Source organism: Lithobates pipiens, unplaced genomic scaffold (genome assembly GCF_037356315.1).
Source record: "Lithobates pipiens isolate NorthernLeopardFrog02 unplaced genomic scaffold, aLitPip1_a1.2 Scaffold_8, whole genome shotgun sequence".
Taxonomy (NCBI): Eukaryota; Metazoa; Chordata; class Amphibia; order Anura; family Ranidae; genus Lithobates; species Lithobates pipiens.
The window spans coordinates 486,354,637-486,426,725 of record NW_027507903.1 but is presented as its reverse complement, the minus strand read 5'-3'; the positions used below and the strand labels follow the sequence as shown (position 1 = coordinate 486,426,725).

Genomic DNA, 72,089 nt, shown 5'->3' with positions numbered 1-72,089 from the left:
GGGTTGACGTGCACCACTGCTGACCGCTCACCTATACTGCAGCAGTCCTTCAGCGGTATAGGGACTAAGAGTTTTGTCACAGGGTCATTTAAAAAATGACATGCAGAGGAAGAGGCAGGCCCTTCCGCAGGGGTGGTAGGGGTAGGGCAGGAGCAACAGGCTTGAGCCAAAGTGGGAAGTTGCAGAAGGTGCGTTCAATTACTTTAAAGGATGCACCAGACTTGGTTGAGTGGCTCGCTCAGCCTTACTCTTCTGCACCCTCCTCATCCTCTCGATCTGCACCCTCTTCTTCACTCTCTGCTATGTGCACCCCCAAAGACACTACCACCAACAACACGACCACCACCACCACCACCACATACCTTCCGCTTGAGTCACTGGAATTATTTTCCGATCCATATCAAGAGGACATTTCTGATGCGCAGCCACTCTTGGTATTGGATCAGGAAGAGGAGGTAGCAACAAGCGCTACTCAGCAGTCTGACGCCAGTACCCAGATCAGCCCAAGGAGGAGGTTGGTCCCCGGTGTTGCTGCCTACTCTACTTATAGCGGTGGGGAAGGTGACGTTGATGATGACGTGTCTAGTGATGTCACGTGGGTGCCCACAAGAGAGGAAGAGGAGGGGAGTTCAGAGGGAGATATGGACCAGCAGATAGGGAGGAGAAGCAGCAATGACTTACATTGCACAGCAGGGACAAAGCAGACTGCAAATGTATCAGGAGCGAGTCATCGACCATGTACGGTCACATCTGGCGCTCCCAGGACACCGGCACATGGCTCCGCAGTGTGGGCTTTTTTTAACGTGTCCGCTGCTGACAATAGCGTTGCCATCTGCAATCTTTGCAGTCAACGCGTTAGTCGCGGTAAGCCCAATACTCACCTAGGGACGACCGCCTTAAGAAGGCACATGAGCAGCCATCACCGAGCCCAGTGGGAGCAACGGAACACACAAAGCCACACTGCAGGCTCTCACCGTCCAGCCTCGTCTTCTACTTCTCCTTCTCCTCTCTCCTCACAATTGTCCTCCACTCCACCTTCCATCACGCCAAGCTCACATTTTTCTGCAAAAAGGCAGGCTTCCGTGGGCCTAATGTTTGAGCGTAAAAAAATGATGACGCCGGATAACCCTCTTGCCCAACGGTTGGCGGCTGGCTTGTCAGAACTCATAGCCCGCCAACTACTGCCATATAAACTGGTGGACTCGGAGGCCTTTCGCAAATTTGTGGCCATTGGAACACCACAATGGAAGGTCCCAGGAAGGAAGTATTTCTCAGAGAAGGGCATCCCAGAGCTATATGGCCATGTTCAGCGGCAAGTGAATGTATCTCTGGCACACAGTGTCGGTGCCAAGATACATCTGACCACAGACACGTGGTCTAGCAAACACGGGCAGGGAAGGTATATCAGTTTTACTGCCCACTGGGTGAACCTTCTGACGGCCGTCAAGCATGTAACCCGTGGCACCCGTGTAGATTTGGTTTTACCGCCACGGATTGCATGCAGGCCTGACTCTTCTTCTCCTCCTCCTACTCCATCCTCCTCCCTCTCCTCCTCAGCTGCCTCCTCCTTTTCCGCTGCTAGCGTCTCTTCCACTGCACCGCCCAAGCTCCCCAGAACCTATTCCACATGCCAGGTGAGACGTTGCCATGCCGTGCTGCGTCTGTTGTGCCTGGAAGCAAAGAGCCACACTGGCCCGGCACTCCTTTCAGCTTTGCGTTCACAGGCAGATGAGTGGCTAACACCGCTCAATTTGACAGTTGGTAAAGTGGTGTGTGACAACGGTGCCAATCTGCTTAGCGCATTGAAACAGGGCAAAATCACGCACGTGCCGTGCATGGCACACGTCTTAAACTTGGTCGTGCAGCGATTCCTTGTCAAATACCCTGGGGTCCAGGACATCTTGCGGCAGGCAAGGAAAATCTCGGCCCATTTCAGAAGATCTTACACGGCCATGGCTCGCCTTGCTGACATTCAGCGGCGACACCATCTGCCGGTCAGACGTCTTATTTGCGATTGCCCGACGCGATGGAACTCAACCTTCTATATGCTTGATAGGCTGCTCCAGCAGAAACGTGCAGTTAACGTCTACCTGTATGAACTCTGCGAAAGAAACGGTTCTGGGGAGCTGGGTTTTTTTTCACCGCGCCAGTGGCTGCTCATGCGCGACACATGCAGACTTCTGCGGCCATTTGAGGAGATCACCAAACTGGTCAGTCGCAGCCATGGCGCCATCAGTGACATGGTACCTTATGCCTTCTTTCTGGAGCGTGCATTGCGTCGTGTCATTGATCAGGCTGTGGAGGAGCAGGAGCGGGAAGATGAGGAAGTCGCAATGCTGGATGAATTCCCAGGGGGGGCTACTCTATCTGAGACAAGTCAACAACAGGAGTCTGATGAGGAGTCAGAGGAGGATGGTGCCGGGGCGGATGAGCAGGAGCAAGAAGAGCATGCTTTAAACCTTTCTGGGATCCCTGTTGTGCGAGGATGGGGAGAGGAGAATGAAGAGGACGACATTATCCTGGATGATGAGCAGGAGCCAGGCCACCACACCGCTTCCACTTTAGTGCAAATGGGGGCCTTCATGCTCCAGTGTTTTAATAGGGACCCCCGTATAAAAAGCATGAGGGTCAAGGACCAGTACTGGGTGGCAACGTACTTAGACCCCCGGTACAAACACAAAATGGCGGAAATGTTACCGCCGTCGCAGAGGGCTGTCAGAATGCAGCACTTCCAGGCCTTGCTTCGAGAAATGCTGCATTCTGCTTTTGCGTGCGCTGGCAGAGGAGCAATTCCCACTCCCAGAGAAGGATTTGCGGGTACCAATCCAACAGCGCCTGCAAGAAGAGGCCGGTTTGAAGATGTGTTGGTGACTTCGGATATGAGGTCATTCTTTCAGCCGACCCATCGACAGGTGTCATCCGGATCCAGCATCAGGGAACGCCTAGACCGTCAGGTGTCCGACTACATTGGGTTAACGGCCGATGTGGACGCTCTGAGGAGTGATGAACCCCTAGACTACTGGGTGGGCAGGCTTGACCTCTGGCCAGAGCTTGCCCAATTTGCAATCGAACTGTTGGCTTGCCCCTCATCCAGTGTCCTGTCCGAAAGGACGTTCAGCGCAGCAGGGGGGATTGTGACCGATAAGCGTACTCGCCTAGCTCACCACAGTGTTAACTACCTCACATTTCTAAAAATGAATGAGGCATGGATCTCGGAGGAATTCAACACATGTGATCAGTAGACCATGTATATGTCTATAAACAATTTTTGGAATCAAGCACACAGACCTTCTTAATTCATTTGGCTCACTTCCCTGACCCAAAAAAGCACACCGTACTATATGCCCCTACCCTCCTCTTTGAAGAGGTTGAGCGGTGTCATATTTCTACTGGGGCTGCTTATTATGAGGGGTTCCCACCATCCCTGTGCTGTGCTGACTTCCTCCTGGGTGTTCTTATTATGAGGGGCTCCCACCATCCCTGTGCTGTGCTGACTTCCTCCTGGGGGTTCTTATTATGAGGGGATCACACCATCCCTGTGCTGTGCTGACTTCCTCCTGGGGCTGCTTACGGTGCTGCTGTCAGCGCTGTATGTCACGGAGCTGCTGTCAGCGCTGTATGTCACGGAGCTGCTGTCAGCGCTGTATGTCACGGAGCTGCTGTCAGCGCTGTATGTCACGGAGCTGCTGTCAGCGCTGTATGTCACGGAGCTGCTGTCAGCGCTGTATGTCACGGAGCTGCTGTCAGCGCTGTATGTCACGGAGCTGCTGTCAGCGCTGTATGTCACGGAGCTGCTGTCAGCGCTGTATGTCACGGAGCTGCTGTCAGCGCTGTATGTCACGGAGCTGCTGTCAGCGCTGTATGTCACGGAGCTGCTGTCAGCGCTGTATGTCACGGAGCTGCTGTCAGCGCTGTATGTCACGGAGCTGCTGTCAGCGCTGTATGTCACGGAGCTGCTGTCAGCGCTGTATGTCACGGTGCTGCTGTCAGCGCTGTATGTCACGGAGCTGCTGTCAGCGCTGTATGTCACGGAGCTGCTGTCAGCGCTGTATGTCACGGAGCTGCTGTCAGCGCTGTATGTCACGGAGCTGCTGTCAGCGCTGTATGTCACGGAGCTGCTGTCAGCGCTGTATGTCACGGAGCTGCTGTCAGCGCTGTATGTCACGGTGCTGCTGTCAGCGCTGTATGTCACGGAGCTGCTGTCAGCGCTGTATGTCACGGAGCTGCTGTCAGTGCTGTATGTCACGGAGCTGCTGTCAGCGCTGTATGTCACGGAGCTGCTGTCAGCGCTGTATGTCACGGAGCTGCTGTCAGCGCTGTATGTCACGGTGCTGCTGTCAGCGCTGTATGTCACGGAGCTGCTGTCAGCGCTGTATGTCACGGAGCTGCTGTCAGCGCTGTATGTCACGGAGCTGCTGTCAGCGCTGTATGTCACGGAGCTGCTGTCAGCGCTGTATGTCACGGAGCTGCTGTCAGCGCTGTATGTCACGGTGCTGCTGTCAGCGCTGTATGTCACGGAGCTGCTGTCAGCGCTGTATGTCACGGAGCTGCTGTCAGTGCTGTATGTCACGGAGCTGCTGTCAGCGCTGTATGTCACGGAGCTGCTGTCAGCGCTGTATGTCACGGAGCTGCTGTCAGCGCTGTATGTCACGGTGCTGCTGTCAGCGCTGTATGTCACGGAGCTGCTGTCAGCGCTGTATGTCACGGAGCTGCTGTCAGCGCTGTATGTCACGGAGCTGCTGTCAGCGCTGTATGTCACGGAGCTGCTGTCAGCGCTGTATGTCACGGAGCTGCTGTCAGCGCTGTATGTCACGGTGCTGATGTCAGTGCTCTGTATTACGGTGCTGCTGTCAGTGCTCTGTATCTCCTGCACCCTCTTGTTTGCCTACCCTGGTCCCTGACCTTCCCTCTCCTCCATTGCCTTCATTAGCTCCATAGTCCTGAATTGTCAGAACAATTTCCCAAATAAAAAAAAAATGCTTGTAGTTATCGATCCCAAATTCACCTCATACATGTATTATGCTATTGTCCAGGTGGTGGGACTACGTGCTACCCCCTAATAATTACCCCGTGGCCGCAAATTCGACCTAAAGGTTTGCGAAATTCGCCTCCCATTGAAGTCAATGGAGCCCGCGGCGAACGGTCGTTTTCGCGAACGTTTGTGTCCGTTCGCGTTTCGCGTTCGCGAAACGTCCCGTCGGAAGTTCGTCCATCACTAATTATCAGTATTTGACAATGCTGGTGCAGAATCATATGTTGCTCTTACAAGAGCTTGATCAATGTTCTCCTGATTGTGTATTTTTGAGAGGCCGTGGTTTTTAAAACTTCCTTACTTGAAGATGCTGCTTGTGAAGAAACACTTTGTGGTGATCCAGAAGCAGCAGAAAGAGTGTTTCTGCAATGAGAACTCTGGAGGGAAAAGCTACCATATTTATTGGTGTATAACACGCACAGTTGTATAACTGCACATTCATTTTAAGAGTGAAGTTTCAGGAAAAAAATTAAAATTTAAATAAGGAACTTTGAAGCAAAATAAGGGTCAGTGCCCATCTGCACCCTCACCATTGCCATCAATGCAGCCTGATCAATGCCCATCTGCAGCCTCACAAGTGCCATCAATCAAGATGAGACATACCACCCACTGTGTTGTTTTTTAGTTACTGGGCATGGAGAAGGGAGGGACTTGGCTGTCATTCAGGATCTGTATACATGCCCACATGTGTCAATATCATGTGACCTGGCTAGCTCTGAACAAGGAAATGTTCTCTCCAGCAATAGAAGCCAAACTGAGCATGTGCAGCAGTACTACCCTCACTGTGTCTTATCTGGACCAAGAGAGACCCTGCAGGAGGTGGAGGATTTGTCCATACAGGATCAAATAGCCTTTTTACACAATGCAGAAGATTAACTCCTTAAGTTCCACTGTGAGTATAATAAGCATGCTCTACTGCATATACAGACAGATTTTACTGTTGTGGGTTTAGTAACACTTTAAATGCATACTGCATGGTATAGAATGTACGCCTCTTTAATTGCACCAAAATTGTTAAAAGTTTTCTCTGACAGTAAAAAACAGATGGTATTTCCCCCTTCCATGTATCAGGCACACATAATTCTTATCCCTAAGCCTGGCAAGGATGTCTCCCTCTGCACTTCTTACAGACTGATCTCTCTACTAAATTACGACCTCAAGATCTTGACAAAAATTCTAGCCATCAGACTGCGAACGGTTCTAACATCCTTGATTAATATAGACCAGACGGGCTTCATGACAGGGAAATCCACAGATATAAACTTACGTAGAGTGTTTACCCATCTTCAATTACCTCCCACTGAGTCCTCCAAGAGGGTAATGGTTACACTAGACATTGAAAAGGCGTTCGATTCGGTAGCATGGCCGTTTATGTCCTCAGTCCTGGAGGTTATGAGTTTTGGAGAAGAATTTCGCAAATGGATCACTATTTTATATAAGGAACCAATGGCGCAGATTAAGATTGGTGGTGCTCTGTCAGCTCCCTTTGCCGTTAGAAGAGGAACGAGGCAAGGTTGTCCACTGTCACCGACTCTTTTTGCCTTGGTGATGGAGCCACTTGCCTCGGCCCTCAGACAGGCGGACGAGGTTAGAGGGATACAGGTGGGATCTATACAAGAGAAAGTAGCTTTGTATGCAGATGATCTTATCCTCTTCTTGAGTGATCCTGCCCAGTCTCTTAGAGAGACGCTAACCATACTTTCTAAATTTACTAGCTGTTCGGGACTTAAGGTAAACTGGAATAAATCTCAAATTATGCCGATAGATAGAGAGGCAAAAGATGTAGCAGATCCCAACCTGCCATTACTGTGGACAGACAAAATCAAATATCTGGGTATCCACATTTCCACTTCTACCTCTGACTATCATGCCCTCAACTTGGAGCCGCTGGTGCATGGGATGCGGGCCAGACTGAAGGCATGGGCATATCTCCCTCTCTCCTTAACTGGGCGGATCAATTTATTTAAGATGAAGCTTCTGCCTACCTTCCTCTATGTTCTCAGACATGCACCAGTCTGGATCTCAAAAAGAGTATTCCGCACGATAAATTCCATCTTGGTGTCCTTTCTCTGGGGCACCGGTCAGCCGAGATTTAAGCTGACGGTGCTGTGGAGACCTTGGGGAGAGGGTGGCTTGGCTTGCCTGGACCTCCACTCCTATTTCTTGGTGGCTCTCTTGTCCCACGCCCACAACTGGCTGGTCTCGGATGAGTCCAATGCGGCAGTGGTCCTGGAAGCAGCGTGTTTGGGATTGTATGAGGCGCTACGAAACATACTTTACCGAGGCCCTATAGCTCCTTTCCCTCTCACCTCTGCAATGAGAGCGGTCATAAGGGCATGGTCAGTGGCTAATTCAATGCGCCGTACCCTCGGGACACATTTCCCCGCATAATCCTCTTTGGTTTAACCCAAACTTACCAGAATTCGGTTCCATTCCTGACCCTAGCGTGTGGGCAAGTAGGGGAATCAAATACATTAATCAGATCTGTTTTGAGGGCAAAATACAGACTTTTGATAGGCTGAAACAACAATACACTTTACCTAACTCACACCTATTCATATTCTTGCAACTTAGCCACTCTTTTAAGACGCAGTTTAAAAATGCCCCCGTAGCTTTTTATACCTTGAGGTTGGAGACTCTGCTCAGAGATGACACTCTATCTAAGCCCCTATTCAACATATATAAAGCATTACTCCCTAACATTCATACGGGTCTAGAACCTAAACTCCCCTATCGTTTTCAGCCAAGGAAGCTGCCATCTTTGCCTCTGTTTAATCTTCAACTGCTATGGTGCTGCACATGTGATTCGTTATGACACCAGCCATTGGATGGTTTGATAGTTTGGCTGAGAGCACAGCCAATGTGCAGTTAGCATTCCCGGCATGCCTTTTTTTTTAACTGTTTAAATCCATGGGTTTGCTTCCACTTTAAGGCAAAGTGGGAGGTAGATTTCCCTACGCTAGACACAGAGGACTGGGAAGACATATGAGAGTATCCATTTTCACAGCTAGTGTCAGATAGAGATAAATTAGTGCAAGTTAAAATAGTACACAAGGTGTACTACACACCTGCACGTCTCCACAGAATTTATCCATCTGTCTCCGCTTATTGCTGGAGATGCAACTCACACTCGGCGGATTTCACTCACATGTTCTGGAGCTGCCCTCAGATCGAAATTTTTTGGGTGGAAGTGACCAAATTTATTCTGACAGTAACCACTGTTCCTGTACCACTGTCTGTAGAGATATGTCTGCTGGGATTAGTCAGGCCTCTGGCTCCACGCCGGGCGATCAGAATACTGCTAGGATTGTTATTATACTATGCCCATAAATCTATAGTACTCAAATGGAAGGCCTCGGCCACTCCTTCGATTAATTTCTGAAAGAGCTTAGTGAATATGGCTCTACCACTGTATAAGGCTACGTACCTGTCACATGGCTGTGGCACCAAATTTCACAAGATATGGGATATTTGGACGGATTCGCAGAACACCAATGCAGATTAGAACGATGATTAGCACCATTCCATTGAGCATTGGGAAAGAAGTGGGGGCATCCCTGAAGTATTAACATCCCTGGGCTCTCAGGTTAATACTCTGTGGGGAGGAGAGGGAGGAACAATCAAAGGAAGTTGTAGGGTATGGGGCGAATATGGAGGTTACTTTGCATGATCTGCTTAGGTGGTAGAGCGTACAGTGGTTTTGTTAGGCATACATGTTAGGATGTATGTGTGTTGGGGTTTGTTTGTTTTTTTTGATTTTTTAGTTTTTTTATTGTTTTGTTTTGTATCAGTGGTTAGATAGTAGTGACCAGCCTGGGTATGCCCAATAGGCTGTAAGTTGTTCTGTGTTTACCTTGCAATTCAATAAAAAATAACTTAAAAAATGCATACTGCATAGCTCTTCTTGTTATTTTTACAGCCATAAAGAATAACACAATGAATTGACTAAGTGAGAATTTTACAACTCCTTCAGCTATTTCATATTTTGTGTACTGAATGGATGGCAAATTGTACACAACCCATCAGACTGGGGATGGTAAATATCACAAAACCGACCAGATTGCTCTCTTCTGTGCTTCACAGGGGCTGCTGCCACTCATCATGACACATGGAAAAGGTGAGGGGAGCCAGGAAATCTAAAGAACCCCCAAACCTGAAAATGCAATGGTTCATTCTTTACAGCTTGTATATTATGTTATTATTTAGACCCGAATTCCAATCACATATTTTGTAGTCCTAGGACTGGACACCATCACAAACTATGCACTTTTGGCTCCCTCCTCCAGATGCAACAGTCTTGTTTTGTAAAATAAACCCCCCATTTTTTTTACTATTGTACCTAGCATCTACTGAGTAGATGCTGCTAAGGAACTACAACATTCAGTGTAACTTGTTCTAAACAGTTCACAGAAAACTTTGTCATACAGTTGCTCAGCTGGAAGGTTGCAGATGGTACAGGCAAGAGATAAACATTGGCATACACTGTCTGATATTATACTGTACACTAAATTCTGTGCTCAGCATCCTGAATACTGTACTAAAATGAGTGCAGTACACCAGCACCACCTAGTGCTGTGAATTCAGAATGCATATTTAGTGTATTAAAGCGGACCCCCCCCCCGCAGATCATCTATGGCTCCCTGCAGTCCCACCCTACTATGTAGTATGATTCAAAGCTTTTTTTTACATTTTTGTTTAATCTGTGTTTTTAATCAGTGTTTTTTTCAGGGCACTGCTCTCTTGGATGTGATAATGTCAGCAGCCCCAGCAGTCTCCAATTTCTAACTCAAGTGACACGCTAGAGCACGCTTTCTCAACCTTTTAACCATAGAGGAACCCCAAAAAAAATTTTCATGTCTCAAAGAACCCTTACTAAATCCAAAACAACAGGGCTCAATATGAATAATGCTCCTTTATTGCTGGTCAATAGGAAAAATGTCCTCCTTAAAGTGCTGTTCAGAATGCCACCCTTAAATACAACTAAAAAGATATTTTGTGTCATGCTGTTGGCTTTGCTAAGTGATGCTGAACCTTAAACTCTGTAGGCATCATCAAATAGGTGGTTCATCAGCCACAGCTCAAGGAACCCCTAGCAACCTTACCCTTACTTTTTAACATCTTTATAAATGATATTGGGTCTGGGATCAAAAGTAACATTTCTGTCTTTGCAGATGACACCAAGATATGCAGTGGAATAACGTCCTTACAGGATGTCTCCAATTTACAAGCCGACCTCAATACACTGTCTAATTGGGCGACTATGTGGCAGATGAGGTTTAATGTTGATAAATGTAAAGTTATGCACTTGGGGGCTAAGAATATGCATGCATCATACATGCTAGGGGGAGTACAACTGGGGGGATCCATAGTCGAGAAGGATCTGGGGGTTTTGGTAGATCATAAGCGCAATAATAGCATGCAATGCCAAGCTGCTGTTTCCAAAGCGAGCAAAGTCCTTTCTTGTATTAAGAGAGGTATGGACTCCAGAGAGAGAGATATCATTTTGCCCCTGTTCAAATCATTAGTAAAACCTCACCTGGAATATGCAGTTCAGTTTTGGGCACCAGTTCTCAAAAAGGATATTGGGGAACTGGAGAAAGTGCAGAGAAGGGCAACCAAACTGATAAGAGGCATGGAGGAACTCAGCTATGAGGAAAGATTAGAGGAACTGAATTTATTCACTCTTGAGAAGAGGAGAATAAGGGGGGATATGATCAACATGTTCAAATATATTAGGGGTCCATATAGTGAACTTGGTGTTGAGTTGTTCTCTGTACGGTCAACCCAGAGGACAAGAGGGCACTCTTTACGTCTAGAGGAAAAGAGATTTCATCTTCAAGTACGGAAAGGTTTCTTCACAGTTAGAGCTGTGAAAATGTGGAATAGACTCCCGACAGAGGTGGTTCTGGCCAGCTCAGTAGATTGCTTTAAGAAAGGCCTGGATACTTTCCTGATGGTACATAATATAACTGGGTACTAACATAGGTAAAGTTGATCCAGGGAAAATCCGATTGCCTCTTGGGGGATCAGGAAGGAATTTCTTTCCCCTGCTGTAGCAAATTGGAGCATGCTCTGCTGGGGTTTTTTTTCGCCTTCCTCTGGATCAATTGTGGGCATAAAATTGGGTATTCGGATTGTACGATTATTTTTTTATTTTATTTATTTGTTTTTAAGGTTGAACTGGATGGACTTGGGACGCTAAGCTAGCTCTTCTACATTGCCCGGTACCTGGTTTGCGAGGCCCTCAACAGAAGCTGGCTACTTATTTATTTATAGCGGCCAAGCGGACCATTGCCCAAGCCTGGAAGTCCCAACGGGTAGATTTTCAAGGGGTTAAAACCTGCATGACTGCTATGTTACTTCAGGAACGTATGTCCAGTATTGTCCATAATTCTCATGCTAAGTTTCTAAAAATCTGGGAGCCGTGAATCTCCTATGAGTTCCCCGGGCTCCAAGCTGCATGCCTGGGCTTGGTCTAACTCCTCTTGGCGAGGCGTCCACACCCGAACTTTCCCCCTCCTTTCTTCCCCCTCTTTTCTCCCTACCTTTCCTTCTTCTGTTCCCTATCTCTTTTCACTCTTCTTTGTAATCTCTCTCATTGCTAACAAATACTGCTGCCCCCCGTAGGAGGGAGTAGTGGGAGAAGGGCTTGCCCTCCGGAAACGATAAAGGAACGAGTTGCTTGGTACTGGAGCCAGTCTCGATACCATTCCCTACACTTTTTCCTTCCCTTCTTGTGTTTTTATGAGTATAATGTGATGGTTTGCCCTTCGGTTTCATATTCATGCTTTGTAGCCCCTGCGAGGGCGCACAAGGAGCAGATTGTAGTCTCTTGTTTATTCCTGTTTATTCAAAATTTTCAATAAACATATTGAAACAGAACTGGATGGACTTGTGTCTTTTTTCAACCTGACTAACTATGTAACTATGTAATTATGTAACCTCTGGAGGAACCCCAGGGTTCCACTGAACCCTAGTTGAGACTGGCTGCACTAGAGTATTCCCCCTTGAACCTCCCTGGGAAAGTACATAAAAGGTTATATAGGAAGGTGAAGGGAGGGGTGAAGACACTGGGCCAGCACAGACAATAATTAGACACTCCAAGAAGAAGGCAGGGGTAGGATGGGGACTAGATTGCAAGAAGGATGGGGACTAAGTTTTTTAGCAAGTTCAAATGCACATTCCAAATTAAAGAAGTTGTAAATACAAAGAATTACCACTCCAAGGTAATGACTTCTCCCAAAACAGCTGTCTCCACAATCCCACAGGGTGCTGGCTAGTCTGTTTACCAGCCTAGATGCTATGATTTTAATTACATTTTTTTAAATAAAGTTGAATAATTCGGAGTGCGGCTATCCAGCTACATCTTTTCTACTTCAAAGAAGTTGTAAAGGCAGAAGGTTTTTTTATCTTAATGCATTCTATGAATTAAGATAAAACCCCAGTGCTCAGCAGCCTCCCCAGCACCCCTTATACTTACCTGAGCCCCATCTCTATCCAGAGATGTCCACAAGTCCCTCGGCCACCCATGATTCTCCCTCCTGATTGGCTGAGACACAGCAGCGGTACCATTGGCTCCCGCGACTGTCAATCAAAATCAGTTGGCCAATCGGGAGAGAGAAGGGGCAGGGTGGGGCTGGACGGCAACTCCATGCCTAAATGGACCCACAGAGCTGAAGCTCGGCTTGGGATGCCCCCATAGCAAGCTGCTTGCTGTGGGGGCACTCGACAGGAAGGATGGGCCAGGGGCAGCGAAGAGGAACACGAGAAGAAGAGGATCTGGGCTGCTCTGTGCAAAACCACCGCACAGGGCATGTAAGTATAAGATGTTTTTTTTTTTTTAAACGAGACTTTACAATCACTTTAAGAAATATATATGGAAAGGAACAAAGAATAATTTAAAATAGACTTTACTAGTACCACTTGGGGATAGTGTATAAAAGCAAAAACTTTTATTGATATCAATTAAAGTGGAATTCCAGCTTAACCCTAACTACTCTCAAAAACTGTCCCCTCCCTCCTTTTAACACCTATGCTAAATAACCTGTGTAAGAAAGATGTATATACATATCTAGAATGAAAAAAATATAGGAATGGGATTTTTGTGGTGCTCATATATAATTTATACGAAGAAAAATGTTTTTTTATATCAAGAGATTTATTTTTAAAAAAACAAAATTGTTTATTGATACAATTAAAAATAGCAATTATAATACATTATTGACCATTTACATAATGTTTAGGGGGTCCTGGATACATAGAGTTGAGGTACTTGCAACAATTCAACCCGACATGTTTCGCATTAGCTTCCTCAGGGGATGTACAAGCTAGTAATTACAATAATATCAAGAGGGTAAAAATTAATAACAATTAATGATATTCAAACCCACTACCTCCAGGTGCAGGGGGTTGCGATGGGGACTAAGTGTGCCCCGTCGTATGCCAACCTGTACCTGGGGGGTGGGAAAAGGAAGTCTTCTCTCGAGAAGATCTGGCTCCATTTTTGGAGAAGATCTTAGCATGGTACAGATATTTGGATGATGTTTTGATATTCTGGTCAGGGACCGAATTGTAACTGAAACAATTTTTTCACCTAATTTCTATTAACAGATTCAATCTCCATTTTACGTTAAAATATAGCAAGGAAGCTATTGAGTTTTTGGATTTAAAAATACAAATTAATCGTGAAGGTAATCTTGACTACTCCCTATGTCGGAAACCTACGGCTGGCAACACTATACTGCACGCTGGCAGTTTCCACCCCGAGCCTGTATTACGCAGTATACCCTATAGCCAGTACTTGCGTTTGAAACATAATTGTAGTAAAGATATTGATTTCAAAACTGCAGCCAGGGACCTTTATGTGAGACTTAAGATATATGGCTACAGCCATTCATGCTTAAAGAGGGCCTATAATAGGGTTAAAGCCATAGACAGGAATACCCGAATTTTCTCTTCAAAACCACAAAAGAATGGAGATACTGTTTGTGTGATTACTAGATATTCTAATCAACATAAAACCTTTAGGGATATCTTAACAAAATTCTGGCCATTATTACAAGCAGACCCTGTTGCTAATAAGTATATAAAAGACTACCCTGAAGTTACTTACAAGCGGGTCTATTCTCTAAGGGACCGTTTAGTTCGGAACCATTTTTCCCCTATTGAAGCAACTACTACCCAAAAAAATGAGGTACTTTTTCAGGTGGACAGTGTGATATGTGTCCTTATATCAGTAATTCATCTAAATTCAAATTACCAAATGGAAAATGGTATTTCCCAAAATCCCACGTAATTTGCTCCACACCTGGAATTGTCTATTTAGCACAGTGCTCGTGTGGGAGCTTCTATGTGGGTAAAACCAAAAGAGCTTTTTTGATACGCATGAGAGATCATATCAAACCCATATTAAATAAGAAAATGGTTACTGCCATTGGCAGACATGTAGGTGTTCATCATGCCTTTAATCCTGATGTCATTCGTTTTTCGGCCCTGGAACATGTCCCATTGAGCTCAAGAGGAGATACCATTGATAAAACGCTACTCCAGCTTGACGCGAGAATCCCACTCTTGATTATTGTTTTTCGTTTTTTTTTCGGTGCTGGGCTTCCCCTATTTACATAAATATATTGTCCCCAGCATTCAGCATTAGCCAATCCCCTCCTTATAGCCTAATATTGGTGTGTCTTTCCCTCTGTGCCCTTGTTTGGACACGCTGACGGCTTTTTAGGGGGACATACGGACACCCTGGGCAATTTGTGGTGGTATTATTCCACCTAAGCGCCTGTATCTGGGTGGCACTAGTGTATTTATCCCGTGAATGATTATATCTCAGGCTTTGAACCGGTGCTGGGCTTCACCTATTTCCATAATTATATTGTCCCCAGCATTCAGCGTTAGCCAATCGCTGTCTGGCATTAAGTTTCATCATAGGGGCTATGGCAGTATGAGTAGCGTAGTTCTGTTTTTCCCTGTTCCTTCTCGGGCATGCGCAGTGTCTCCCGGTGTTGTCCGCATTGAGCCGGTGACGTCAGACGCCGGTGTCCTATCATATAAGGTCCTCCATCCGATAGTGTCCGCTGCGTACTGCGCATGCGCAGTACACAGCAACACAGATTCCGAAAAAATGCCGAGGATGAACGGCGCCTGCGCCGTGAGTCCAGGTTCTATCCCCACTATCCAAGTGGACATAGAGTAGGAATATAAAAGAGCCGAGCGCAGCTCACCTGTGTGGGGCCCTCTAATATTCACAACCCTATGTCCGCTTGGATGGTGGGGCTACCACCTCCACTCACGGCGCAGGCGCCGTTCAGATTCAGAGATTTTCCAAAGCTTCGTCTGCTCCGTACTGCGCATGCGAAGTATGGGGCAGACACTATATGATGGCCGGACACTATATGGCAGAACACCGGCTCGATGGATGGGGGTATAAGAGCCCGGCTCTACCTCACGGAGATTAGACATGGAGGATCCTATGTGCAGCTGATGGTGGAGTTAGACGGAGTAAGTTCACTAAATTCTTACATTGTCCCTCTGGAATATACTGTTACATTCGTATCTCTTACTTACAATTGATTATATTTATATACATTTCAGGCATATGCTGAATGTGTCTCTGAGCACATAGGTGAAAATACTGACCCTTTGAGTAGTGCAGACATAGTGAGGTTGATAAAACTCTGTGCCTTCTGTTAATATCAGCTGCTCCAATTCAATTGAATACAAGTTATTTATAAGTACGGTAAGTAGTTGATACTTTAAAAGTATGTATAAATAAATTTCAGTTGATAACACTTAACAATGCTATCCTTTTAAAACCAGCTATTTCATTATATGAATTGAACTTCCTTAATTGTTCTCAATATTTATACAAATAAAAATAATTAAAATGTAGAGGCTTTTCTTTGCCCCTTCCTCACCATTGAGGATATGAAAATTAATTTTCTTAATTCATCCTTATACGATTCATATTATTATGATCATAATTATAAATTAATATATATTTCAATAATTGTCCTTTTTATAATTATATATTAAAATAACAACATATTTACATTACTGTCCAGACTCACCTCCATCTATGCCCCCCTTCTGCTGAGCGGCCCATACTGGTTGCAGGGCGACACACCTTTAACACACTGAGGCGGATGCTTTGTGCATTTGAGGGTTGATCTGGCTAGGGGTAAGCGCTCTTTGGAATTTTTGGTATGGAAAAGCTTAACAACGTATTATGTACTTGTATTGGATTGTGTGATATCAATGAATATCATTTATTGTTATTAATTTTTACCCTCTTGATATTATTGTAATTACTAGCTTGTACATCCCCTGAGGAAGCTAATGCGAAACATGTCGGGATGAATTGTTGCAAGTACCTCAACTCTATGTATCCAGGACCCCCTAAACAATATGTAAATTGTCAATAATGCATTATAATTGCTATTTTTAATTGTATCAATAAGCTATTTTGTTTTCATTAAATAAATCTCTTGATATATAAAAAGAAATCCTTTTTCTTCGTATAAATTATATATGAGCACCGCAAAAATCCCATTCCTATATTTTTTTCATTCTTAATTTTGTAACCGGGATGAGGTGCCTATTATTTGGATGTTTCTTTGATAGCCAGAACCAAAACTTATAAAGTATATACATATCTATTTTCAGTCCGCTCTGGTCCAGTCACATAATCTGGCTCCCCTATGTCAGCCAGCACTGCTGCAGGGGAAAGGAGGAAGCATCAACAATGGATGGGCTATTGAAGCCTATGGGTGTTGTCAACATTCTAGGCTCTACTAGACATTGTTGGAGTGCTCTCTCCTCTTCCTTACCTGGCGCTGGCTGACAGATGGGAGATCACATGACTGGACAGAGCAGGGGAAAAAAATAGATCTGTATATTTTAGCTTTCTTACACAGGTTAGTAAGCATAGGTGTTGGGGGGGTGCAGTTTAAGAGAAGTTGGAGTTCCACTTTCACAAACCCCTTTCACACTGGGGCACTTTGCAGGCGCTACAGCGCTAAAAATAGCACCTGCAAAGCACCCTGAAAGAGCCGCTGCTGTGTCTCCAGTGTGAAAGCCCCGAGGGCTTTCACACTGGAGTGGTGCACTGGCAGGACGGTAAAAAAAAACTCCTGCTAGCAGCATCTTTGGAGCGGTGAAGGATCGGTGTATACACTCTGCTTCTGCCCATTGAAATCAAAGTGCTTTGCGGTGGTTTTAACCCTTTCTCGCCCGCTAGCAGGGGGATAAAATCTCCCCACTAGAGGTCGAATACCGCCGCCAACTACGGTAAAGCAGCGCTAAAAATAGCGTTGTTTTACCACCGACGCACCTCCTGCCCCAGTGTGAAAGGGGCCTAAAAGACTAAGTTTCTTTGTTTTAAAAACAAGACAAAAGTATGCATTGGCTTTTATCATTGTATATAAAAATACTTTCCATATTTTACACCCAACACTACTGCAGAAAAGAAAAAGTAAAAAAGGAAGGGGGTGAAAGTGCCCTGTATTGAAGTGTTTAACCTAAGTGATTTGGACTATTTTATATGGTTTGCATTTGGTATGGTGCTCCTTTAAATTGTTTATTCTTTAAGCCTGGTAGGGTAGTAGACTTGATTTTATCCTTCAGAAGTTAAAGCTGAAGAGAAAGTTTTGCTTGTTTGCATCACCCCTCCTCCTCTTTAACATTTGGCACTTTTTGGAGTGGGGGGAGTGGGTACCTAGTTTTCACAGTTACCTGCTTCCACTTCTGGTGGATCGACGTGGCGATCCAAGCGGAAGTTCAACCACCCCCCCTGCAGTCTTCTGGGACACAGCACAGGTCCAAGAAGACTGTGGGACCATTTACAAAGCACATGCACAGTAGGAAGCCATCTGTGAAGCCACAAGACTTTACTGCTGGTTTCTCTTAATTAAGATGCTGATGCCTGCACTCGAAGCCCTCACCAGCAGTTAGAGCAGTGTTCTGACTTCTATCTTCTATCAGTGTCTAGCAGAGCTAGATAAAGCTTGTATGAGTAATTTTCAGTCTCCTCTGATTGTTATATGAGGCTGCAGACCCCAATTGGCCCTGTGCTGATCACATGCACTGTCCCAAGAAAGAAAAAAAAAGAAAAAATTTCTAACAATACACACCAAACTGAGCATGTGCAGCCCCCCCCCCCCCCCCCCCCCCCCCCCCACCCCGGCCCTGTTCTATCAGCAAATGATATAAGCAAGTGCACAACTCACCGAGCTTGCTCAAGAGGATTGCAAACAAGTGGCTTGGAATAAGTGGAGTAAAAACTCAGGAGTTTAAACAGAAAGATTACACTCCATATGTAATATAGCATTTACATAAAACTTTAGGTAACATTTCATTGGAAATTGTATAACTATTGTAACCTAAAAAAAAAAAAAAATGCTTCAGCTAAAACAGGGGGCTCAGTGGAAGGAGACATAGGAGTGCACAGTGACATGAGAGTGGAATGCTGGGGGACAGGGGCATAGTTTGCCTGCTAGGGGCAGTATGTGTGGGGAGTAGGGTGACATTTATGCCTATTATCGGCCGTTTTTGGCCGCACGCGGCTTTCTGAAAGCCGCCGAGAACGGCCGAATGCGCCCAAAAATAGCCGAGAGTGGCCTGAGAGCTAACGAGCACCACCAAGATGCACAGGACAGCCGCTCTGTATCTCGGTAGCGCCATTTTTTTTTTTAACCAAAATCAAGTTTATTGAGCATAGAAATAAAGAATGTCATCATACATATATATATAAACCCTGGTGCAACAAGCACCAATATACATGGTACCCAATATCATAAACATCTTACGTCTGACATACAAAAGTGAAACATATTGACTGCTGCACATACAAGCATTTTAAACTGATGTGATCAGGAACAAGTGCCCCAAGAGGCCATGGTAACGTAGGGGAGTAGAGGGGAGGCCGGGCCCCGCAATGGCACGGTAGGTGTTCTTCAACCCGAGCAGCTATCTGCATTTTCCATCCAGCTATCCCACACTTTACCAAATTTGTCTGGGCACCCCCGGTTGGCATACATTACTTTTTTAAACGGTAAGACATTGTTCACTGCCCCTCTCCACTGCTGTATCGTAGGGGGAGTAGGCCTAAGCCACAAGCAGGCTATCTGCATACGAGCAGTGAAGAGGACCTCCTGCAAAAACGTCCTAAAGTATTTGTCCTCCTCCGGAAGAGGAAGAAGACCCAGGATGCACTGCCGTGGGCATAGGGCAACGGGGGAGCCCATGTGGTCATGCAGGAACTTAATTACTTGCTCCCAGAAACCCTGGACAAGCGGGCAAGCCCAAATGAGGTGGTAGAAAGAGCTGTTGGTGTCCCCACAACGGGGGCAAGCAGGGTCAAAGTCTGGCCTGAACTTAGATATGCGGCCCGGGGTAAGATACGTGCGGTGAAGCATGTAGAGATGCGTGAGCCTATCTGACAGCCTCGGGGACACCACCTTAGATACATTCAGGACATCACTCCACTGGTCATCCTCCAAGGCCCCAACATCAACCTCCCAGCGTGTTTTCAACCTGTATGCTCTAGCCGTGGCCTGGGGGGTAATGAGAGTCTGGTAGAAACAGGAAATCAATTTCCTCGAGTCGTCCCCAAACACCAAATCCGCCAAGGCTGTGGATTCCAGTAGTGGGGAGGAGCGCCCAAATTGGGTCTGAGCCGCGTGACGGACCTGCAGGTAGCGAAACAACATAAAGTTCGGAAGGTCATACTCCTCTTTTAGCTGCTGAAAAGTCTTAATGCCCTGAGCCCCGTACAACTGGGACAAATACACTATCCCTCTGCATATCCACAGCTTATAATCCGGCACCCTCAGCATCTCGGGCAGGGAAGGGTTCTCCCAGAGAGGTGTGTGGGCATGTAGGGTGGGAGCCGCAGTCGCCTTCTGGGCCCCACTCCAGACTCTGCTATGGTGCAAAAGCATGAGCTGTCCCGACCCCGAGCGGGAAAGCCCCCGATGGCTACAAAATAGAATCTGGAAGGGGTGCGCCACCACGTCCGTTACCGGCGTACATACCAGAGTAGAGTAACGAAGTCTATCATAAGTGTTGATATAGAAAAGGTGGGACAGTTGGGAAGCCATGTAATAAGCCGCCAGGTCCGGAAGCGCCACCCCGCCCAGATGCACAGGACATTTGAGAGTCTGCCAAGCCAACTTGCGCCTGGAAGACCCCCAAATAAAGGAGTTTAAAATAGATTCCATATCACGGAACACATGGGCCGGGACAGATACTGGAGCATGCCAGAAGACATATAGTAGTTTAGGGAGGAGGATCATTTTCACCAGCCCCACCCGTCCCATAACCCCAAGCGGCAATCTAGACCAAACCTGAGTCTTATGTTTAAGGATGGGGAAGAGTGGCTGTATATTCAAACGGATATAGTCTGCAATGGAGCGGGAGCACTGTATTCCCAAGTATTTGATCCGGTCCGTCCGCACCAGGGGAAGCGCCGCCTGCACCGACGTGGGGGCAGTCACATCTATGGGGAGGATTTGGGATTTAGACCAATTTATACGTAAGCCCGAAAAGTTGCCGAATCTCTGAATCAACTCCAATGCTGCCGCCAATGAGGGGCCAGCATCCTCCAGGTACAGCAGCATATCGTCAGCGTACAGGCTGAGAACCTCTGACACCCGCCCCCTGCAGAGACCCCGGATGTCAGGGTGAGCTCTAATGGCGATAGCCAGAGGCTCCACAGCCAGCGCATACAACATAGGCGATATAGGGCAACCCTGACGCGTGCCGCGGGATAACGGGAAGGAGTCGGACATCTGTCCGTTAACCAAAATACGAGCAGTAGGGGCCTGATAAAGAAGCTGAATCCAGCGAACAAATTTAGGGCCGAATCCGAATCTGCGGAGGCACTCCCACAAATACTCCCACTCCACAGAATCAAACGCCTTTGCGGCATCCAGGCTAACCACCACCCGGGCACCAGCATTGTCATGAGGGGCCTGTAGATTCATGAAGAGCCTCCGCAGGTTAAACGCCGTGTTTTTCGTAGGCATAAAGCCAGTTTGGTCTGTGTGGATAAGATGTAGAATTACTTTGTTTAGTCTAAGGGCTAGAACTTTGGCTAATATTTTAACATCCAATTGCAATAGGGAAATCGGTCTATACGATTCAGGGTATAGGGGGTCTTTGTCGGGCTTCGGGATAAGAATAATCAGGGCCTCACTCATGGATCGGGGGAGGGAGCCGGTCTCAAACACATGGGAATAAAGCGCTTGGAGCCTGGGAATCAATACCTCTTGGAACTGGGAATAAAACTCCCGAGGGAGGCCATCGGAGCCCGGAGCCTTAGCCGGCGCCAAGCACGCCACGGCCTCCGCAATACATTCTTCAGTAATGGGTGCTTCCAGGAGCTCAACCTGCGAGTCCGTAAGAACAGGGAAATCTATCTCATTCAACAAGGCATCTAACTGCTCTCGAGAGCCGTCAGCTCCCGAGGCATAGAGATCCATGTAAAAGCGACGGAACGCACCCGCCACCTCCACGGGATCAGACAATAGCTCCCCCGCAGCCGAAGTCAACTGAACGACTACAGGGGGGCTATGGTCCATTCGAGCCAGATATGCCAATATCTTCCCCGCTCTCTCCCCATATTCATAGGTTTTTTGTTTACTATAGAATATGGACCTGTCCGATTTTTCGTAGTGAAGTTGAGCTGTAAGCCTGGACTGCAGGCGCAAACTGGCAGAGTTCGAGGGCGTAGGATTCGCCACAAACTCCTCCTCAAGCTCCCGCAGTGTCTCCTCCGCCTGTCCCAACACCATACGCGAGGAGGCCTTATGCCGGTTAATACGGGCAGACAAAATCGTACGGGCATGCAATTTAAAGGCCTCCCATACTGAGCCAAACGAGACTGAGCCCACGTTGGTATGAAAATAGTATTCCCACTCCCTCTGAATCTCGTCCAGATCCGGGAGGACCGTTAGCCAAAATGGGCTCAGCCTCCACAGGCGAACAGCGGAGCCAGATGGCACTCCAATACGGACCCAATAGGGCGAGTGGTCTGACAGGACCCTATCTCCGAAACCCACCTCCCGCAGATGCGGGAGCAGGGCAGGGGAGAGCAGGACCATATCTATACGGGACATGGCATTGTGCGCTGGTGAAAAGCAAGAATACGCCCTATCAGTAGGGTGCCTATACCTCCATGTGTCCGTCAACGCGAGCTCAGAGAGGAACTTACCAAATCTAGTGAGTGATGGACGGGACGAGTGACCGGCAGAGTGAGTAACTCTATCAAGGGCCGGATCAATCACCGCATTAAAATCACCTGCCCATATGGCAGGCAACACAGGGTGTTGCAGCATATATTGGACCCCCTCCTGAAGTACCCCAAAATGAAAGGGGGGGGGTATGTAAAAAGCAAGCAGGAGGAACTCCAGCCCCCCCACCGTGACATGCAAAAAGAGGTACCTCCCATGTCTATCCGATTGCAGGCTGTGTAGTTTAAACTGAGTACCCTTGGCCACCAGGACAGCCACCCCCCTAGAGTTGCTCGTGTATGAAGTATGGTATGCCCAGCCCACCCACGGTCTCTTGAGGGATAGCTGTAGCTGCCCCGTCATGTGAGTCTCAAGCAAAACCACTATATCCGCCCGCATCTGTTTAACACACGAGAGGACAGCCACTCGTTTCCGTCTGGTTCCCAAACCCCTCACATTCCAGGTGACCAACTTAAAAGTTCCCATCACCATTCAGGCAACTCACACAGATCCAGAGCCCCATCTGCGGGTCCCCCCACCTCGAGGCCCAGATATGCACCCGGACAGAGGGAGCTAACCATATCCTCCCCACCTCAATCTCCTTCCCACACCAGGTAAAACAACATAGCAACCACATAACACTTGAGCAGCAGTCAGATACAGTGCATAGAAAAACAAAAAAAACAGACTTATAAAATCTAAACAGTGCAAAAATATCTTTATCAACTCTGGACCGACAAAACAACTCGTGCTCCACGCCACCCTCCACCTCCGCGTGGGCCGAGGCCGGCCAGGGAAACTCATCTTGAACATGCCGTGACGCCCGCATCGGTCCACAATGGCTTACGGGGAAGGCACCGGATGACAAATAAAGATGAGGGCCCGGTGCGTGCGCCAACGGCAAAAGGGACGAACAAAAGTTAACTGTGCTGCACAGCCGGGTGATGGCGTACGGCTCCAACACCAACAGAGGACGGGGTGCAAGTGTCCGGCTGTCAGAAACGGTTGTGAAAAAGGGGGGGACCGATTCAATGTGTAAAATTGTAAAAGTCAAATCAAAAATAGAGGGGGGGGGGGGAAGAGGATAAAGGATAAAAATAAAAACAAAATAATGGGGGAGGAGGGGGAAACAGGTAGGAGAAAGACCCCCCGCTGCCACCCTACACATAGGGCCAGGGTAAGTATCATGGAGTACGGAACCACATATGGACAGGTGGCATCAGGACCCAAGGCAGTCATAAGGGCCCGTCTCAGGGGGGCAGCAGTCACGGGTAACTTACACGGTGAGTAACATGTCTCCCCCTCACCAGCCTAAGGGCATAGTGCAGCAGACGCACAAACATCCTTCGGGGGCAGCAGTTCACTCTGGGACAGCTGCAGGGGCCTGTTCCAGCCAAGAGAGCACCGCATTGGGATCTTCAAAAAAATGCGCTTTTCCATCCCGGATGATCCGTAATTTAGCAGGGAACAGCATGGCATATACCAAATGTCGGGCTCGGAGCCGGCGCTTCACCTCTGAAAACTGTGCCCTCCGCCGCTGCACCTCGGAGGAGAAGTCCGGAAACACTGCAATGCGCTGGTTTTCAAAGGGGATATTGCCTTTCTCCCGGGTAAGGCGCAAGACAGCATCCCGGTCGCGGTAGTTAAGCATCTTCGCAATGAATGTGCGGGGGGGGGGCTCCTGCCGGCGGGGGTTTGGATGCCAAGCGGTGCGCTCGCTCCACCGCGAAAGTAGTAGAGAAGGCCTCCCTCCCAAATGTGGCAATAAGCAGGCGTTCCAGAAACCCAGGAGGATCCGCTCCTTCAGCCCTCTCCGGCAACCCCACAAAACGGAGGTTACACCGGCGCAGCCTATTCTCGATATCATCTTGCTTGCTCAGTACAACCTGAAGTTGATGCTGCAGCCGTTCCGTGGTAACTTGGAGGGGGGGGATGTCATCTTCCACCTGCCCAATCCTGCGTTCCGTTTCGCTGACTCGTTCCCGCAGCTTATGTAGGTCCTGGCGGATAAGGGAGATGTCCACCTTCACCTCCTCAATTCTGGAGGTAAGAGTCGTGCGGCAGAGCGTAACAGCCTCCAGGATCCGCGCGGTGTCACCCGATGGCGCGGCGTCCTCGCCCGGGCCTGATGCGGCGCCATCTTCCTCCACGAGGTCCGGACCATCCGCCCGGAATTTCCCGAGCTTCGCGATCGCGCTCTGGGCCCTCTTGGTCGGTGACATGCCACCGGGGTATGCACCGAAGGTAAGTAGTCCAAATCGCCCCCAGGGAAATCAGAATCGGTCCTCCAGGATAATAGTAGGATAACAGGCAGCCGGAGCTCACACTAGAAGCGTCCTACGCCATGCAGCTTCAGGCCACGCCCCCCGGTAGCGCCATTTTTAAACGACAAAGACACTGACAAGGCTGCAAATGACACTGACCAGGCTGCAATAATGGGCATTTAAATGTAAGTTTTTTTTCCTTAAACTTCCCTCCTAAACTTGGGGTGCGTGTTATACGCCGATAAATACGGTAAGTAAGTTTTCTCCTTGACCGATGAGCACTGATAAGGCGGCACCGATGATGGGCACTGGTAGGTGGCACTGATATGCAGCACTGATGGGCATTCATGGGTGGCACTGAAAGGCTGCACTGATGGGTACTTATGGGTGGCACCGATAGGCATCACTGATGGCACTGGCAGGCATTGGGGATGAGCACTGATTGGCATTTCCCTGGTTGTCTAGGGTGGCGTACCGGGTGGTGACAATCCCTGGTGGTCCTTGCGGCATCCTGGTCGTCTTGGGCGGCCATCCGGGGGGGGGGGGGGGCTGCACTGAAAAACAATCAGCACAGACCACCCTGTCAGGAGAGCAGCCGATCAGCTCTCCTCTACTCGCGTCTGTCAGATGCGAGTGAGGAAAAGCCGATCAACGACTCTTCCTGTTTACATCGTGATCAGCTGTGATTGGACATGGCTGATCACGTGGTAAAGCGCCTCCGTCAGAGGCTCTTTACCAAGATCGGTGTAGCGGTGTCAGACCAACACACCGCACCGTTTGCCGCGATGCGTTCCCCCACAGGGGCGCGAGAGTAGCCATTCTGGGCGCTGTCATGTGATGTCCACCCAGAACAAGAGCCGCACTGCCAGCCGTCAATTGATGGTGGGCAGGCGGCAAGTGGTTAAACTGGAGCAGACAGAATCCAACATTGTGTGCAATATGTAGATGTCACGGATGACCCCAAAACACGTTAACCCCTCCAAAAACAATTTCTCAATCATTGGTGGTCAAATGCCACTGACCACCAATGATTGAGCAATTGTTTTTGGAGGGGGTTAACGTGTTTTGGGTTCATCCACGACATCTACATATTGCACACAATGTCAGATTCTGTCTGCTCCACTTTAAAGTAGAGCTAAAATGGCATGACTTTTTTTTTTTTTTGGATAGGGAAAAGGAGGGGTACTAATGTATATAAATTACCCATTTTCTGCAGGTAATACAGGGTGCAGTGAAGTGACTCTGCAGCTTACACATGTGTTTGCAAATGTGTGCTAACTAAACCCCTGTTTTTAACACATACGGTTAGACAGGTTAATTCAGTTGCCAAGCAGACTGATTGACGAGTTGAGCTGGGAATTTTCTCTGGTTGACCTACTTAGCCAGCATACCACAACCCCGAGGACCAGCAGTGGGGCTCCCTGCACCTCAGATTGTGGAGCACCGTGTCCAGCCTCTGGATACTTCTGGGTGGACAACCAGCCTATTGAACCGGCTAGGAAGAGAGGCGCCGCATGTCCTCACACAGGAGACAGGAAAAGGTGCACCAAAGCTACAGGTGGCCACAGTTTTAGGAGTTAGGTCCTGATTATGCAGGGGTTGGTTGAGGCCTCACCCCAGCTCTGCTGACATGGAGCCATCAGGAAAGAAAGATCGATTTAGGAAGGGAGATTTAAAGGGCTTGCTTGTGATCTCTGTTATCTACTGCCTCTGAAAGGACAGCTATGGGTGTCCTTGTGTAAACTGCAACAGCCAGGCGTTGTACTCGGTTAATCAGGAACACACAGAGCTCCTGAAAAGAAAGTGGATGGCTGTCACATTGACAGCGGAGCACCACCAGTTACAACAGTAGATCTCTAGTCTCCCAGTGTGATTCGCAAGACTGAGCAGTTTGGAAACTCAGTCCCGCACAGTATAGCAGATGGCCAGGTAATGCAGAGGAGGACACATTCCCACCCTAACTGCACCCTTCACAACATGGGGCCCCATAGCCCAAGGCCCCTGCTAATGACCATTTTCTTTCCATCTATTGCTCCCCCCCCTATTTAAATACTCCTATCATTTTAATACATGACCAAGTTTTTGATATTCATAAAAAAGCAGTCATCACAAAATAAGCACCAATAATACATTTATTTATTATTTACAGGAGATGAACACAGTGAAACAAACATTACAAAGATGAACAAAAATAAAATAAGAAACAAAAATTGCAGCAGATAAGAAGGGGCAGAAATTAAGCACCTAAACCAGAGTCTGACATGGAAATTGTGATTTAAGAGCTAAACCAAGCAAGGCCCCCAGGAGGGGTGTATTGACAAGGTGACTCCTCAAAACCCTTAGTGTGAACGATAGAGTGCAGGTAAACAAATTTCCCATTGGTGGCCAATCAGATGAAAGGATCTCACTTGTGCCCTTTCCTGATAGGCCGATGGGATATAAACTCCTGAGATAGAATGAGTGAACAGGCTGGAATGAAGAGAGATTGTACAGCGGTTATGGGTGTACTGGTGTGTGGAAAGTTTGTACAGATAACCGCATCCCCACCCTCCTCTCATAACAAATCTTCATAACCCCTACCCTACTGGCGCAGAGACGGATTGATTTGTATAAAAAAGGGACTAGCTCCGTTGCTCCTATGCTTCACTGATTTCGATGTCTGTGGCTCCGTTGTGATGAGCCTCTTGTGGGGATGTTGCTTCGCTCATCTCTACATCACTGCTGGCCAGGGACTGCTCTTCGGGAGCTTTAGAAGACTCCTAGAATAGAAAATAAATTAAGAATTAACTTGGCCTGTCACCACCTTAAAAAAAAAAAAAAAAAAAAAAAAAAAATACTGCACAGAAAAATCAAGTATTTTAAATGTAGTCCTCTCCTTTCTATAACTAAATGTTTAACCTCTTGCCGACCAGCAGCCGCCGTCATTATACTGCGGCAGGTCGGCACGATCCCATGAGCCATCGTAGCTATATATCGGGTAGCAGGCATGCCGATGCTCATGGCCGACGGTCGCGATGACTGCCGGTTACGAGAGGCAGAACAGGGACGTGTGTATGTGCGCGCGCGCGCGCGCGCGCGCGCGTGCGTGCGTGCGTGCGTGTGTGTGTAAACACACAAATCGCTGTTCTGTGAAGAGTGACAGATTGTGAGTTCCTAATAGCTAGGAACCAGATCTGTAATTTCCTCTAGGTCAATCTCCTTCCCCCAACACTTAGAAACACAAACAAGGAACACAGTTAACCCCCTTGATCGCCCCTAGTGTTAACCCCTTCCCTGCCAGTGAAATTTTTACAGTAATCAGTGCATTTTTATAGCACTAATCGCTTTATAAATGCCAATGGTCCCACAAATATGTCAAAAGTGTCCGATGTGTCCGCCATAATGTCGCAGTCCCAATAAAAAATAAAAATAAATAAATAAAAAAAAATAGGGGATATTATAGCAAAAAGTACTAAATATTGTGTATGTGAAAACTAGGATAGTGAGTAAAGCCTTGGCTAAGAACGGAACTGAAGCTGTCTGATATATTTGATGTGCCTATTTTCAAAGGTTCTGAGGTGAGAGTTCTGGGAGCATAGAGTTTCCCGTGTTTATATGAACATCTTTTTTACACCATTCCTTGAACATATTTGATGCTATTGAACCAAGATTTTGGGACTGTTTTTTGGGACTGTTTTTTGGGACTGTTCTTTGGGACTGTTCTTTGGGCCTTTTTTATGCATTTACATTTTTTTATGCACTTATATTTATTTTGATTTGAAGCACGTAGCACTTTTTGGGTTGCGCAGGACCATTCTATATTTGTAATTACAAAATATTGTGTTTTTTTCAAAATTTACACCTTTTTTGTTTATAGTGCAAAAAATAAAAACCACAGAGGCAATCAAATACCACCAAAAAAAAGCTCTTTTCGTGGGGAAAAAAACAACATCAATTTTGTTTAAGTGCAGCGTGGCATGACCACACAATTGTCAGTTAAAGCGACGCAGTCCCAATTCGCAAAAAACGGCCAGTCATTCAGCAGCCAAACCTTCCAGGGCTGAAGTGTTTAGTCAAAGTGTCAATGTGACTGAACTTGCTATGGAATGGACACTTTGTGAAGAGCCAATTCCCTAGCAAAGCCTGCTCACTCCTTGCAAGTCATAGCCCCTTGCCTCTTCTGGGAGTGTCCAATTACAGTCTGTGCTGGCCCAGCTCCTCTGTCCCTTCCCCCCCTACATACCCTTTTAAGTAGCTGCCAGGGCAGGGGTGAAGACTAGACAATAGTAGGGATAGGAAACCTTGGCACTGCAGCTGTTGTGGAACTACAAATCCCATGGCATTGTAAGCCCGACAGTCGTAGGCATGACTTCCAGAGGCATGATGGTATTTGTGAATCTGTATGGGAGTGGTTTTATAATTATCAATCACCTGCAGAGTTCTAATGAGGAAGGTAGCGGGGTCTGCATCACTTTAGACATGATTTCCCTTTGGGAGTATCTCACCAAAAATGTATTTGTTGTTGCAGGGGATGCCAAAAATCTGACTGGCATCTTAGGGCAAACTTCTGGGAAAATCAGTAAACCAAATCACACAAGCTGGAAATTTCATTTCTGGGGCGTATCTTTGTACAGAAGGCCTCCAGGTAGCCATATTGCATTGCATTTTACAGCAGTGCAGATTTAAAAAGGAAAGGTTATTTTTAAGAACATTCAATTACAATATGACCTGAGCTGCAAATGTTTATGCTGTATATTTATATTTTTTGCTATTTCCCCCCCCCCACAAAAGTGGCGTTACCCTTTAAAATGGGCATATAATCTTATGGGAAGATTTTTGTTGAAATTCATAGTGTGGTGACAGGTCTCTTTAATGTGCATACCCTGCCAAAACTTTTTATTTTTGCCTTAGGCCGATTTCACACTGGGGCATTGGCAGTAAAGCGCCGGTGTTTTTTGCTGCACTTTACCAGCGTTTTAGCATCGCTATTCGGCCGCTAGCGGGGTGTTTTTAACCCCTGCTAGTGGCCAAAAAACGCTTAAAACCGCCTGCAAAGCGCCGTGTGTACACTGCTCCTATGTAAGACGTGGTCAACCAGGACAGGAAGTAATGGGAAATCACTTTATTGGCGCCCCAGATTTCAGGGGCTTTGAATTCTTCCACAATATCATTTTTTTGGAGAGACAAACACATTAAAAAGGTTAATCAATAGCAGAACATGAACACCTGACTACTAACGCTTTTCAATTGTGTTTTTTCTCTTTCAGGTTATCCAAATCCCCTTTGAATCTTTTTTAAAGGAATGCTTTTTAATTTAAATTTTTCCCCGATGAGACATTGCCACTCCAGCCACAATGCACGCTCTCTCACCTTTTCCTCTTTCTCTGCCAGCCTCTGGAACATGTTGGCATAGATCTTCTTTTCCCGGAGGTGTTGCTCATGTATACGCTGCTGGCACTTGGCCATCTGAGTTCGTGCTGCCTTGTTATTGGGGTAAAGCTGGATCACCTTAGTGAAGTCATCCCTTGCCAGCTCGTATTCATTCACTCCTATGTAGGATTCGCCCCGGCGGAACAATCCTTTCTCATTGTTGGGTTCAAATTCTAGTGCCTGTAGGAGAGACAAATATATTGTTAAAGCTGAACTCCAGCCTTACACAGTTGTACAGGCTCCTTTCCTGTACTGAAATTGCTTAGGTCCCTTTCACACCGGGGCGTTGTTTTAGCGACGGTATGCGGCCGCTAGCGGGATGGTTTTAACCCCTGCTAGCGGCTGAAAAAGGGTTAAAACCGCCGCAAAGCGCTGCTTTGCCGGCTGTATAGCCACGCTGCCCCATTGATTTCAATAGGTAAGAGCGGTGAATACACCGCTCCAAAGATGTGGCTAGCAGGACTTTTTTCACCATCCTGCCAGCGCACCGCTCCAGCGTGAAAGCCCTCCGGCTTTTACACTGGAGTGAAAGGGCCCGTTTTTTTTTTTCAGGCGCTACACAGGTGATATTTTTAGCACTGTAGCCTGAAAACCGCCTCGGTGTGAAAGGGGCCTTACTCTGATTTCACTGTGATCTTCCCACAAAATGCATTTAAAAATGCAGCAAGTCAGAGCGAACTGCCTCAATCATGCCTGGAGGATTTCCAGTACCATATAGCTTTTTCCGCTCCCCACCCCGACTATCCTTGGCCCACTCTTTTCATTAATTGGATTTCAGTTCCTTTAATCATGGAAGCTCAGCATTACATGTGGGTGTTCCCTAAGGAGGTCTGCATGCAAATTAAGCCTGCATAGGAATGCCACTCTTCCAGACTGACATCCACAAACCCATGCATTGTGATACTCCCTTGTTATAGGAAGGTTGCTTGATACAAGCTGCGTGTGCCTACATTCATTAAGACATTTAGAAGCAGCAACATGCTTTTTGTATCACCTGTCATGATAGGGTTAAAAAACAAAAAACGATCCCTTTATAGTGAAAAAAAAACTAGATAATTACTACTATAAGGGGTTAATTTATACTGTGAAACAGTGAAAGCAATAAATACAGTATAATATGTAACACATGTAGAATAAATAATTCCCAGAAGTAGGATATACATCCAACTTACAAACGACTCCTACTTACAAACGGGGGCAGACAACAGGAAGTGAGAGGAAATCTACCCCTAGGAAGGGAAATTCCCTCCTGTAAAAGTTATGATGGGAAAAAAAATAAAAAATAGATGTCTCCACTGAGGCTTTATCACCAATCCTTGTTTCCACAACAACAACAAAAACATTTTCAAAATCCATTTGTCATTGGGACAGAAAGTGGAGGTGAAATCTTCTGAACAGGGGTACAGACAGCAAAACAAAACATTACAGGGGTGTTAACCCATCCCTATGCTATTCAAAAAAAATAAAAAATAAAAATAAAAAGCGTACTTTTTTTTTTGGATGAAAATAAATAAATAAATTTTTCCTACATGTTCCGACTTAAATACAAAATTCAACTTAAAGAGGGATTCCACCTACAAAAAAAAAAATATTAAAAGCCAGCAGCTATAAATACTACAGCTGCTGACTTTTAATAAATGGACACTCACCTGTCCCGGGTTCCAGCGATGCCGGCAGCCGAGGCCGATTGCTCGGCCCTCGGCTGCTGCCGCCACCATTTTAGGTGAGGGAATCAGGAAGTGAAGCAAATCGGCTTCACTTCCCGGTTCCCTACTGCGCATGCACGAGTCGCGCAGCACAATAGGAATTGTCCGCGCTGCCTCTGAGACCCGTGTGTGTCCCAGCAGACAGTGCGGCAGGACAGGAAATGGCGTAGACTCCCACGGGAGTCTATGCCCGGAAGTGGCAGGTATCTCCACCCCCCTCCCCCCTGAAAGGTGCCAATTGTGACACCGGAGGGGGGGGGGGGAGGGTTCCGATCAGCGGAGGTTCCACTTTAGGGTGGAACCCCGCTTTAAGAACAAACCTGCAGACCCCATCTTGTTTGTAACCCGGAGAGTGTCTATACAGGGTATATTAACTGTGAGCCAGGCATGAAGGGTAGAGGGGATATAAATATTTTTTTTAAATGGTATTAAAAGGCTGAGATTTTTTTGCATGTATATAATCATTTTAACGATAATGCACAATAGTGAACTTTTAATTTAAATTCAACTTTGAAGAGGGAGTCCACCTAAAAAAAAAAAAAAAATTATTAAAAGCCAATATATATATATATATATACTGCAGCTGCTGACTATTAATAAATGGACACTTACCTGTCCCACAGTCCAGCGAGTGTGGAACTGTTCTACAGCTTTTCTCCTCCTGGCCGGGCAGCCGCTTCTCTGCATCCATCTGACTGTCAGATGAGTGCCGTTCTTTTCCACGTATGTCTATAGGCAGGGCCTTCCCTTGATAAAAATCCTTGCACCATACCTCCGGTGTCTTCCCTTTTCCTGACCACCCCCTATGCTTTGCCACCTCTCTCTTTCCCACAACTTGGCCTCGTTCCCTGCCTCTGCTTGTATGTCCTACACTGTCAGCCTGGGGCTCGTGCCCTTGTGGTTCCCCGATTGTGTGGCAGCTCGCTACAGGATCAGAGAGCTCTCCCTGCTGAAAAACTCCAGTCCTCTGCACCTCCACTCCATCCCCAGCAGCAAGGGGGGAGAGAGTCGGGACTAAAAAAAAGCTGCCGGCCGGATGTGTAATAATCGGCTGGTAAGAAAGCAAACAGGAATACCGCTGAGCCTGCAGGCCAGAATCACCCCCCAAGTGGATGCTTAATTTGTTTGAGTGAAATAGCTTACTACTTATCGGAGCCTTTCCTATTTGCTTCCTTACCAGCCAATATTACACCAGCTACAGTACAGTTCCCCACATAATGTAGCACCCAGCCAATCTGAGCTGAGGACTGTGTTCTTCTTTGGACTTTTCTGTGTGGTTGTCTGGGAAACATTCAATAAATGTGTATCATTTTTATGGTTGCTATACTCTGTATTTATTGTCATTTACATAAGTGTGATGCTGGTAGATTTTGGGAGGTTTCTTTTACATTTGCGTTGTTGGTTGGTTTGTCTGCACTACTGACATTTTGGCATCCTAAGATCTGTGAGTAGGCACTATTAGCGCAGATATAATTATCCTATTTTTACTACACACTACTACCATGAACATCCGCATGGAAAAAAACATTGGGCCTTCAGGAAAAAACTCCAGACCCACCTCTTTTAAGTAGGAACTCAACGCAGGTCGAATCAAGCGCCTTGAGGCGATTCAGTTCCCATTTGTAGATCTATACAAGTCATTCATTCATTCATTCATTCATTCATACACGAGAAAGGGAATCGACTAAGCTGATGTTAACATTTATTTTTGTAACTTAATTCTGCATAAAACATGTAACAGTGTCATTTCAGGAGATAATTTTATGAGGGTGATTTAGGGGTGGGGCAGGGCAGGGTAGGGTTGGGTGAGGTTGGGCAAATGGTGGTGAATAACTCTTAGGGCTAGTTTACACTTGCTTCAAAACAAGGCTTTGGACAGGCTTTGTCAAAGCTCCTGTCACTTCAAAAATTGCTTCAAAAATTTAATTAGTTAGTTAGTGGTGCTTTAAAAGAGTCTTCAAAGCCTCCATAGAAGTCTATGGCAAAGCTCTCTTGAAGCACCTGCAGCTTTTGAGAGGCTTTAAATTCAGCTTCCCTTTGTTTTGGAGAAAATGCAGATATGAGATATCCACGCACACAGGGCATCTGCCAAGCTTCAACAAAGCTTCAAAAGAGCATCACCAAAGCTTCATAAACACATCATAAAAGCATGTTGAAGTGGTAGGCATGTGTTGACTTCAAGGCCTGGCTAGTAGCTCAGGACTTCAAATTTTGAGCCCTACCTTCTATTACCTCCAGTCTATCATCCTCCAGTTCTGTGTTAAGGTGTAGCTTTTCCCCACACATAGCCTTAAATTGATTGTAAACAAAAGGTTGATTTTTTTTCTGTTTTAGACAAAAAAACCTTGCCACTCTTACCTGCTCTGCAGCATGGTTTTGCACAGACCAGCCCCGAACCTGCTCCTCTGGGGTGCCCCACCAGTGCTTCTGACTCCTCCTGGCTTTAGTACCCCTATAGCAAGCCGCTTGCTATAGAGGTACTTGTGTGGGCTTGAACCCCTCAGTTGACACACACAGTGCATCTCGGCTCTGCCCCCTGCTCCATACTCACAGGCTATGATTGACAGCAGCAGGTGCCAATGGCTCCAGTTGCTGCATCTGAGTCTTGTGAGGGGAGAGAGGGGTGCTGATGCTCACAGGTACATAGGTAGTTTGATATCGGGATTAGGTAAGTCTACGCTGAGCTAGTCACAGAAGAATTTTTACCTTAATCCACGGAATGCATTAGGGTTAAAAAAAAAAAAAAAAAAAAAAAACTCTGCCTTTAGAATCACTTTAAATTATTTCCTTCTTCTGCCCAGGACTACATGTTCCACGAAGCATTGCTCCTCACATTATCACAAGCCGTCAGGCACTTACTGACATGTATGGATGGTGTACTGAGTGGTATGTGTGCTTCACTGTGTATACTGATATATACAGTGGTGTGAAAAAGTGTTTGCCCCCTTCCTCATTTCCTGTTCCTTTGCATGTTTGTCACACTTAAGTGTTTCGGAACATCAAACCAATTTAAACAATAGTCAAGGACAACACAAGTAAACACAAAATGCAATTTGTAAATGAAGGTGTTTATTATTAAAGGTGAAAAAAAATCCAAACCATCATGGCCCTGTGTGAAAAAGTGATTGCCCCCTAAACCTAATAACTGGTTGGGCCACCCTTAGCAGCAACAACTGCAACCAAGCGTTTGCGATAACGTGCAATGAGGCTTTTACAGCGTCCTGGAGGAATTTTGGCCCACTCATCTTTGCAGAATTGTCCTAATTCAGTTACATTAGAGGGTTTTCGAGCATGAACGGCCATTTTAAGGTCATACCACGACATCTCAATAGGATTCAGGTCAGGACTTTGGCTAGGCCACTCCAAAGTCTTCATTTTGTTTTTCTTCAGCCATTCGGTGGTGGACTTGCTGGTGTGTTTGGGATCATTGTCCTGCTGCAGAACCCAAGTTCGTTTCAGCTTGAGTACACGAACAGATGGTCGGACATTCTCCTTCAGGATCTCTTGGTAGACAGCAGAATTCATAGTTCCTTTTATCACGGCAAGTCTTCCAGGTCCTGAAGCAGCAAAACAGCCCCAGACCATCACACTACCACCACCATATTTTACTGTTGGTATAATGTTCTTTTTATGAAATGCAGTGTTCCTTCTACGCCAGATATACTTGGACACACACCTTCCAAAGAGTTCCACTTTTGTCTCATCGGTCCACAGAATGTTGTCCCAAAAGTCTTGGGGATCATCAAGATGTGTTGTGGAGAAATTGAGACGAGCTTTGATGTTCTTTTTGCTCAGCAGTGGTTTTCTCCTTGGAACTCTGCCATGCAGGCCATTTTTGCCCAGTCTTTTCCTGATGGTGGAGGCATGAACGCTGACCTTAACTGAGGCAAGTGAGGCCTGCAGTTCCTTGGACTTTGTTGTGGGGTCTTTTGTGACCTCTTGGATGAGTCGTCGCTGCGCTCTTGGGGTAATTTTGGGTGGCCGGCCACTCCTGGGAAGGTTCACCACTGTTCCATGTCTTCGCCATTTGTGGATAATGGCTCTCACTGTGGTTCGCTGGATTCCCAAAGCTTTGGAAATGGCTTTATAACCCTTTCCAGACTGATAGATCTCAATTACTTTCTTTCTCAATTGTTCCTGAATTTCTTTGGGTCTCGGCATGATGTGTAGCTTTTAAGGATCTTCTGGTGGACCTTACTGTGTCAAGCAGCTCCTATTTAAGTGATGCCTTGATTGTGAACAGGTGTGGCAATAATCAGGCCTGGGTGTGGCTAGAGAAATTGAACTCAGGTGTGGACAACCACAGTTATAGTATGTTTTAACAAGGGGGGCAATCACTTTTTCACACAGGGCCATGATGGTTTGGATTTTTTTTCACCTTTAATAATAAACACCTTCATTTACAAATTGCATTTTGTGTTTACTTGTGTTGTCCTTGACTATTGTTTAAATTGGTTTGATGTTCCGAAACACTTAAGTGTGACAAACATGCAAAGGAACAGGAAATGAGGAAGGGGGCAAACACTTTTTCACACCACTGTATGAACGGTAGATTGAGCTGTATGTATGTTGCACTGTATTTCCTGATATGTAAACAAATAAGGCATTCTGTGTGCTGGCTAACTAATAAATAATGAAAGTAATCAAATATAATCGTTTCAGCCCTAATGAAAATGAAAAGGTTTTATCTAAAAATGTAATTTGCAAACTGATGAAGGAGGGAAGGAGGTATGTTAGATATATTTTCTCATGTTAAGTCCAATCATGGTAATGTGTCAGTGTAACACTTCCAGGTATTTACTACTTCCAACAGAGATCACAGCACAGTACTTCCCCTGACTATGCCTTCATATATTTTTTTTTATTATTCCAGAAGGTTGGAGTAATCTTTGCTCAGGCATTATCCACAGTCACCATTTACTTCCTGGACCAAGATGCCAGTTCAGAGATGACAGAATCATGCACATCCTGGTGCCTCTGCCGTTCTAAAGCCTCGTATACACGATCAGATTAGCGGAAGAATTTGTCAGTTTTTTGTTGCACGAAAGTCTCATATCGACAGAGAAGCGGTTACTCAACATGCGAAAATTTTCATATGACAGAACTCAACTTCAGAAGTCATGTGATGTATTAAATATTTTTGTAGGTGTTCTTTCGTTTGAGCATGCATAGTCTTGCTCTTATGATTTTTGTCAGATGAAAACTGTACTAATTAAAATGAAAATCAGACGTTGTGTTCACATACGAGAAACATTTTATAGCCTGCACATATAGTTTTTGTCATCCGAAAATTCAGAAATCGTCTGTCGAAAGCACCATTCTAACGATCAGAAAAATTGACAGATCGTTCGTCTGGATGAAATTTTACTTCTGATCAGAAGATGGCTTCTGATCGTGTGTATGGGTCTTTAGTCTGTGTTCACAAATGTCTGACAGATCAATTCCTGCAGCAGCCTTTCCCCTTGTGACTTACTACAAAGTTACAATGTTGGAGTCTGATCACAAGTAAAGCAGGAGGAAGCTGAGTAAATGTTTCCGCTTGCCTGCAGCAAACCAAAGACATCTAATCAGAAGCAAAGTCACTGGACTGTAGCTCAAGGATGGCGATGGCTTTGGATATTTGGAAGCTTTACTGATGCCATGTATTGTGACAAGTCAGCAATTTATGAATTGGAGAGCTCCTGAAAGGTCCGCTTCAAAGTTGATTTTCAAAAAATGCACTCTTCAGGCAATTCACAGCATAGCAGTAAGCCATGCTGGTGGAAAGCTGAAAAGTGCCTTCAAGTACTTCCTCTGCTGTTTATATGTGGTATACAGTATATGAACTGTTTATAAGAATTGCTCTGTCCTCACCTTGTTACAGTTTTCCAGAGCATGCCTGTACTCCGCCAGCTTCAGGTAACAGGCGGCCAGGTTTAGAAATGCCGCCAAAAGCAGGGATTTGGATTTTGCGCTCTCTTCATCTGACAATCCACTCTCGTGTTCCAGCCACTGGACAATCTTCTTGTACTGGATGACAGCTGGACGGAACTTCCCTGCCTGAGATGGAGTAAAAAAACAAAACAAAAAAACCCTACATGAACATTTTATTTGCACACTGCAGTAGGCAATACAAAGAATGTTTTTATGGTTGGTATTAGGGTTGCACCTATACCAAGCATTTGCATGAGTACTTGTACTCATGTAAATGCTCCAATGATTAATCCGATACCCTCCAGGAACGAAGAGGTGCCACTTGCTCAATCCGGAAGTCAGTGGGCGGAGAGAAGACAGAGGAAGTCAATAACATGCTGGCAGGTAAGCTGGCTGGGGCAGGGGCGACCCCTCAGATTTGGTAACGGAAGGGACGTTCCATCATAACACCGCAACTCCCATCTTGGTACACCCTGCACTCGGCCGCAGTAAGCCTGCAGTCAGAAGGCGGCAGCGGACATCTTGTTACATCCAGCCAATATAGTGAAATTTTACTATATGGGTTGAGTGTAAAAAAAAAGAAAAAAAAAAAAAAAAGTATGGATGTCCGCCGACACGGGCTGATCGTCAAGGAGAGAGACAGGACAGAGCTCTGCCTATGTAAACAAGGTAGGGCTCTGTCCTGTCAGTGGAGAAGTGATGAATTTTGATTCCCTGCAAAAGGGAATAAAGTCCATCATTTCCCTTAGTAAAACCACAACACAGTGTACACAAACACTGAATAGGCACACATTAAACCCTTTAACCACTTGCCACCTGCCATATAGCAAAATTACACCAGCAAAGTGGTTGCAATATCCTGACTGGACGTCATATGACATGGTCAGGATAACATCACATAACATAATATGTGATAGACCAACACAAAGATGCACATAATTGTGAAACTGAAGGGAAATGATAAATGGTTTTCAAATTATTTTACAAATAAATGTGAAAAGTGTGGCGTGCATTTGTATTCAGTTCCCCTTAGTCAATACTTTGTAGAACCACATTTCACTGCAATTACAGCTGCAAGTCTTTTTGGGGATGTCTCTACTAGCTTTGTACATCTAGAGAGGGACATTTTTGCCCATTCTTCTTTGCAAAATAGCTCAAGCTCTATCAGATTGGATGGAGAGTGTCTGAACAGCAATGTTCAAGTCTTTCCACAGATTCTCAGTTAGATTTAGGTCTGGACTTTGACTGGGCCAGTCTAACACATGAATATGCTTTAATATAAACTATTCCATTGTAGCTCTGGCTGTATGTTTAGGCTTGTTGTCCTGCTGGAAGGTGAACCTCTGCTCCAGTCTCAAGTCTTTTGCAAAATCTAACAGGTGTTCTTCTAAAATTGCCCTGTATTTGGTTCCACCCATCTTCCTATCAACTCTGACCAGATTCCCTGTCCCTGCTGAAGAAAAGCATCCCCACAACATTATGCTGCCACCACCATGTATCAAGGTGGGGATGGTGTGTTCAGGGTGATGTGTGCAGTGCTAGTCTCCCCCCCCCCCCAAAGGATTTTGCTTTTAGGCCAAAAATAGGATTATTTGTACTCACCATAAAACCCTTTTCTCTATAATTCACCGACCGACACAGCCATTGGGTTGTTATGCCCATTACTAGGAGAATACTGGGCATTAGTTGTAATACAACACTCAGAACTCTTTAGCGGTCCCTTGGGCAACAACCCTCCAGCCTGCCATGCAGTCATCAGTACGTAAATAAGCACTATAACGTAAAAGAGAAAAAGAAGGGGCGGGTGCTGTGCCGGTCGGTGAATTACAGAGAAAAGGATTTTATGGCGAGTACAAAAAAAATCCTATTTTCTCTTATATTCACCGACCGACACAGCTCCTCTCTTAGCCATTGGGATGTCCAACCAGTGCCAAATGAGGGGTGGGAAAACAGCATAGAAACTTCATCCACCATGGCAAGTGGGAACTAGTGAAACTTTACCGACAAACAAGTGCGTGGAGAAAACCACCACAAAACCAGGGTACCCTCTACAGGAGTAACTACCCACAACCGCATCAAAAACTGCAGAATGTAATGCAACAGCGCATTAACTTAACGGTACTGCGTTTTTAATCGAAAAACCAGGAAAAAATAAAAATATATATTTCATATTCAATTGCAACTATACGGCCGCCTGCAAGACTTTGCGGCCAGAACAGGCATCAGCCGATGCACTGACGTCTACCTTGTAGAACTTGGTAAATGTGTGGACAGATGACCAGGTCGCAAGGCATAGGCTTGCACTACAATCTGTCTGATCCACCTGGAAATGGTGGCCAACGAGACAGCCATGCCTTTCTTTGGACCAGCCACCGAAACAAACACTTCCGAAAGGGAGCAGTGGCAGACAAATACACCTTTAGAGCCCGAACCATGTCCAGAGCGTGAAGGACCACTTCCTTAGGGTGTTTCGGCTTGGGACACAGAGATGGTAATACAATGTCCTCATTGGTATGAAAAGCTTAGACCACTTTCGGCATAAAAGAGACGGTTGCGGACGCAACACCACCTTATCCTTGTGGATAACCAGATTTGCAACTTGGCCAAAGCCGCCAGTTCCGAAACCCTCCTGCCCGATGTGATGGCCACTAGAAAGACCACTTCCTGGGAAACAGTCAACAGGGGAATCTCCCCAATATTTTCAAAATGAAAGGTTCAAATCCCACGGGGGTAACAGTAGACGCACCGGAGGGACTATATGTCGCACCCCCTGAACAAAGGTACTCACTAATGAGTAAGACGCCAAGGGTCGCTGAAAAAAAAAAAAAAAAAAAAAAAAACACAGCCAAGGCTGATATTTGCCCCTTAATAGTGCTTAAAATTCCAATTTCTGGTCTACTCCTTGCTGAAGAAACAGCAGGATCCTGGATATAGAAAAGGAGCGTTTAAGCCATCCTTTCTCCTCACACATGGAGATGTAGGCCTTCCAGGTACAATGATATATCTTCCGAGAAGAAGATTTCCGTGCCCTCAACAGTTGGGATCACCAAGTCTGACAGACCCCAGTTCCTCAACACCTGGCTCTTAATAGCCATGCCATTAAAGCCAGCGATCGTAAAGCAGGGTGGAGAATCGGACCTCAAGACAGAAGGTCCTCTCGTAACGGCAGTCGCCATGGGGCATCCACCACCAGGTGCACTGGGTCTGCGTAAAAAGGATGCTGAGGCCAATCTGGGGCAATCAGTATTACTGGGATCCCCTCGACTTCCACTCTGCGAAGCAGACGTGGTAACAGTTTCAGTGGAGGAAAGGCGTAGATCAGCTGGTACTGATCCCACGGAGCCACCAGCGCGCGTCTGACGCATCTGCCCACGGATCTCGTGTCCTGGACACAAATCTCGGCACCTTCCGATTGAGGCGGGAGGCCAGAAGATCCACATCTGGTGTGCCCCACCTCAGGTACAGTAGCCTGAATACCTCCGGATGCAACACCCATTCTCCTGATCGGACGCCCCTGAAGTCTCATCGACCATGTGGAGAGGCACAGCCTGATTGCTCTTATGCCGCGTACACACGGACGGAGAATCCGTCCGCATGCGTCTTATCGGACCGTGTCGTCAGATAATCCGACTGTGTGTGGTATGCATCGGACTGATTCCGTCCGAATCTCCGTCGGGCCCAATTTTCCAACATGTTGGAAATATTTCCCGACCAACTGGGCCAGTCGGACGTAATCCAATCATGTGTAGAGAATTTTGATCGGACCAAGTGCCACGCATGCTCAGATCAAATTCCTACATCAAAGCTATTGGCTACTAGCCTGAATCTAGTCCTATCGTAACGAAATTACGTCATCACGTTCTGAAAGATCGGATTTTTCGACAACTTATTCCGACCGTGTGTATGCAACAGTTTCGGACACAATCCGTCAGACTAAATCTGATGGACAAAGTCCGACGGATTTGGTTGTGGAAACCTCCGACCGTGTGTACAGGGGCTTAGTTTGAGCAGATTGATAGCAACTTGGATTCTTCCGCTGACCAGAGGCCCTGAGCCGACTGAACCCCCATCACTGTCCACTTCAGGAGGTAGGAACGACTTCCTGGACTGAATCACCGGGGACCTCAGCCACCAGATTAGTGAATCTCTGCCTGACTCACCTGGATCTGTCGATCCAGGGACAACTGAGATTTGTCCCATTTTGTCAAAATCTCCTTCTGCAGGACTCTGGTGTAGAACTGGGCATATGGTACTGCCTCGAACAAGGCTACCATGAGTCCCAGGACTTGCATGCAGGAGCAGAGCGACGACCACTTGCGGTTCCTCAGCAGTTTTACCACGGATCTGAGAGTCTGCAGTTTGTCTGAAGGGAGAAAATCTCTTGCTTCCCTGGAGTCCAGAAGCAAGCCCAAGTACTCCAGATGCTGGGTTGGTACAATCACCGACTTCTTTAGTTTCAACAGCCACTCAAATTCTTGAAGGGTCTGCATGGTTATCGCCACATCCTCCTCTAATTCTGAGGCGGAAGATGCCCTCAGGAGGAGATCGTCTAGGTATCCCACGTTGCTGTAGCAACGCCAAAACTGGAGCCAAAACCTTGGTAAAGACTCGGGGGGGGCGATGCCAGACCAAAAGGCCACAAACTGTTAGTGGGACCGCTGTCAGGGTGTCCATGGGCACTGCGCAGTCGACCCGGTTGCAATTGCCTGGATTTCGGGGGAAGAAACACCGGTTTCTGAAGCCATGCTGACCCTACCCTGTCTGCCACCCGAAGGGGACTTACCCTTACTGCCGCTGGCTGAGGGGCTCTTTCCCGCCGGACTCACCACCCTGAGGAGTTCTGCGCTATGCAGCAGGTAGTGCCTGTAGTTCCTGTTGGCTCCCAGGTGCAGAGGAAACAGTGCTGCGTCGGTGGCAAATGACACTAAAACCGCTCTGAAGTGTGCCCAGGCTTCAAGAAAATGGCCGCCCAGTGTCCAGCACAAGGACAGAAAACACACGGAAAATGGCTGTGAGAGCACAGGAGCACATGCTGCCGCTAGAGAACACAAAAAAACGTGTTCAGGCTTCAAGAAAATGGCCGCTGGTATCCTGTATAGGAAATCACCAGGAAAATGGCCACTGAAGCCCAGGAGAGCATGCTGCCCTTGCCCACACCTAAAATGGCCGCTGAAAGCAGCTCCATGAGGTACAGGGAGAAAACAATGGCGTTGAGCACTTTACTGCGCATGATACCAGCATGGCCTCACATACACCTTACACACACCGCTCAGCAGCCACATGCAGCAGCGGGGGGGGGGAAAGAGGGAGAGAAGAGAGGGAGGTGAGGGACCCCAGAATCGACTTCCCAGGGGATGCACAGCTGCTCTGCCCCACCGAGGCAGGGAGAGCTGTACTTACCAGTCCTGAAGAGCTGGAAGACATTCCATCACAAACCCACTCACTGATCAGTACATGGTGGCTGCTGGCCCGGCATACTGTGAAGCAGACATCAGTAGCCTGGTCATATGTATGCCCCGGAGCATAAAAGCTCACCGACCACCTCTGGAGCTGAGGTTTCGTCGTGGCCTGCCTAGCGAGTAGCTGTGGCCTGCACATGCTCGATGGCCGGACTGGGGAGACTACAAGGATAAGAGTATCCAGCCTGTCACCCAGCCGGCTGTTGATAGTAGATAACAGGATCAATGATCTTGCGCAAAAAGGCACGCTTCTGCAGAAAAAAGCATGGAGCGGTGGGCCCGCAGGGTTCCTAGGTCCTTCTCCTTCACTAGGCAAAATAAAACTGATGTCTGCATGGCAGGCTGGAGGGTTGTTGCCCAAGGGACCGCCCCCTTGGCGGAACTAAAGAGTTCCGAGTGTTGCATTACAATTAATGCCTAGAATTCTCCTAGTAATGGGCATAACAAGCCAATGGCTAAGAGAGGAGCTGTGTCGGTCAGTGAATATAAGTTCAATTTTGGTCTCATCTGACCAGAGCACCTTCTTCCACATGCTTGCTCTGTCCTCCACATTGCTTCACGCAAACTGCAAACAGGACTTCTTATGGCTCTCTTTCAACAATGGCTTCCTTCTTGTCACTCTTCCATAAAAGGCCAGATTTGTGGAGTGCATGACTGGTAGTTGTCCTGTGGACAGATTCTCCCACCTGAGCTATGGATCTCAGCAGCTCCTCCAGAGTTACCATTGACCTCTCTGATTTATGCTCTCCTTGCCCAGCCTGTCAGTTTAGGTAAACATACATGTCTTGGTAGGTTTGCAATTGTACAATACTTTTTCCATTTTCAGATGATGGATTTGAACAGTGCTCCATGAGATGTTCAAAGCTTGGCATTTTTTTTTTTTTTTTTTTATAACCTCACCCTGCTTTAAACGTCTCCACAACTTTATCCCTGATGTGCCTGGTGTGTTCCTTCATGATGCGGTTTGCTCACCAAGGTTCTCTTACAATCCTCTGAGAGCTTCACAGCACAGCTGTAGTTATACCGAGATTAAAACACAAGGGTGGACTCCTTTTAATAATTATGATTTCTGGAGGCAATTGGCTCCACTAGACTTTGGTTAGGGGTATCAAAGTAAAGGGGGCTGAATACAAAATGCGCACCACAATTTTCCACATTTGTAAAAATTTAAAACCATTTATCATTTTCCTTCCACTTCACAATTATGTGCCATTTTGTGTTGGTCCATCACATAAAATCCCAATTACATTTACATTTTTGGTTTGGTACTATGACAAAATGTGGAAAATTTCAAAGGGTATGAATACCTTTTTCAAGGCACTGTATATACCTTAGTTTGTAGATGCTATAATGTTTGTTCAAACCAATCTATATAAGCTTATTGGGATTTTTTTTTTTTTTTTTTATTAACCAAAAATATGTACCGAGTATATATTAGCCTAAATAAATGAAGTTAGATTTTTTTAATGGATAGGTTTTATAGCAGAAAGTTAAAAAAATTATATACAATTAAAAAATTGTCAGGCCTTTGTTTATAGCACAAAAAAACCAAAAACACCCTCTATTAGAATAGAAATATTCAAATATAGAACGCTCTATTTCTGGGATAAAAATGACATAAAATTATATTTAGATACAGCGTTCCATGACCGCGCAATTGTCAGTTAAAGTAGCACCGTGCCGTATCGCAAAGAAAATGGCTTGGTCATGAAGAGGTGTAAATCTTCCCTGAGGTCAAGTGGTTAAATATAGGCTGCTAAAAATTCCATGGCAGCTAGTTATGTGATCAAATACCAAAGCATTTAGTCATGTGATCTCTGCTGCTAGAAGGATCAGCTAATATAAAATCTAAATTTTCTTTTATAAAAACTTTACAGTAAATGACCTTAAATTCGAGTTCAATGAAAATATAGTACAGTGCTCTTTAGAGAGCTACTAATATAGTTTAGAATTATATATTAAAGTGTTCTCATAACTGGACCCATACTGAAAACTTATTTTTTTACACTTACCCTGAAATATTGTGTTCCTCTTTCCTTAACCAGAACTCCCTGCTCCAACTTTTCATCACTATTCATCTCCCAGGATTCCTTGGCCTGATTGGGAAAAAAAAATAAAATATAGCAATAGAACATCAAATTTATTATAATACTCTATGTAATACTAACAGCATGCAAAGCCCGGGAAAAACCCAAACCCTGACAAGCATCGCCCGCGGACAACTCTTTCCACGCAGACACAACCTGTGGGCAACACTCAAGCACAACACTCCCCTGGCACTTGCAGCTCAAGCATAACACTCCCCTGGCACTTGCAGCTCAAGCACAACACTCCCCTGGCACTTGCAGCTCAAGCACAACACTCCCCTGGCACTTGCAGCTCAAGCATAACACTCCCCTGGCACTTGCAGCTCAAGCAGAAACACTCACCTGCCATTTGCTACTAAAGCACAACACTCCCTTAAAGAAAAACACCCAGGATGACACACAATGAGCACACATCAACATTTCCCCAGCATGCACCGCTCAAGTAAAACACTCTTCGGGACACTCAACAATAGTCAACCAGCAAGTACTGCCCAAAGACAACATGTCCATAGTGCATAATGCGCAAGCACAACTTCTGAGAACGGCACTTACCCAGCATGCACCAGCCGAAGACAACACTCAACTAGCACACAAATTAAAACTCCCCCATTACGCACTGCCTGAGAAAAACACTACCCCAGCACGCCCAACAACATTCACCCAGAAACCACCATCCGAGGACAACACTCACCTTCTCAAAGCTCTTCAGTTTGATTTCATATTTCAATTCGGCATTGGGTGGGATCTGAAATGGCTCATAGCCTGCGCTGTCAAAACCGTATCTGTAACAGAATGATGCTACGGTTAGTGTAATTATGTTCTACAAGCTGGATAATGTTCAGAATAATGTGCCTTATATTACACCTCCCCCCCCCCCCCCCCAAACAGAACAAGTGTCCAAACTACTCAATGGAAATGAATTACATTGTTATTTACAGCCTTGAATCTATAGGGAAAGGAAAGGAAATGAGGGTGGAGATGAAGTGGAATTCCTGTCTAACCATAGTCTAAAAAATTACCCCCCAACCCCCCACGGATGGACCCTATGCTCACTGCTATACACCCTTTCCAGAAAACTATGCAATGAAAAAGCAAGGATTTTTAGTTCACACATATTGCAATACAGGCTTAAGTTAGCCAACTGTGTAAAAAAAAAAAAATCCCTCTTATGGCCTACACTGCAAATGCTATGGTGGACACCATGCCAACCTGGGGCATAAATACACAAGATGGGGGAGAGCTACTAGGTTCAGGTCTGGTCACCGACCTGTGTTACAACAGGGAAAATATATACCAGTGCTCAAATCCCAATAGCTTGTACATGTATTTAATCTATCAGGTGCTAAAGAAGTGTGACCACATATTAACACTACAAATTCTGGATGGAGCCTCTGCACACTGCTATACACCCTTCCCAGCAAATGCAATGAAAAACAGGGATTTAGTTCACACATACTGCAATACATTCATAAGCCCGACTGCGTCAAAGTAATCCCTCTTATGGCCAGTCCTACACTGCTTTGCCACTGAAAATGCTATGGTGGACACAATGCCACCTTGAGTCTTTAGGCCCCAGGTTGCACGGGGTCCAACATAGCATTTGCAGTGGCAAAGCAGAGTAGGACTGGCAATAAAAGGGATTACTTGGGACGTAGTTGGCCGGCTTAAGCATGTATTGCAATGTGTGTGAACTAAACATCCCTGTTTTTCATTTCAAAAGTTTGCTGAAAAGGGTTCATCCAGAATTTAGCACCTGATAGTTTAAATACATGTGCAAGCTATTGGGATTTGAGCACAGGTATCTCTTTTCTCACTACCTATCCGGTCTACCTTCTGTAAAAAAAAAAAAAAAAAAAAAAAAAACAACATGTATACATTCTTTTTTAAAGCCTACTCCAGTTCAGTCACATGATCCCCGGTAGGGGGCACGCATGAGCGCCGCCGGCAGCTCTCTACCGCCGGTATTACACACAGTGGGAGCTAATCTATGGGTACCACGGACTTCATTTCTGCCGGCATCTGCCAATCGTGAGGGAAAGACACAGAACGGCGATCTGCCTATGTAAACAAGCCAGATCGCCGTTCTGATGGGAGGAAAGGGATGGATTTTGTGCCCCTGCAAGGTAGAGGACAAATCTCATTGCTTCACCTAGTAAAAGCACCTCACACAGTACACTAAAACACTGGCTAGGCACACAGTTAACCCTTTGATCGCCCCCGATGTTTAACCACTTCCCAGCCACTGTCATTAGTACAGTGACAGTAAATATTTTTAGCACTGATCACTGTATTAGTGTCACTGGTCCCCCAAAAAGTGTCAATGTCCACCGCAATATCACAGCCCTGCTACAAGTAGCTGATTGCCACCATTACTAGTAAAATGAATGAAAAATATTGCAAAAAAATGGCCTGTTCACAAAGGGGGTAAATATTTTGGAGGTCAAGTGATTAATCAAGAACCTAGGAGGACACAGTCCATAATAAAACAAACAACCACCACCACACCGGGACAGTCAGCTCACTCTGGTTTCAGGTAGAGCACAGCTTCCTCTCCTTTCTCCATCTGCTGCAGTGCAGTCTCCACTCCTGGGGGGATCCCGAGGCTCTCTCCCTCCCCAACTTCAAACTGCAGCTCCCGTTCGTCAAACACACGCTCATTGTGGATTCCTTGCAGCTTCACTGTATTAAAATAGCAGAGAAACAGATTATTCTATGGTCCTCAACCAGACCCTAAACTGTTATAGATACTTCTAATATGCTTAGGCTAATCAAAGAACCCCAACAAAAACAGATATTTCAGTTTTATGTGGGTGAAGTCACCAGACATGTATACATTCAGCGTCTTCTAAAAACGTAGGCCTCGTTAACACCATGGTGCAGAGAGAGGAGTTTTTCTGCACACATTCTGCAAGGGCTCAAAAAAAATAAAAAATAAAAAAAAAATAAAAAAAAACCCATACACAATGGTTCTCTATGTGCCCTGTTCACACCACACTGTGCAGATTTTTTCTGCACAGGAATCTACAAAGTGTATGCAGTTTCTTTGCACAGGAAAGCAAAAGACTGGCATGACAACACTGGTGTGAATAGGGCACATAACTGACTCGCATGAAAACTGATGTGAAACTGATGTCTCTGCAAGTTAAGTCTGCGCGGTTTTCCTATCAATTGTCATGCACGTATGGTGTGAACGAGTCCTAATGTTTGAAGCTAAGGGTTTCGGGGGTGGGTAGTAATTAGAAACGTTTAAAATATAACTGAAAAAAGGTACAACTGTCCTTTACCTTCCAAAAACTTTAACCACCTAAAGATTTGGAATGCAAGAGATATGTCCTAAAAAAATAAATAATAAAATTTCGGAGATTTTAGGATGCATTTCTTTCCAGCTACTCTTACCTCTGCCACCACTTTCCCCACCGCAAATAGACAGCCAGTAATTGCTTTGTATTACACAGCAAGGGCAACTGTCAAAATGCATGCCATTTCATTCATATAAGGAAAGGCATTTCTTTTGTTCTCCATATACCATCACTTAGTGGTTGTAAACCTCAGACATGAAATATGGACAAAGCATACCCCTCTATAGTATGTATCCGTCTCAATTAAGAGCAGCAAGTTTCAGTTCTGTCAAGACAAGATTTAGAAATTCTGGACTTTGAACGTGTGTACAGAATAGAAGACTGCAAATAAACAGGTACAACTTATGTAGAAGGTTTTGTTTCATCTCTGTATCACCTGAGGCCAGTCACTTCACTGGGGACATGTGAAGTTTTACAACCACTTTTCAAGGCATGATAAACATTCCCACCTGCACCTTGTTTTTCACCTGCATAAGATGTGCATTTATCATGTAGTTTTACGGTGTCATTTGTTGCCCTATACGCAGATTCTACAGTAGAAGGAATCTTCACATTCCTGTCAGTAGTTTCAGTTTAAACATGAGGCATGGCACATGTTAATGCATGACCTCTGCCTGTAGTGCGAGACCTGACACTTCCTTGTGAACATAGCTCTACATATATTTATTGTTGACTATATATTCCCTACAAAATATACATTTTTGCAAAGAAATATTGCCAAATAAAAGCCTAGCTTTCCCCCCTCCCCTTTCTTCAAGGTAAAAAATAAAAATAAATTATATATGTATTACTTTGCAATTTTCGAAAATAAAAAGGCCTATAGTTGAATAGTAAAAACTGTTGCAGTTCATAAGGGGTGCACAGATATAGGGCAGAAGTGATTAAAAAAGGCCGTTTGGACACTGCAACATGAGATTCCCCCTTAAAGAGGAAGTAAACCCTGATGGGTTTTACTTCACCCTTGTTTCCCTGCAAAGGTAAAGCATAATGGGCTACTATGCATCGCACAGTAGCCCATTATGTGTCACTTACCTGAAACCGCAGCCTGCAATGTCACCGCTGTCTCCTCTTCCATGAAGCGTCCATCTTCCTTCCGAGTATCGCAGCTCCGGCGCTGTGATTGGCCAGAACCGCGATGACATCACTCCCGCGCGTGGGAGCCGCCAGTCACTGCACGCTCGCCATTTCTAAAGGAGTCTAAAGTGTGCCTGCGCCGTAGGCATCAGCAATCGCCTTCTTTGCAAATAACTCCTAAACCGTGGAGGTTTGGGAGATATTTCGAGTACCTACAGGTAAGCCTTGATCTAGGTAAAAGTGGTTGTAACGGGTTTACAACAACTTTAAGCAGGATCGCCAATCACTTACATTCTACCACAGCGCCCTCGTTGGGTTTGGAATATCCCTCGCCCTTCACGCGAATTCTACGAATAATACCGCCATCTTCTTCTTTTGACAGATCTTCACCTTGGAAGTCATAAAGCTCAATCTGGAGGCAAAAAAAAAAAAAAAAATGATAAAGAATATGAAAACTCACAAAATGTTCACCAATAGAAGAACTTGAAATGTCTCTCATACCTCAAAGATGAGTGTAGCATTTGGTGGAATTTTGGGAGGACTCCCTGATGCTCCATAGGCATACTCTGGCTTACAGGTAACCTGACAGATCTCTCCAACTTTCATGGTGGCCACAGCGATGTCCCACGCTTTAATCACCTGACCTGTAAGAAGAAGATATGAACTTACAGCTGGAGATTATACTTACTGAATGACAGTGGCGGCTAGTCCATAGGAAAGCGATAAATAATATAAAAAATAAAAAAAATCGTTAACATTTTTTTTTCACTTTTAAAAAGTCATTATGATTTATTTAAAAATAAATTGTTCTATGTGTGTGCAGTGCATTGCGGGGCATGGGGCTAACAGAAGACTATTAGGTCCGTCACAAGCATGTGATTAGGGCCTGAGGCTCCAATTGGCTTATTTTATAGTGTGCTCGGGGCGCAGAACCCTCCCACTTTTGATTTTAACAAATCAAAATTCGTCATCACATCACTTTTGGTTTTGCGTCCTGGCCAATCAGGAGTCTGAAGATGGAACAAAGAAGCCGCCAGGTATCGGGAGCCGTGACAGCTGGATTTTCCAGCCTCCTCTCAGGACAATATCAGGTGCCGATAGTCAGCAGATTTAAAGCATCCCTTGTGACAGTAATAGCCAGTGACAGGCACTCTTTATGGAGGGATCTGGGGTCTATAAGGCCCCCAAACTGCTCCTCTGCACTTGAAACTATTCAAAACGTCAAGATACTTTCTATTATTTTTAAACTGGTGCCTTTGGAATGCCAGTAATCCGGGAAGCGATGTCATGACATTGCTTCCGGGTTACTAGATCCGAGACCAGAAAAAAGCCGATCTGGCTTTGTTCGGGTCTTCGGGCAGCCAGCGGATGTGCTGCCTGGTCACTCAGGCCTCCCGGTGGGACGCAGCTGCAGGCATCCCCCGGTACACCCCCTTGAAGCAAAAAATGAAAAATATATTGGTAACATCGGTAAGTTTGTGACGATACTTCAAAAAAAGTGAATATCAGCCGGACTGATAATCGGTCGACCCCTACATTTTTAGCAAACTTTGAGATTTGAAATTCCTGTGGTAAGTGAAATCTAATGGGAGTGGTTTCTTAATCAGCTGCTGCATCTGCAGGGCTCTAATGTGGAAAATTGCAGTGTCTGTATCCCTTTAGACATGATTTCCTATTGGCAGTATCTCAAACATTTTTGTTGCAGGGGGATGCCTGATTGGACTTGTATCTTAGCGTAGACTTCTGGGAAAAACAGTGAGCCAATCACACAAGCAGGAAATTATGTTTCTGGGGGGCGATCTGTACACATTCTGTGTACAGAGTACCTCCAGGTAGCCATATTGCATTTTACAGAAAACTACAGATTGAAAAGAAAAAAGGTCATTGGAAGTGGAGTTACCCTTCAACCACTACAGTACCAGGCACATTCACCCCCTTCCTGCGCAGGCCAATTTTCAGCATTGTCGCTCTCTGAATGACAATTGCACAGTCATGCAACACTTTCTTTTTGTTAATCACCACTGGGTTTTTTTATTTTTTACTAAACAAAATAGTTTAGTTTCAAAAAAGTTTTAGTTTGCTATAAAAATCTTCTAAATAATGGATTTTTCCCCTTCACTTATGTGTGCTGATGAGGCTACACCGATAAGGAAGCACTTCCTCATTAACACTGTGATTAGACACAGCTGATCACATGGTAAAGTGTCTATGTCATAGGCTCTTTACCAAGATTGGTGATGCGTTGTGTGCGAGCATCACACCGCACCACAGATCGGCGCGCACGAGCAGCCGTTCTGAGTGATGGCATAGGACATCCACTCAGAACAATGAAACCCCAAAGAAACCCCTGCCCGACCGTCAAGAACTGGCTATGCGCATTTTCTTTTGTACAGTGAATATTGTCACCCTAGGACAGAACGTTCCCAAGCACCGAAACTAATATGGCATCCAACCCCCCAAACCCTGTGTGTCCAGTACATTTTTTGGAGTTTTGCGAGGAATGTGTCAGATTTGGCTTGTTTCTCCACTTTTTTGTGTCATACCAATACAAACAAAAGAAATAAACATGAGAATGCCTAAACATTTATAACTGCAACAATTTTTGGGGTGAAGCGTTGCATTATCAGACAGAAATACAGTGGGACAATACACACACACACACACACACACACACAGCTATAGATCGATATCTGTACAAGGCTTACTGGAAGAAATCCAATGAAAAAAACACAGTGGTCTCTAACCGCTGTACATGGAAACAACCTAAAAGCGTGCTAACTTTCAGAAAGTCACATAAGCATAAGATTTCCTTTCCTGAATGCAATTTTAGGGGGGGCGTTTCATGCCTGTTATGAGAAGAAAAAAAAAAAAAAAAAAAAAGGTACAGAAATTTCTTAGATCGCTGTGATCTTACCTGGAATTGGGAGCGGGTACCGTATTTTTCGGCGTATAAGATGACCTTTTACATTTTAAAAAACTGGCCAAAAAGCAGGGGTCGTCTTATACGCTGGGTCAGCTGCTGGGATGCCTTCAGGATGTGCGGTAATAGTGTATGTAGCTTCCGCTACATACAGTGTATACCGCTGAGCCAATCCCAGTGAGTGATGTATTCAAATGAATACAGAGCCTGCTCGGATTGGAGTAACAACCTCTGCCAATCCGAGCAGGCTACACACAGAAGCCTGCTCAGATTGTCTTTGAGAGTCAGAGAGGAGCGGGCTGATGATGTTACAGCCTCTGCAATCCAAGCAGGCTTTGTATTCATTAATAGAATACATTGCTCGCCGTGATTTGCTCCAGCACCAGCAAGAAGGAAATGGCTCCAGCAAGAACGAAGAAGAATGATATGAAACGTCAGAAGCCTCGGAAGGGGGGGGGGGGGGTCACCTTAAACGGTGAGTACAGGCAAAACATCTTAAAAACCTGTAAAATTAGGGGGTGTCATCATATGCCGGGTCGCCTTATACATTGGCAAATACGGTACCTGGTTTTGACAGGTTTCTGTCCCCCCCCCACCCCAAAAGGTGCCAAATGTGGCAGCAGATGGGGGGAGAAGGAAGCAAACAAAAGCAGCTTCCACTTTTAGGTGGAGCTCCGCTTTTACTTCAGAAAACACCTATAGTGTGCATGTCGTTGGATAACATGGAGGGGAATTAACAGGCAGAGAAAAATAAAAGCCCAAAGAGCTCAAAGCAGCTTCTTTGAGTTCCAATGTGCACAAGGCCTATGATGTAGCTCACATGCTGAACACTATGTACAGTTTTTGCATCACCACTAGATGGAGCCGGTGTTCAGACAGCGGCTTGAAGATCATACCTTTCCCCAGGTCAAAGGTGAACTTGTCCTTTCTGTCTCTGCTGGAGTCAAACTTGGTCCCATCAGGCAGCCAGCCAGTATAGTGGACGTTGACTTTATCCCCAATCATAGGATTCTCCGTCCCACTGCCTTCTTTCTTGATTTGCTGGAGAAAAAAGAAGGGGGGCAAATAAAAATATTTAACCCCTTGTACATCATGAAGACCAGAGCAGGGTCCTAAGCCCACCAGGGAATTATGGGGGAGCTCCACCTGCCAGGGAAGCAAAGAATCAGGTAGGTAAAGCTGTTTCTTCCTTGGACAAAACCCTTACAAGAGTCACCCCAATGCCTGCATCAGGTCTGAGCGTTCCTCCGAGCAGGCCCGAGGCTGGGTGCAGTGTTGTTTTCAGGAAGTTATGTACAGCACACAGCTGGAATCTCCCACCAGCCATGATTTGACCTGCACGGCACAGAGAAGCACAGGGACCTAATGATCACATCACTTGGACTAAAATAAGGTACGTATTAAATAGGGCTGTTGCCGATTAAAATTTTCGTGTTCAATTAATTGATTTTTTTTTAATCGATTAATTTTGATTAATTATAACGCACATACAGATCCAACTACTTTTAGCTGATCTCCTTGCATTGCAACGCTGCATTAGTCAGTGATAAATGTGGTATACACTATATACATACAATCACCCGACACTAGTTCGTTTCCACAATCCATGACTTAACGTCACAGTTCACACAAATACATTTTAAATTCAAACTGTAGCACTGACGTAATTTTTTTTCCCACAGTATCGTGACAATGCCTCCACCTCCGGCCTAACTAATCACTCTCACCTTATGGCATGGACCTCTGTGCAAACAGGTGGTCATGCAAGCGGGTATCAAAAAGGTTAACACGGACCATAAACTTCTGACGTCTCCTTAGATCTCAGCAAGGATGCCAGGTCATGGGTAGAAAGAAAAGATCTAAGTGCTCATACTGAATCTTAAGTATAAGATTCAATTTTTGTGTTCAAACACAAACTACTCACATAAAGATGATAAAAACACAGCATGTAAAGCCAACAATCGCATTAGTTCCATAGGGCAGCAGCGGGTGAAGTTATGTGTAGCTCCTCCCCGTACGCGTTACGTTCCATCAGAACTTCAACGTCACCGGACTCCTCCCCCTTCCCTTCATTAGCAGACGGAGGCATTTGGGGAGGGGGGGGGGGAGGAGTCGTGACGTCGATGTCCGTGACGTCACCGGGCCTCCGACGGAACTCCCTGAAGCCGGCTAAGAGGAGTACTGATCAAAAGAATTTTGATAGATCAAAAAAAAATGAATCGATTAAAGATTAATTAATTTCCCCAGCCCTGGTATTAAAGAAATTGAAGATTTTATTTTTAAAAAATATATAAAATAAATAACTTAAAGAGGAAGTAAACCCTGATGGGTTTACTTCCTCTTTTTTTCCCTGCAAAGGTAAAGCATAATGGACTACTATGCATCGCATAGTAGCTCATTATGTGTCACTTACCTGACACAGGAGCCAGCGAAGTCGCCGCTGATCCCTGTAGTCCGCCGCGTCCATCTTGCTGGTGGCGTCTCGCAGCTCCGACCAATGACAGCGGCGAAGCCGCGATGACGTCACTCCCGCGCATGCGCACGGGAGTCGCGCCTCGCAGCTCCGCCGCTGTCATACGGCGAGGCCGCGATGACGTCACTCCCGCGCATGCGCACGGGAGTCGACAAATTTGGCAAATCCATTCTTGGACTTGCCGCATTTAGTGCGCATGCGCGCCGCTGTCTACGGCGCATGCGCCGTAGACAGCGGTGCCCATTTTCGGGCAAATATCTCCTAAACCATATAGGTTTAGGAGATATTACTTGGACCTACAGGTAAGCCTTAATCTAGGCTTACCTGTAGGTCAAAGTTGTTTGGAAGGGTTTACTTCCATTTTAACATGTGGTTAAGGGGCGAAAAAGTGGTAACCACGGAAGGAAAAAAAAATTATATATATATATATATATATATATATATATATATATATATTATATATATACGGATTAAACTTCAACATTAAAAGGAGAACATTCTTTACAACTTTATGCAGTATTTGCTCAAAATACAAAAAGGTACAACAATAAAAAGATGATAAAGAGAAGTTTAACACACTAATCTTATGTATAGATCTTTCCCTGTAGTCTATGGCAGTTATTTATTCTCCAAACAGGTTACATAAACTCAGCAATTTCCTTTGTCTCGGTCACCTGAGCCCTTAGGTAAGACAGGAGGAGCTAAACAATAAGGTCATGGTACAACAGCTTGGGGGTGTGGCCCGTTTCTGGGCGTCGCTGCATATTGTCAGAAGATCTTGAAGCGTCTAGGAAGTCCTGAGAACAGACACCCACAGATCCCCCTTTTTTTTATTTTTTTTATAGATTTAATTAAAATAATAAAGAGAAAGCGCACACATGTCCGACTGTGCAACATAAAACAGAGCGGAAGGGACAGGTCTTTAAAATCAATGACAACGTTCTTCCATCGAATAAGCATTTAGACTACATAATGTACAAACTGAACAAGATCTGTAATGTGATACGTGTGTGTGTGTGTGTGTGTGTGTGTGTGTGTGTGTGTGTGTGTGTGTGTGTGTGTGTGTGTGTGTGTTATATATATATATTACACATATACACACACACACACACACAAACACACACTAGGCTTAGGGCCAAATAAACTTAGGTTCACATGTGTGGGTCAGGAAAGACCTATGTGCAAATACAATGCGACATAAAATATTGCAACAACCGCCATTTTATTCTCTAGGGTCACTGCAAAATTTTTTTTAAAAATAATATATATATTCTAAGTGATTTTTAAAGCAAAAAATACTTTTTTTTTTAACTTGCAAGCAACAAGTGTCAGAAAAAGGCTTAGTCTTTAAATGGTGACAGCTGTGAGCAGAGAAAAGCTCTGCACTGAATTGTAGAAATGCTGTTTTAAGATCTTGATGGGGGGTTGAATTGCTATCTCGATTCTTTAACGATTAATCCTACAGCTCTAGACATCACCAAACACACATGCAAGATAATGGCACTGCAACCCAAACATGCAATCAGGGCCAGCAAGAGCTCTCAGTTTCCACTCAACGTGCCTGACTTGCAATCTCCACCACACAACACAAAAAAGTCATTTCATGTAGAAAAAGTCAGCAACCAGTTGGGGATGAATGAAATGTCTCATTTCATCCAAGGAGTACACATGTTCCAAACAGAGCCAACACTAACGTGTTTCAGCCTATCGACTATGAGTAAGACCTTGATAGGCTGAAACACGTTAGGTTGGCTCTGGAACACGTGTACTCCTTGAATGAAATGGAGACATTTTATTTATTCCTCTCCTGGTTGCCGACTTTATCAACATGGGACATCACCACCTTGCTGCCTGTGTGATGTGTAAGCCCCTCCGCCACAGTGGCAGATGGGACTTGTAGTCTTCCCATTTACCTGTAAAGAGATGGCACAGCTGTGCAGGATGAGCCATGTTAAATTCAATCATCTACAGATGTCTGCAGGGAGAAGCTAGCCACAATTCAGGTAAGTGGTGGAGGCGATTGAAAGGCTAAGTTCACCTTTTCCAGAAAATAGCTTATGCAGTCAAAAACTTCCAGTTAGCAGCCCCCACACCCCTACTTGTTGCCAAGATGCCATGGTGGTTGATTTTCACTCCCTAACAATGGGGATGTGGGGGTTGCTAACTGGAAGTTTTTTTTTCTAGCAGGCTTCTGAGGGGATCCAAACGGCCTACAGGTAAAACAATAACATTTTACAAAGTGGCACAGATTTTTAATATCCTCGTTGACTACATACGCTATTTTCTGGAAGAGATGAACTTCGCCTTTAAGGGTGGGAGGTTGGGGAATGTGACCATGACTTATGTTACACCCCAAGAATGGATATAACGTGATACATGCTCCCAAAAAGGTGGACAATGCATTTAAACTACATCTACACACAAGTATTAAAATGTAAGATATTGCTATAACTCAACAATATTTAGATGTGGTAGCTGCATTAGGCCCCCCCCTGCTGACTGGCTGGCTGGCAGGCAGGCAGTGCATGATTCCATGCACCGCCCCCCCCCCCCCCCTTTTTTTTTTATTTGTTTTGTACAAGCTTTATTTGAAGTGTACAAAACATACACTTCATTTACTGTAATGTTGGGCAGCAAATACCTTGTATCTGTGTCCAGGACTTCCGCAGGAAGTAGGAATTAATAACTTGTGGCCTACATGCCAAGATAACACTGATGCCTACATCCTCATAGAAACCCGCAACAAATTTTTTTCTTCTTCTTTTAATATCACAGACCTGTTAAAAACCAACACCAGGCTCTAATCCCCGAAGAATTTATGTATTAATTTTTTATTTGTTTTACAGATATCAATGACATCAGAAAGGCTCTCTGCATCTTTTCAATGTGAAAGAAGAGCCCCCTGCACCCACAGGGATGGCCTCAGTCTTCCAGTATAGGGGACACCAGGCATCATTCCTGAGGACATCTTGTGGTGAAAAATGATTACTGCAGGGGACAGCGAGTTTATTGCAGGCTGAGCTGCATTTTTAACCTCCTGCAAAACCCTAAAGCTGATCTACAGCTTTATTTTCACTTTAAAGTGGTAGGAACTGCAGTTTGCTCACATAATCTTTGCCATTCTGAAGCTTCCCTCCAACCACTTTGCATATTATTTCATATATACTGCGATTCTGTACTTGACAAATATGCTGCAGAAATCTCCCTCCAGCAAGTCTGGCTGCAGCCCTTTTAACTGTGGACAGCTGAAGCTGCTGACTGTTCACTGCCTGGATTTACACAGACACACACCTATAGCTCTGCAGCCCTCATTGGCTCTCTTATGGCCCCCCCTCCATTCCTGGCAATCTCTCTAGATAGAGATGATGTCATAGGGCTGGTTCCCACTGGTGCGATGTCCGACATCGGATGCGATCTCTGTGCAGCAGAATCGGATCATGTTGGTGTTCTCATTTGCAGTTTGCACCGAGATATGCAAACCGATTTGCGGGCGTCATTAACTTTCAATGAACACTCCCAGCAGTTCGCATAGGGCAGTGTGAACTGCTGCCAGGAGACATGCGATTTGGGAACCCACAGTGGATTTGCAGGGTTCCCACATTGCTGCAGTGTGAACCGAACCAAAAGCCTAGGTCAATGACCAGACAAGAAACAGGAAGTGGGCTGTATAAAAGGTATTTACTGGCAGAAAAAAAAAAATGTTTTACTATCCAAAGTTAAAACAAGGGCAGAAGATTTAATAGATGGAAAGATGAAGGAACATTTTTTTAAAAAATATAAGAAGGACTGAAGGTCCGTTTTAAACCCAAAATGTATTATATTGCAGCTTACCAAGTTGTGATGGCTGCATTTGTTTTCTTTGCTTTGTTTTTACCTGGTGATCTGGCCAATAATACACTTCCTGTATTAGTGAGACAACTCTGGATGAGAACAGGAGGCACAGTGGACAGGAGCATTGTCAGTCCAGGGAGGAGGGCAGTGGTAAATTAGCAGATTTAAATACACTAACAAATAGAACACAAACTCCAGCTTACACTTCATAATCAGTTACAGCAAATAGTTTTGCAGGAATAAATAAAAGAATAAATAAAAGTTGATCATCTTAATCATCCCTGCCAGTGTTAAGTGGTTTGTCTCATCCATGTAAAGTGATGATTCTGCTGGAGAGCTTGTGATTTAAAAAAAAAAAATAAACAGATTTGCTGGCTGGATCACTAGATGAAAATATAAGAAAGCAAGCCTAAAAAAGAAAAAAAACAAAACAAAATACAGCCATCACATCTAAGAATTGTCAAGCTTCAATATAATAAAAGGTTTGCTTTTGGGTTTAATACAGCTTTAATCAGTTAATTTGGGCCAAGCTGGCCAAAAACAAGACTATTTCATATACCAACAGGAGCGCCCACTGGGCGCACAATAGCCCCAGATACATACAGTAATTTGTGTTGGCTGTGGAATGTTAAAATCCGTTACACACCCGCAACAAAATGGAGTGTAGCTGAGCAGCATGCAACCATTCATATGCAGCTTTGTATTCTCTGAATGAATACAAATCTTCCTCTGATTGGCTGAGGCAAAGAGGTATAGGGCACTAAACACATGTGCCACTTGGTACAGCGTCCAGCCTCATTGTACAGTGGGGCAAAAACGTAGTCAACTCGTCGTGTTTGGAGGAGGTAGGGAGAGGGAGAATGCCGAATTGAAACCAAAGAACACCATACCTACTGTGAAGCATGGGGGTGGCAACATCATGCTTTGGGGCTGTTTCTCTGCAAAGGGAACAGGACGACTGATACGTGTACATGAAAGAACGAATGGGGCCATGTATCGTGATATTTTGAGTGCAAACCTCCTCCCATCAGCAAGGGCATTGAAGATGAAGTATGGTCAGTTTACATGGCCTGGGGCATACCCACTACTAGAAAGTGCAGTGTTTAAATATTTAAAGGTCCATTTGCTGATTTCCTGCACCATGACACTAACTAGTGGAGATCATTTATGATGGGTCACTGCACCATGACATTTAAGAGTCTCAGAAGGAACGTATAGATTGCGAGATCCCCCTTAAGTCAAAGTGGAACACCTGTGTAGGAAGCCTCAGCTGCCACCCTCTGTGTCCTGGGAGGCACACTAACTTCAGGTCAACGATGCCCTTGAACGTTTCAACCTCAAAATAATGTGTGGTCCAGAACTCAATAGTAGCTTCCATCTGAGTCTTCTCATACACGTAAACTGCTTTGTGACTTGCTGCATAAACTCTTGCAGTGGTGGCAGCAAAATAAAATGCTGACTGAACCAAAGGAGCTTACAGTCTAATGACCCTGTCACAATCATAACCCAATGTAAAGACCTCACTACAGTCATACCCATGGTAGGCTCACTGATTAAAACCACTACTTTACCAGTACATTACAGAATGAGGTACAAAATACCCGGAAGAAACCCCAGAAAACAGAGGGATGATGTACAAGGCTAACCAAGAAGCTACCAGACTGTCACTATAAACTTTTTTTCTTGATGTATTGAACCTCTGCAGAATTTTCTAGAAGGATCTAGGCCCTGGTTGGGCAGTCAGTTTCTCTCCAGCCCAACATTTATTGCTGCTCACTCACATGCATAACTGACCCATATGCGGACCTGATCATCTTTATGGAGGCCTTGGGCAAACCCACCTCTAATAACTCACAGATGTGGAAGAAATACTTCAAGAAAGAAGATCATTTTTGCAATTTCTTCAGCATTACTGTACACTAAGAATGCCAAACATCTGAATCATACTGACCAACATTTGGATATATTTGAGGTACATGTGTCAGGTATGGTGTATCAGCTATTATTAATTTTGCCCAGTTTGCATGCCTGGTAGTCTTTAAAAGAGAAGTATGGACAAAGATTTTCTTGCAATACTTCTGAGTCACAGGAGTGCACTTACTTGTGTCAGAGCCACTCCAGGCTCTGGAAGGATCCCTACCATACTGTCGGGATCAACCCAGATGCCTGATCTGCAGCTGGCTCTGCACGCAACAGGGAACATGGGCCAGCCGTTCCCACCCGGCGCTCCAGTGAGTGCTGGAGGAGGATAGAGAGCAGTGACTGACACCCAGAGACCAAGAACTGAGTGATCAGGGGTCATGCGATCTCTCAGTTCCCTGGCTTTAGAGGCCGCGGGGGATAGCAACCGATGCTGCAGCATGGAGGCGAGTATGCATGTTTGTTCTTTCTAAAGCCCCAAAATTCTCCTTTAAAAAAAAAAAAAAGGAACTTCAGCCTACCTACCCAAAATTATATTTCTATTTCATGGTAATTGTTCCTGTGTGTACATAAAGAAAGAAAAATACTTTCATGTCCATGGAGTCCAGCGTTGCCCTCCTTCCATCTCAAGAGCTCTTCTTCCCCACTCTGCTCCGGTGGCACCATCCTGGGACCAATATCCCACAAATGCTCAGACCCAACGTGGGTCTCTGCCAGGTTGGCACATGCAAAATCCCACTGTGCTTCTCTTTCTGTGCACATGAGGGGGGCTCACAGAATTTTACATGTGCAAAGACTTCCAGCTCTAGCAATAAACTACTGACAAATTGCACAAGGGACCCCATGTACAGGATCCACCTGGTGGATTATTGTACCTTGCAATATCTAATCTTTATCAACATTTCCTAATGTTTCCATAACACAACACACACCCTACTGTGCAGCCATTACAATCCATACAGCAAACACATCAGCTGGACTTGCAATAATAGAAAATAAAAAATGTTGAGCCCATTTATAAAAACTGCTTGAGCACTGGAGTGCAAGCCCACTGGACCTCACAAAAGTACCCCCCCCCCCTTTTTTTTTTAAATGTGCCTCAATGTCTGCACTTAACAGATCACGCAACCACACACAAGGCAAAGGTCAATCACTGCTTTACCTTTAGCACACCATGGTCTCCCTTTGGGCTGATGTCTATCCCCTCCATGGAGATCTCCTGGGGTCCCTGCTCTGTCTTCATCTCCTCCGCTGTCATTGTGATCTTCTACAGATTAGTCTGAGTTGCTGATATTTGCCAGTACTCTCAGGTTCTGGATCTGTAAATGCAACTGTGTTCTAGATCTGAGTGTCAGGGTGCTGGAGGTTCGGAATTTCTGGGGGCAGCAGGATTTCAGGTGGTGGATCTCAGGGTGCAGAAGTCTCCCAGCTCTGGATGGATCTCGGGGTGCAGAAGTCTCCCAGCTCTGGATGGATCTCGGGGTGCAGAAGTCTCCCAGCTCTGGATGGATCTCGGGGTGCAGAAGTCTCCCAGCTCTGGGTGGATCTCGGGGTGCAGAAGTCTCCCAGCTCTGGATGGATCTCAGGGTGCAGAAGTCTCCCAGCTCTGGATGGATCTCAGGGTGCAGAAGTCTCCCAGCTCTGGATGGATCTCAGGGTGCAGAAGTCTCCCAGCTCTGGGTGGATCTCAGGGTGCAGAAGTCTCCCAGCCCTGGTTCAATCTCAGGGTGCAGAAGTCTCCCAGCTCTGGATGGATCTCAGGGTGCAGAAGTCTCCCAGCCCTGGTTCAATCTCAGGGTGCAGAAGTCTCCCAGCTCTGGATGGATCTCAGGGTGCAGAAGTCTCCCAGCTCTGGATGGATCTCGGGGTGCAGAAGTCTCCCAGCTCTGGATGGATCTCGGGGTGCAGAAGTCTCCCAGCTCTGGATGGATCTCGGGGTGCAGAAGTCTCCCAGCTCTGGAGGGATCTCAGGGTGCAGAAGTCTCCCAGCTCTGGAGGGATCTCAGGGTGCAGAAGTCTCCCAGCTCTGGAGGGATCTCAGGGTGCAGAAGTCTCCCAGCTCTGGAGGGATCTCAGGGTGCAGAAGTCTCCCAGCTCTGGAGGGATCTCAGGGTGCAGAAGTCTCCCAGCTCTGGAGGGATCTCAGGGTGCAGAAGTCTCCCAGCCCTGGTTAAATCTCAGGGTGCAGAAGTCTCCCAGCTCTGGCGGTGCAGCAGTGTGTCAGCAGAGTAGGTCAGGCTGCAGCATGCTGTGCAGTTGCTCGTGCAGTGTTGTCCATGCACAGATCTGGCTGGGAGTTCTGTAGGCCGGAGTGGCGCTGCCAGCTCTGAGCCCCGCCCCTCTCTACTTGTCAGCACTGGGAGGAGGAAACTTCCTGGAGATACTAGAAGTTTCTAATAAGAAGAGGAGTCACCCTGTAATCTGAACATCAACAATGGGAAGATCTTAGGAGGAGGGGGTGGAGCTCAGTACAGCGCGACAGACACTGACAGCGATACACGGAGCATGGCCAGTGGCCACTCATTGTACCAAACCCCTTTCTCCATATAAATACAGTGTCCTGCTTCCATATACTCATACCTCTAATATTTTGAAATGGGAATGAGGGACACCTACCAACAAACGTATGAAGGCATAGGACACGCCCCCTGTCACACCCCCTAAAGGAGAATTAACCAAAAGAAAGGTTAAATCCACGAGGGATTTTTTTACCACTCCTATTCCTTTATATTGGCTTTTAAAAATGAAAAAATGCAGCACTTTAGAAATTAAATATAAAGTTTAGCATTGAGAAACACTTATTGCTATATAAAAAGTACATTTTATATACAACTATATAGATCAGCTCAGAATGAGGTACAGAGGGAAATTGCTCCAAACCAGGGACAGTTGGGAGCTATGGTATAATACTCTCTCCTACTCATCTATTCCCCCCACCCCATCTGCTTCTCATCTATCCCCCCAGACACCCCATCTCCTCCTCACCTATCCCCCCAGACACCACATCTCCACTCCATCTACCCCCCCCCCCCCCACCCAGACATCCCATCTCCTCCTCATCTACCCCCCAGACACCCCCTCTCCTCCTCATCTACCCCTCCCAGACATCCCCTCTCCTCCTCACCTGTCCCCCCCCCCTCCAGACACCCCATCTCCTCCTCATCTATCTTCCCACCCCATCTCCTCCTCATCTACCCCTCCCAGACATTCCCTCTCCTCCTCACCTGCCCCCCCCCCCCTCCAGACACCCCATCTCCTCCTCATTTATCCCTCTCCCCCCAGAAACCCCATATCCTCCTCATCTATCTCCCCCCGACACCCCATCTCCTCCTCATCTACCTCACCCAGACATCCCCTCTCCTCCTCACCTATCTCCCCCCCCAGACACCCCCCCTCCTCCGTCTCATATCCCCCCCAGACACGCCCTCTCCTCACCTACTCCCCAGACACCCCCTCTCCTCACCTACCCCCCCCGACACCCCATCTCCTCCTCATCTACCCCCCCAACACCCCATCTCCTCCTCATCTACCCCCCAGACACCCCATCTCCTCCTCATCTATCTCCCCCCAGACACCCCTCTCCTCCTCATCTACCCCCCAGGCACCCCCTCTCCTCCTCACCTATTTCCCCCCCAGACATCCCCTCTCCTCCTCAACTATCTCCCCCCAACTGCCACCCCTCTCTTCCTCACCTACCCTCCAGACACCCCCTCTCTTCCTCACCTACCCCCCAGATACCCCATCTCCTCACCTACCCCCCAGACACCCCCTCTCTTCCTCACCTACCCCCCCAGACACCACCTCTCCTCCTCACCTACCCCCCAGACACCCCCTCTCTTCCTCACCTACCCCCCAGACAACCCCTCTCCTCCTCACCTATTCCCCCCCAGACACCCCCTCTCCTCGTCACCTGTCTCCCCCCCAGACACCCCCTCTCCTCTCCTCGTCACCTCCCCCCCCCCAACACCTCCTCTCCTTCTTACCTACCCCCCAGACACCCCATCTCCTCCTCACCTACCCCCCCAGACACCCCATCTCCTCCTCACCTACCCTCACTCAATCTCCTCCTCACCTACCTCCCCAGACACCCCATCTCCTCACCTACCCCCCCAGAAACCCCATCTCCTCCGCACCTACCCCCAGACACCCCATCTCCCCCTCACCTACCCCTCCCCCCAGACACCCCATCTCCTCACATACCCCCTATGTCCTGGCGAATGAATGAGCCACTACTCTAGGACCCATCACTCAGGTCTGAGGTAGGGAAGGCGTTACAAAACTACATTTTCCTAAACAGCTCCTCTCAAACAGACCCCCTCATCATCTGGGAAGCCCCTTAATGTGCTGTGGGTCCGTACTTTTACCCTTGGATAGGGAATTGGATAAAAAAATGGCACACCCTTCAGCATGTGTGGAATCACTGGACTGAAAACACTGGAGCTTCAAACTGCATTCTTATCTTTGTATTGGTTTTAATGTGATTTTAGTGCTATATGTGCCTCTAGTGAGCTTTCCTCTCACTTCATGTCACAGTGACCTTATGGACATCCTACCCTACGGGGACACAGATGGCAATAAAGACTTTGAGAAGATGTTGAATCCAAAGTGGATTTACACTCACAGTGCACACAGAGGCCTCAGGAAAGTCCTTTATATCATATCTCAGAAGGTTAGAAGAAAATGAATGGCACACTAATGATTTGAATCCAACTATTTTATTTGAAATTAGTATATCTAAAAAAAAAAAACAGTTTTACACATGCCTGGGATTCTAGAATGTGTCTCAGTCTAGAATGTGATGGGCAAATTATTTTAGGTCTTCTTCCTCTTTCGTTTTGGTCTGGAGTGTTCACCTAAAAAAACTGGGTAATTAAATTTTACATCTTTCCAAAGAATACGCCTGATGTCATCACAGAGAGAAGAAAGCTGACATGGACACCGCCAAAGGCTTATCCCCATAAAAATACTGATTATTATTAATGTCGAAAATGTGGCCACACAGTCAATATATAACTAAAAACACACACTCACTTTTATCCAATAAAACGTCAAGATATCCCCTTGGCGCATAACCTCCTTCATTCAGTAATGGTAGCAAACAGATCAAGTGATCCATTAAAGAGGAAGTAAACACTGCCTCTTTTTTTTTAGGACATTTTTTAGTAAAGGCATAATGTGCTAGTATGCATCACATACTAGCACATTATGTGAAACTTACCTGCAAACAAAGCCATCGTCCCCGCTGGAGGCCACATTCATCTTCACCCGTCTTCCCCACGGGAGCTGCTGGTCACGGTACAAGGCTCATAAGAAATGGCACGAGCGACAGTTTCTTCAGAGCGCATGTGCCGATGATGTCATCGGCACAGTATACAGTAAATATTTCCTAAAAGGTTTAGGAGATATTTACAGTACCTATAGGTAAACCTTATTATAGGTTTGCCTATAGGTACAAACATTAGAGGGAAATTTACTTCCTCTTTAAAGGAGTTGTAAAGTCGCAAGGTTTTTCACCTTAATGCATTAAGGTGAAAACCCTTCTGTGCTGCAGCTGCCCCCCTTTTTCTTACCTGGAACAGAAAGGTGTAGGAGGTGGTAATGTGGCTGGCCGAATGAGGAAGATAAGGTTTTAGAAGGATGAGAATCCACACCCAAGTGTGGACCTGCCCTGCTAAATTATTAAAAAAAGTGTATATACTGTGAGTATTGTAATGGAAATTTTCAGCTTCTCCTATAAGCAAATCATTTATTTGCGTTTAAAATGCACAAATAGAGCTCTCTTGTATAATGCTGGGAAAAGCGAGCTTGTATATCTCCAAGTAACACAGACATAGATGCTGGCATCACGTTGAGCTTAGCAGAATCCTCTCTAGGATGAGCAGCTCATTTTATTTATACTGTAAACATGAATAACAACGGAAGGTGGTTGCATCAGAATCAGCCAATCAGACACTTGTATTCTTTCAAAAGAACCAAACACATACATGTATATATTTAAATAGAGTTCCAGTAGTGACGTGTGCAGATGGTCGTGTGCAGAGCCATGTGGCAAGCCTCTTGTGAACACTACTTACATGGCTCTGCACACGACTGTGTGCACACTCCTACTGCTACCAATGACACGAGCCGTACTCTATCATGGCTCAGTGGGCCATAATATTGTATGGTTATGCCCATGTACACAGATCTGCTTACTAAGAGCGTAAGTCCAGTATCTTGATGAGGCATACACGAACATCCTTAAAAGAGCAAACAGATCTGCCGTGTCCACGGGAAGGTTTCCGCAGCCAATAGTCTTCCACCAATCTCTGTATGTGTGAACACATAGTATTATAGCGTATTACAGCAAAACTGACACTGGGGGACATCTGACAACATACATTAATAAAAATTTCCACCATGGCCCCTCCTCTTTGTCATATGCTCCCATGTGTCCCTCGATGAATCTTGATCTTCTTCTTACACCTGGAAATGAATCAGTCCTTACAGTCCATATGAGTTCATAACACAACTTGACTTGTAGACTCTGTTGTTAAGGAGGGATGACTTAGAGGAGGACATGAAGGCCGGTCGGTCAGAAGTCCTCTACAGTGCCTTGCGAAAGTATTCGGCCCCCTTGAACTTTTCAACCTTTTGCCACATTTCAGGCTTCAAACATAAAGATATAAAATTTAAATTTTTTGTGAAGAATCACCAACAAGTGGGACACAATTGTGAAGTGGAACAAAATCTATTGGATAATTTAAACTTTTTTAGCAAATAAAAAACTGAAAAGTGGTGCATGCAAAATTATTCGGCCCCTTTACTTTCAGTGCAGCAAACTCACTCCAGAAGTTCAGCGAGGATCTCTGAATGATCCAATGTTGTCCTAAATGACTGATGGTGATAAATAGAATCCACCTGTGTGTAATCAAGTCTCTGTATAAATGCACCTGCTCTGTGATAGTCTCAGGGTTCTGTTGAAAGCGCAGAGAGTATCATGGAGACCAAGGAACACACCAGGCAGGTCCGTAATACTGTTGTGGAGAAGTTTAAAGCCGGATTTGGATACAAAAAGATTTCCCAAGCTTTAAACATCCCAAGGAGCACTGTGCAAGCGATCATTTTGAAATAGAAGGAGTATCAGACCACTGCAAATCTACCAAGACCTGGCCGTCCCTCTAAACTTTCAGCTCAGACAAGGAGAAGACTGATCAGAGATGGAGCCAAGAGGCCCATGATCACTCTGGATGAACTGCAGAGAACTACAGCTGAGGTGGGAGAGTCTGTCCATAGGACAACAATCAGTCGTACACTGCACAAATCTGGCCTTTATGGAAGAGTGGCAAGAAGAAAGCCATTTCTCAAAGATATCCATAAAAAGTCACGTCTAAAGTTTGCCACAAGCCACCTGGGAGACACACCAAACATGTGGAAGAAGGTGCTCTGGTCAGATGAAACCAAAATCGAACTTTTTGCCCACAATGCAAAACGATATGTTTGGCGTAAAAGCAACACAGCTCATCACCCTCAACACACCATCCCCACTGTCAAACATGGTGGTGGCAGCATCATAGTTTGGGCCTGCTTTTCTTCAGCAGGGACAGGGAAGATGGTTAAAATTGAGGGGAAGATGGATGCAGCCAAATACATGACCATTCTGGATGAAAACCTGTTGGAGTCTGCAAAAGACCTGAAACTGGGACAGAGAGTTATCTTCCAACAAGACAATGATCCCAAACATACAGCAAAATCTACAAAGGAATGGTTCACAAATAAACAAATCCAGGTGTTAGAATGGCCAAGTCAATGTCCAGACCTGAATCCAATCGAGAATCTGTGGAAAGAGCTGAAAACTGCTGTTCACAAACGCTCTCCATCCAACCTCACTGAGCTCGAGCTGTTTTGCAAGGAAGAATGGGTAAGAATTTCAGTCTCTCAATGTGCAAAACTGATAGAGACATACCCCAAGCGACTTGCAGCTGTAAATCGCAGCAAAAGGTGGCTCTACAAAGTATTAACGCAAGGGGGCCGAATAATTTTGCACGCCCCACTTTTCATTTTTTTATTAGTTCAAAAAGTTTCAAAAATCCAATAGATTTCGTTCCACTTCACAATTGTGTCCCACTTGTTGGTGATTCTTCACAAAATATAACAATTTTATATCTTTATGTTTGAAGCCTGAAATGTGGCAAAAGGTTGAAAAGTTCAAGGGGGCCGAATACTTTCGCAAGGCACTGTATGTCTTGTACGTGAGTTGGGCTTCAGGGAGTCTCATCTCAGCAAGGAAGATCTGCTCAGGCTCTGTTTGCTTGTCCAATCAAGCAACAGTAGCACCTCACTGCGGCATATAGAAGGAATAGAAACAAAAAAAAAAAAGATGAGTATATATACCTCTACTTCCTTCAACCATGAGCCTCTGAAAAATAAAAAAAATCCCCAGATTCCCAGACCCTTGAAAAGATTCCAACCTTCACTAGCTATAGCTCTGGCTTTGCCTTGCTGGGATCTAACCTTATCCATATGGGCCTGAACTTTGTCACTAGCATCCCCGATCCAGGTACAACAATCTTTACCTATGAATTCACAGGAACCCCCCTTTGACGCCAACAGATAATCATGGGCCATCTTTTAATAAAAGGGTCTTGATCTGCCATTGTTCCTGTGGGATCTTCCTTGTAGTTTCAACAGTTACATTTAACATCCCATCCACACTGGATGAGAAATTGTTCAATCGTTTCATAAGCTCAAGCCCACACCCTTGTACAAGCAGGAAACCATGCCCAGACCCAGTCAGGGTTGGTAAACAATTCCCTTCTAGCTGTTCCTGCCATTCTTACCTTCTTGCCTCATCAGATCCTCACGATCGTCCGCGACATAAGATGCTGGGACGAATTTCACACGAATGAATGAACCTCTTGCATTAGGGGGAATTACCTTATAAGATGTAGAACCACATAAATACCAAACTAAAGTTGAAGCACACATGTGGGCTACCTAGTTCTCCTGATACCCAAACTGGCAAGAACCAGAGCTATCGTTAAAACTATAACTATGGTAATTTTATCCTCTAGAAACGTATTGTTAAGTTCTATTGACAAGTGTTTGTTTGGAGTTTATACTAGTTTGTCAAAACTCCTCATACCAACATGGACATCATATATAGCATGAACCGCTGTCATCACTGGGGTACTAAAGCTCGGTTGAGATTCAGAGTAGACCCAGCAATTGGTCCTGTTCGCTTTCTTAGCTATTTGGAGAATACACCAAGATAAAAATATAAACAAAGATACTCCTCATCCTTTGGTGTAGTTGAGCAGCTTCATGCAGTGGCTGGTGTGGATCCAGTTGTCTCGCCCCTCAAGCTTCTTTACAATGACCCAGTCACCTGGTTGGAAAGAATGTAAACTGGTTATTGTGTCAGGGTCCAGGAGGAACTCATGAACCCTGTGGTAGACCTTTTGAAGTTCACGTTATGCCGCGTACACACGATCAAACAAGCGGGTGGAAAAGTCCGGCAAACTGAAGTCTGCCAGACAATCCCCCCGTGTGTAACCTCCGGCATACTTTTTTGACTCGAAAGTACGGCGGACTTAGAAAGTAGTTTTGCACTCCAATCTTCCCGCCGGACTCGCATTTTGCCGGACAATCCGGCCGTGTGTGTGCCAGTCCACCGTACTTTTGAAATGAACAAACTTTTCCCGCCCGGAGAAAATTCCGCTCATTTCGAGCGGGTCTCCAGGTAGGCGGGGCCCGCGAAGGAGACACCGCTGGCCCCGCCACCTTGTATGGACTTAAAGGGGAACCCCAACGCCGAAAAAAAAAAATCGGCTTTGGGGTCCCCCCAAGTCCACAACAGACCCTTGTCCGAGCACGCTACCCGGCCAGCCAGGAAAGGAGGGGCGAGCGAGCGCCCCCCCTCCTGAGCCGTACCAGGCCGCGTGCCCTCAACATGGGGGGTGCCTTGGGGAAGGGGGGGCCGCGCGGCCCTCCCTCCCCAAAGCACCTTGTCCCCATGTTGATGAGGACAAGGGCCTCTTCCCGACAACCCTGGCCGTTGGTTGTCGGGGTCTGCGGGTGAGGGGCTTATCGGAATCCGGGAGCCCCCTTTAATAAGGGGCCTCCGGATACCGGCCCCCCACCCTATGTGAATGAGTATGGGGTACAATGTACCCCTACCCATTCACCTGTAAAATAAAGTACAAAAAAAAAAACACAACACACAAGATAAAATAATTTATTTGCGGCCGGAGAGAGCTTCGAGTCAACATCTCCAGGAGAAGAAGGAGAAGAAGAAGAAGAACGGAAGGCGGCGGCGACAGAAGACCGGGCCACCGCCTGTAAAAGAGCTATAAGAAGGCGCGGTGGCCCGGCAGAAGAACCGAAGTCGGAAGAAGAGGCCGCGGCGACGAAGAAGAAAGCCGGGCTCCTCCGCTAGCAAAAGAGCTACAAGAAGATAGCGGAGGAGTCCGGCGAGAAGACCCCCAAAGACGGAAGACCCCCGGAGCTGTGCAATAAATTATTTTATCTTGTGTGTTGTGTTTTTTTTTGTACTTTATTTTACAGGTGAATGGGTAGGGGTACATTGTACCCCATACTCATTCACATAGGGTGGGGGGCCGGTATCTGGGGGCCCCCTTATTAAAGGGGGCTCCCGGATTCCGATAAGCCCCTCGCCCACAGACCCTGACAACCAACGGCCAGGGTTGTCGGGAAGAGGCCCTTGTCCTCATCAACATGGGGACAAGGTGCTTTGGGGTGGGGGGGCCACGCGGCCCCCCCTCCCCAAGGCACCCCCATGTTGAAGGCACATGGTACGGCTCAGGAGGGGGGGGTGCTCGCTTGTCCCTCCTTTCCTGGCCGGCCGGGTAGCGTGCTCGGACAAGGGTCTGTTGTGGACTTGGGGGGGACCCCACGTCGATTTTTTTCGGCGTTGGGTTTCCCCTTTAAGTCCATACCAGGTGGCGGGGCCAGCGGCGTCTCCTTCGCGGGCCCCGCCTACTTTCCTCCGCGTGTGTGGGCGAGTCCGTTCATTTCAAAAGTAGGGCGGATAGTACGGCGGACTTAGTCCGCCGTATTAGTCCGCTGTAAAAGTGCCGTGTGTGGGCAATTAGCCCGTTCGGAAAGTCAGACGGACAGTCTGGCGGGAAGTCCGCCAGTCTAAGTCCGTCGGATAGTCGGCTACATGTGTACGCGGCATTACAGTCACTGCACCTACCCCATCAGTTGAGAACATAGGCGCCAGCTGCTTAGGAAAGTACAACCCAGTTTTCGGTTGACCTCCAAACAAACCTCCATATGGCGATAAACCAGACATGTCGGAACTCAATGACTGGTCACTGCATCTTACCATCTGGGGTGTAATACCTGGAACCATGGACAAAAAGGTTCTTCATCTGGGATGGGAGCCTCTTTCACCAGACTGCTGG

General features: G+C 46.0%; 1 protein-coding gene across 1 annotated transcript; it reads right to left on the bottom strand.

The window, feature by feature from the left end:
- Positions 1-26,648: 26,648 nt before the first annotated feature.
- Positions 26,649-63,024, bottom strand: FKBP4 (FKBP prolyl isomerase 4). The gene is made up of 10 exons (XM_077468972.1): positions 61,844-63,024; positions 53,354-53,498; positions 50,039-50,181; positions 49,829-49,949; positions 47,627-47,783; positions 45,796-45,886; positions 45,030-45,113; positions 37,499-37,684; positions 29,880-30,119; positions 26,649-27,289 (listed from the first exon to the last, which is right to left on the bottom strand). Exons 1-10 carry the CDS (start codon positions 61,937-61,939, stop codon positions 27,167-27,169), a joined length of 1,386 nt encoding a protein of 461 aa, XP_077325098.1. The 5' UTR covers positions 61,940-63,024; the 3' UTR covers positions 26,649-27,166.
- Between the last annotated feature and the right edge of the window lie 9,065 nt (positions 63,025-72,089).

What these genes read in the sequence shown, in the direction of transcription:
- FKBP4 (XM_077468972.1), bottom strand. Translation starts at nt 61,939, where the DNA reads ATGACAGCGGAGGAGATGAAGACAGAGCAGGGACCCCAGGAGATCTCC. An exon ending in CACCTTTGACCTGGGGAAAG is followed by an intron (nt 50,182 to 53,353) that starts GTATGATCTTCA and finishes TTCTTCTTACAG; the next exon opens with GTCAGGTGATTAAAGCGTGG. An exon ending in GAGGAACACAATATTTCAGG is followed by an intron (nt 37,685 to 45,029) that starts GTAAGTGTAAAA and finishes ACTCCATCTCAG; the next exon opens with GCAGGGAAGTTCCGTCCAGC.